The 72089-nt window shown below is 36.0% G+C and overlaps 2 protein-coding genes across 4 annotated transcripts; one reads left to right on the forward strand and one right to left on the reverse strand.

The window, feature by feature from the left end:
• The first annotated feature begins 22394 nt into the window (after nucleotides 1–22394).
• On the forward strand, nucleotides 22395–47318 carry LOC114300157 (putative cyclic nucleotide-gated ion channel 5). Of its 3 annotated transcripts, none has more exons than XM_082868355.1 (9): nucleotides 22429–22619; nucleotides 27465–27654; nucleotides 28269–28355; nucleotides 29714–30299; nucleotides 33445–33657; nucleotides 34642–34946; nucleotides 43812–43923; nucleotides 44651–44887; nucleotides 46454–47318. In XM_082868355.1, exons 3-9 carry the CDS (start codon nucleotides 28297–28299, stop codon nucleotides 47135–47137), a joined length of 2196 nt encoding a protein of 731 aa, XP_082724481.1. In that variant the 5' UTR covers nucleotides 22429–22619; nucleotides 27465–27654; nucleotides 28269–28296; the 3' UTR covers nucleotides 47138–47318. The 3 variants fall into 3 exon arrangements, with proteins under 3 accessions (XP_028100843.1, XP_082724481.1, XP_082724482.1); XM_082868356.1 differs by lacking the exon at nucleotides 27465–27654 and adding an exon at nucleotides 28533–28610 and having other exon boundaries at nucleotides 22466–22619; XM_028245042.2 differs by lacking the exon at nucleotides 27465–27654 and having other exon boundaries at nucleotides 22395–22619.
• Nucleotides 47319–48654: 1336 nt separating this feature from the next.
• On the reverse strand, nucleotides 48655–54593 carry LOC114300154 (transmembrane 9 superfamily member 9). The gene is made up of 7 exons (XM_028245039.2): nucleotides 54183–54593; nucleotides 51095–51259; nucleotides 50879–50988; nucleotides 50670–50778; nucleotides 50454–50566; nucleotides 50204–50354; nucleotides 48655–50085 (listed from the first exon to the last, which is right to left on the reverse strand). Exons 1-7 carry the CDS (start codon nucleotides 54297–54299, stop codon nucleotides 48928–48930), a joined length of 1923 nt encoding a protein of 640 aa, XP_028100840.2. The 5' UTR covers nucleotides 54300–54593; the 3' UTR covers nucleotides 48655–48927.
• Between the last annotated feature and the right edge of the window lie 17496 nt (nucleotides 54594–72089).

Genomic DNA, 72089 nt, shown 5'->3' on the forward strand with positions numbered 1-72089 from the left:
ATTGTCATATTTGTCACCATGTTTGTCCTCTACGATTAAAACATGTACCTGTTTTTTTAATGCTTGTACACCTAATACTAATCTCGTACAATGTTTTTCTAAGTATACTCTCTGCAAAACAATTGTGTTTTGACTTTGATGTCATTTACAAAATTAAATAGAACTTGAAGAAATTGTGTGCATTTGTTTTTTAATTGTGTGCTTTGTGAAGAAAAAGAGGAAAATATTGATATGCTTGAGCTGTGTTTGTTGTAAAAAATTTGAAAATGTACTACATAAAGTCTTAAAAACTAACATGCTGACGATTTCAAGAGGTCACCTTTTTAAGCTGTGATTTGTGAAGGAAAAAAGAAGATATAAAGAGAGATGTAACTTTTCCTTTATTTTTTCACAATATTCCAACGCAACCTTGACATGTTATCCCCACCAAAACACACACAAAAGAAACAAGTTGGTGAATTCCAGAATTCTAAGTTCAATTCCATGTGATAATATCGTATGGGATTCAATTTTAATGAATAGAATTTGTGTTATATGAATTTAACTGGTATGTCTAAATGGTTTAGTATCATGGAGTATCTTGTGTTTCTTCATGCTGTCATGCCATAAATTATTTCTTCATGTTGTAATGCCATAAAAGAAATTTAAAATAAACTCACATTAATTACTGGTGTGAATGTCTTTTGCTGCATTGCCACATGAATTAGGATTAGGGGACGTGTCTTTGCTATAGTCAAGGGAGGACAACTAAAGAGATTTGCAGTTAACAAAGAGGTTTTGTTATTTGGAGGGCGCTAAATTGCAACATGAAGGCATGGTGGGTTATCTAATAAGTGACAAGTATGGTTTGCCACGTTTTAGATAGTTCACACCATGCTTGACTTGTCACTTGTTAGATGGCCCATTATGCTTATATGTAGCAATTTAGAGTAATGCTAGATATGCTTAGGCCTTGTTTGGGAAGTTGGCCATTTTAGTATGCTAAAAATTTTGTATTTGGAAAGATGGTTGAATTTTTTTGTAGTTAAATATGATATTTGTGAGAGAAAAAGTAAAATAATTATGGGTTTGATTATGCCATTTTAGATTACTTGTAATTTTTTTCAACTTAGGAATGTGCCTGAATTCCTATAAAATTAAGTGGAATAGGTTGAATTTTCCACAGTGGTAGAGGTTGTGCCTCTTTGAGTTGGTTCAGACCATGGTTGTTTTGCTGTGGTTATGCCTCTAATTGGGTTGCTTCAAGCCATGATTGTTTAGTTTGGTTGTCAGGTGGCATGAGAGGTGTCACACTCTTCATGGTTTTCATGAAAATATTGTTGGCTTTAGAATTTCATTCTTAATTTTTTTTTTAATACAATTCCAAAATGATGTAGCCATGGCTAGAACTCCATTTTTGTATATATAACCTACTCTACTACACACTTAATTTAATTAATTGAAAAAGTTGTGGGTGGGTTTACTAAATCCTGTAGTAACTAAACACACGCGATGCGACTTCATCTATAGGAGTGTTATATTTATCAATTTATGCAGTTGTTACCAGACTTCAGGATATCTGAAATGGTCATAAACAAGAAAATCCACAGAAATTGTGCAATATATCCATAGCTTTAACTAATAAAATACAAAACTAAATACCAAAAAAAGATTGAAAAAATAAAAAACATGGAGACAAGTTGCTGAGTGATCATAGAAGCATAACAGAAGCATAACGTGTGTAGAAAAGGCAAAAGATCATTATAAAGTAAAAGAAAGCAGAATTAAAGAAAAAGAAAAAAAGCAACCATTGTAGAACAGGTTCCTACAATGAAGTTGGAATGTTCCTGAAATAGAAGCTCCCATGTAAGAGGGAAGTTTGTGGTGTGGCACACCAGCCAGCTACCTAGATACTGGACATTTGAGCATTTACATTTGAATTGTTGTGATTTGCATGATCGTACAAACTTAATATCTTGATTTTTGGTTCTGTTTAATCTGATAATGGATCAATGTGCTGTTCTCCATTGTTACAATCCTTGATACATTTGGTGATTTGATTCCAATAGTCTCGTTACTCTTGAACAATCATTGATCATTGAATATTCCAAGAATATTGTTCTTGAATCTGAATATTTTAGATCCTCATTCTTCAATGAAGATGGTGTTCTCTGCTCATGGTAGATGAACATGAAATGTTTTACAGATTGTTTTGGTTCTTTAACTGTATCTTCTCATTGAATACGCTTTAGTGGTTTTTGTATTTTCTTGGAATTTGCCAATGACCAAAATCTTTCGTGTGTTGCAGAGGCTCATTAAGCAGCACAACCTCATTGTGCTATCTGCCTTGGGTATGGGTATGTGTTCTTGAATCTTTCATCTTCCATATTGTAATATACTAGGTTTCTTAGATTGTGTATGATTGTATCCTCTAATTCTAAGGCAAATGAGGAAAATGGAGCTTGCCTCTTTATGTAAAAAATCCCATAGGAGAGGCTGCTTTTTTTCAGTGCAACCATGAGACATAATTGAACTGTCTTCTTATTTTTGCATGCATGTACTATATAGGTCCCTCAGTCCAAGAAGTTATCTAGTTTTCCTAGAAAATCATGTGGTTCCGTGTCCACTAAATAATAAGAGGACATGCTACTATTTTTCAATATAAGTAGCAACAAATTGAACACTTGAATGCTTGTAATTGGGCTGACACACAACCATGCAAGTGTTCCCGACCTAGCCCATAATTTCTGGGTCGCTATACCCACGTTTAGTACAAGCTTTTTTGAATTGAGAATGATACCAATATTAGGCACTTCAGAAGGCAATTTATACACAGCATTACACTTCCTAATAATACATATTAACATATTAACACATAATTATATTGTCATTAATTATTTTTATTTTATTTTTCAGATATTTCCAAAGTAGGAGTTTGCTTCTTGTGGATTTCATGCCTATGAAGAATGTCACTAATTTTTGTTTTTGTACCACGGAGAATGCTGAGGAAAACTTTTAATTTTGATTTGTGTTATTTTGAATTATGAATAACATTATGTATTTAAACATTATATATGTATTATGGAACGTTATGTACTGGGTTAATTTTGTTAATGTATCGTTATGAATGCAAGAATATGTTTATTATCGAGAAATTATTATTTCTATACAGGAATTTTTATATTATTATGCAATTATTATTTTTTTTTAAATTGTTTTTCATTGAATACAGGTAATTTTAATATTTTTTAATTAATTTATAGCAAGTTTTTTATTATTTATTTTTTTTTTGCGACGGCAACAAACCGTCGCAAAAAACAAATATTTTATAAGTTTTAATCATTTTTAATAAAAGCCTTTTGCGACGGTACTATTTGCCGTTGCAAATAATCTTGTAGCGACGGCTCATTGTGTTGTCTCAAATAGTTTTTTAGTGACGGTAGGTATCCTTGTCGCAATAAAAATTCTTTAGCGACGGCATTTTTGCTATCTCAAATAACACCTTTAGCGACGGCAACATAGTGTTGTCTCAAAAAATCTCAAATTTTTTCATATTAATGGCGACGAAAAAATTCTGTCGCAAAAAGGCCACTTTGTCGTCGCAAAAAAAAGGTGACGACAACGTGCCGTCGCTAAAACCTTTTTGCGACCCCCTTTGTTGCGACCCCCCACTTGCCGTCACTAAAAGTCATTTGCCGTCGCAAAAAAACCTTTTGAGACGGCATTTTGAGTATTTGCGATGGCATTTTTTCGTCACAAAAAATCAATTTTTTTGTAGTGCTAGGACTTGATTATTGAGAGGTACATGTTCAAGTGCCTGTCAAACCTAATGAGAACTTGATTCGATCATATGGACTTCAAAAACTAATTGGACAAGCTAGTAAAGCTTATGTTCCTTGACCTGCTCCATTTGTAGTATATTTCTTTCGTAAATATTAATTTCATTAACAAATTTAAATTAACTTAATATAGTTTCAATTACCTTTATATGTTTATCTTTTGGATGCAGATTTTGCAAGTTATGGATGTTAGCCAAGAATATTTATGCAAGTGAGGTTGAGAATTTGGGAACTGAATTTGTTTTGATATTGTCTCTCTAGAAGATAGATATCACTATGGCTTTTCAGAACTTATTGTTGGAATAATTTTCTTTTATTTATTTATTTGCTTTAACTTTGTTAGTGTGGTAGAATATTTTATAATTTTGATTATAATTTTTATTGTAATATAAATAAATTTATATTTTTAGATAAACAAATGATTGTGGTTTGAATATTTTTTTTTTGATGTGATGATCCTATGGTGGTAATATTTGTTTATTATTATGAAAATAGATGTCAAATCAATATAGGATGTGGTAATTAATATTCAATTGTTTATAAAATCAATTCAATTTTTATAGGTATTTACGCATGCTTAGTTGTGCCTTTTAAAAGTGTCAATAAAAAGAACATATAAGTGACATTTTGTAGTAGTGGTAGTAGCTTTGCGAAGTGTCACTAGAATAAGCTCCAATGGCACTTACATCTATTTAATGACAGAAATGAATTGAATCTAGTGGCATTTATGAAGTTGTTAAAAATATCAATTGTGGCAATTGTAAGTCTTCTTTAATGGCACTTGATAGCATCACAAACAGTATCTACTATGACATTAAAGTGTCACTAAAAGTCTTTAGCCCTAATGGTGTAATGGCACTTACAAGTGTCATTGAAGTGCCACTAAGTCTTTTTTAATGGCGTTTGATAGTGTCACAAATAGTGTCCATCATGACATTAAAGTGTCACTGAAAGTTTTTAGTCATGATGGTGTAGTAGCACTTGCGAGTGTCATTAAGGTGCCATTAGTATCTTTAGTGGCACGAGTATAAATGGCATTTGTTTAAAATGTCACAAGACTAAAAAATATCATTAGAATAATAGTTTTATGACACTTTCGAATATCACTAAACTAAAAAAATGTTGTATAATTAAAGACATTTTGAATAATAACCAAAATAATAATTACAATAGATGATGAGTACTGCTATTAGCACCTGCCAAAATTCTTTGGACCTCTCATTTTATAATTTTTTTTATTACAATTATACCTTAAAGTAAAATTACATTAAAAGACATTATTAAATGGAACACCCACCTATCAATAAGAACTAATACTCTATAATATTGGACACCCACCCCCACCCCCATCCCCACCTCCAACTCCAACTATACGTATTCCATGTTTGTAAACCCTAAACCTATTACTTTTCATAACCAACTAAGATAAACCCTAAATATATTATTTTTTATAATCATCTTAAATCCTGAATGTGTCATCTTCATCACCATCATCAACGCTATTGAACTTGAAAGTTTTGCTTCAAGTATAACGTATACTTCATTACTTATTTCACTGTGTAGAGCAATGGAGGACGAGGACAACAATTCTAGTGAGACCGGCGTTCCATTAATAAGTTTATCTGTCTTGTATTAACATTCTCGGTTGTTTTCGGTCGTTCTTGTTTCGTTCGAGCTGTTCGGTACTGGTTTGCTGACTGTTAGAATTATGTTCGGTAATACAGTACTGAACATAATCCTTTTGTTCAATACATAGGTTCCGAACATTAATGCAAATAGTCAGTTATGTAATTTTCTTTGTTAAACTAACTTAGAATAGAAAAGAGTGAATTGGAATGGATTTAAGTTATGTATTTTGAATGGATTTAATTCATGTTATTTTAAGTTGTGAGTTGGAATGGATTCAAGTTACACAGTGATGAACAAATTTTGTTCGGACATACAGTGCTGACAGGATCATTATTGTTCAACAAAACAGTTCTGAACAAAATACATTTTTTCGGCTACACGGTGGTGAACAAATTATTTTGGGCTACATTCAAAATTCTGATGATGATGGATTCTTTTGGAAGCGCCGATACAGAAGCAATATGCGTCCAACACCGCCCACTGTACGCTCATCTTGATGATGATGAATGTGATTGAATTTTTTTATAGGTTTTGATAATAATGGCACACTAAGAATACGTATATCTGGACTGAAAATTGAACAAGCAGACGATGATGATGAACATGCCATGGCCATGGCCATGGCTATTATGTCTTCCTTTCTTTCAGTCACTGTGAACCACCCAATATGCAATAACATCCGAGCATCATCTGTTTTCTTCGTTTCTTTTCTTTTCATTAGAGTTGTTTTAGGAATTTGATGAAAAATTATGTGAGTATGCATTTCATTGTGAAAATGTTATGAATATGGGTAGATTTGCAAGGTTTTAAAAACCGGACCGGACCGGACCGGTTCGACCAGTTGAACCGTTGACCGGTCGGGGTTCTGGTCTGGACATACCCTCTAAACCGGCCAAAGTTGAAAACCGGTGTATTTAGCCAGAACCGGAAAAACCAGCGGTTGAACCGGCGAACCGGTCGACCCGGAGCCGGTTCGCCAGGCTGTCCGGCTCGATTTTTTTTTATAGTTTTTTTTTTTATATTTTATTTTCTTTCTTTCTTTTCTCTTTCTTTCTTATTTTATATATATATAAAATATAAAAATATAAGAAAATTTTAATTTGAAACTCTTTTTCAAGGGTCTCCTCTTGTGAGGAATCCCATTAAGAGCTTGATGAAATTATTGTGAAAGTCTTCACCTATTTATAAGAAAAAAATTCTTTCAAAAAGACTAAAAAAATCCATGTGGGATTCAATCAAATGTATTGGAGGGAATATTAAAATTTTGATATCCCTCCAAAATTTTTGCTCTCATTTCAATCAAATTATTTGAATTAAAATTACTTGGAGGGAATATTAAATATTTGATTTCATCTTCTAAAATTGAAATTAATAATATTTTAAAATATATTATTATATTTTTCAGTAAAAAAAATATCAGGACAAATATTTAAGATAATTTAATATTTTTAATTTTTAATTTTATTACTTATATTTTTATTTAAATATAATTTTAATATATTTATTACGTCACAGTTCGATTCCGGTTCAACCCGACGGTTGAACCGGTGACCCGTCCACCCGATCCCTTTTCTGGTTCGCTCACCGGTTCGGTTTTTAAAACATTGTAGATTTGGTAATAAGTGAGGTGTCCAAAAAAATATTATTAAAATTTAGGGTTTAGGGTTGGGGTTCAAAGAAATGGGGATCTAAAGAATTTTGGTAAGTGCTATTAACAGCACTCTAGATGATAACCAATATCACAATAAGTCATAACTAATACCATAATGAGTCATAACTAATACCATAATGAGTCACAACTAAGCCACAATTAACATCACAATAAATCGTAATCAAATATCACAAATGTCATAACTGGAACATATAATCTTATATATATATATATATATATATGTGTGTGTGTGTTATATATGTGTGTTAACTTTTAAATCTAAGTGACTACATAAATGTACGGGGAGCAAATATTCCGGCGTGCCCGTATTCCTTTCTTCCGAGCTCCGTCGATATCCGATCACCTGCGAGCAAATAACGATGAGCTACCCGGCGGTGTGTGGCCGGAAAAACCCTCTGACGGTCAAGTTAGCACACACCTTAGAGGGAATAGAGAGAAGGGAGAGAGTGTTTGAATGTAAGAAATCCTTACAGATATGTTCGTGTGTCGCGTATGGGGGGCGCAGGCATGCTTTTATACCTTCTGAACCCCATATCCACTCCCAGTCATCTCCTGACACGTGGCTCTGCTATCCCATCTGTCAGCATAAACCATGCCATTCACCACCTAACCTCAACTGCTTGACCTCACAGCTGGAGCTCGGCAGCCGAGCTGTTCTACCTCGGCCATGTCATGCTTCAAACCCATGCGCCTAGCCGGACAAACACATGAAGGACCGGGCTAAGCGGCATCTCGGCAAAGCCTAGCCCGGGCTCCTCCTTTGGTTGGCCCTCTCGCCGGTCAATCAACTACCTCGGCTGACCGCGCCTTTCCGGGCGCTGGTCTCTCGGTCTGTCTGGTTTCGACCATCCTCGGACCGAGCATCCTGGTCTGACCGGTCACTTCCTGGCCGAGCAGCTTCCATACGGTCCGGGGCGGCATACACTCAGTCCAAACTCGGCCCGGCCCAAGTTCTGGTAGCTCATCTCTGGGTGAACAGTCGATCATCTCGGCCCAATGCACTGCTGGGCTCTCAACTTGCTCGGTCGATACCTCGGCCCAACACCGGATCATAAATCACCATCTCAATTGCCCCTTAATCCCGTCCGCGAAAGCGTGACTGGGATTACTCACTTCGACCGAGATAACATTTCTCCGGTCGTCAAGTCGCCAAGCCTTCACCGAGCTAATCTGCTATCCTTCCCCGGTCATGTTCCTCGGCTTACAGCCTTTTCGTCGAAAGTAGCTCGGCTGGCTCTTCGTTTCTTCATCCCGTCGCTTCAATCCTGACGTAGCCATAAATGGGGACACGTAGCGAGCTCCCATTGGTCATCGAGAAGCCAACCCGCCGTTCTTGTCAGATTTTGAATTTTGGCGGCCTTTCACTCTTACATACACATGGCCTCCCTACGCCATTCCTTCCTACTGCCTTTCTACTATCTAATGATCCAGAGCTCAAGCCCTCTCCTCTATCTCGACTGCCATTTCTCATTCTTGGAAGAACAGCCCCCATCCTCCAAAGGTAAGGTTTTCGATCCCCCTAGTTGCTATTTTCTTTCATATTACACACATTAGGGTACAAAAACATAGCTATTAGGGCATAGGTCGTAGAATCCGCATTAAACCTTCCACTGTTCTTGGTGTTCTTCGTCTTCCTGAAGAACACTGAAGAACTGGGGTGAACCGGGCTCTGGGCCTTCTTTTGATCCAAAAAACCGACCAAACCGGGCAAACAACATGTTTGTTTCAACCAAAGCAAAAACCGAGATGACAAAAGGACTTGGCCGTTCAACCGGGCTAACATCTGGTCCGATTGGGCGACCGGGCTCCTTAGATAGAATAGACAACCGAGGTGGTTTGGCACCCTTAATGACCGAGCTAAAATCCAGCACCTTTCGCGCGACCGCGCTAACACTTAACACTTGCCATCCTTTTCCTGCAGAGTCCAAGGGGACCACTGTCATTCCTGAGGCTCTCAGGACCGGGCAACATCCAATACACAGAGCCAAACCCCTCAGCCGGGATACACTAGGCTGACCAAAAATGGGGAAATTCCGCTTCCTAGTGGATACTCCGGCTGCGCTGGCTACGTTCAGGGAGGAGTACGGCGTCCCGGCCGATGTCCACCTGCAGCTCGCAGAGGAGGAGACCACACCTTGGGGTAGGGATGAGTGCCCCTTCACCGTGCTATCCATCGTTGAAGGGGGTCTTCGTTTCCCGCTCAACCCTCTTATAACCGAGTTCCTCCGCCGCACCGGGCTGGCACCCACACAGGTGTCCACCAACACTTATAGAATAATCAACGGCGTTCACGAATTAAACAATCGGCTAGGCATCAACTTATGTCTAGCCGAGATACTGAGGCAATACACGATGGGCCACACCGGCGACGGTCTCGCCTATTACCTCAAGATTAGACCGGGCAGAGAGAAAATCGTGACCGGCACACCAGACAAGGATCTCCATGACGATGATTTCTTCTGGGTGTCTGGTAACTACGAGACAGCCGAGGTACCGGGCTGGATGATTAGCAAAAATTTTGGGAGCACATGTAAGCCGTGCAAATTATCTCGGTTTTTACACTTGATGTTTCTGTAGACTAATGATTCTCTTGTTTCTTTTGCAGCCATCCAAGCCTTGCAAGCCAACTACAACTTCCCCAACGTCGAGGCGATCAGGACCGCGCTTCGCTACCGCGACCGAGATTGTAACCAACTCCTCGGCTACAGTCCCACATATAGATACTCTGCTCCCCGCCGGAGTAAGGTCACCGACTTCCTCCGAGCTCCAACTCCTCCACCGGATCCTACTCTGCCAGACGTGCCCCTCGTTCGCCTGACCGAAGAACAAGAGATGGCCAAGCGCAGCAGAATCAAGAACTTGCTCACCGCCACATCCGCCGAGCTGCCGAGCGTTTCAACTCGCTCACCCGTCGCCGGTCAATCCAGTGGCGCTGTGGTCGCCCTTGCCTCTCAACCGACCGGCCAATCCAGCCGAGAACCTTCTGCAAGGCGGGCCGGGAAAAGGGCTCGGGCAGACCCATCTGCCGAGTTAGTCGCCGAGCTAACTACCGAGCATCCGACTGACGCCCCCGCCCCAGTACCGGCTTGGCGTCCACAGTTGAAACACCGGGGTCAGGACATCCCAGCAACTGCCTCGATCAAGGCTGACAAAGAGCATCTGCTCGCCTTTGATCTGTCCAAAGCATTCCTACTACCGAGCGACGTGGTCGGCAGTGACCACGTCCCTGACACTCGGTTGGTCAAGTCATCCGTGAAGTCCATGGCCAGGGTAAGTCGGCGCTCTTTTGAAAATTTCACAAAGTGTTTGCCCGATAATTTTTCTTCTCGGTCTCCTTTCTAATCTACTTCGCTTTTGTGCAGGCCATTCAAAAACAACATCTTGTTTTGGAGCGCATCTACCAGCTTAGGCAAAAGGCAAACGACACAGCCAGCCAGGTAGAGAGCCTTCAAGCCGAGCTCGGCCGGGCTAAGGCTTCCCTCCAGATAGCAAACGCTGACAATAACAGACTGCTCGGTCAGCTGGACGCAGCCGAGAAAAAACAAAGTGAGCTCCAGGCCGAGGTTGACACTTTGAAGAAGGCGAAGAGGAAGGCTTGCCGGGCTGCCAACAACGCCGGGTTCAACGAGGCCGAGCAGAGCTACAAGAAGCAGGTCTTTGCAACACAAGACATCTACTTCAAGGCCGGTTGGAAGTCCGCCCGCGAACACCTCGGCCAAGGCTCCGACACCGACGTATTTGCCAACCCTCCCCCAGCTTCTCTACCGGTCTGCCTTGTGCCTTACGCAAATGACGTATTCAGCGCTCTGCAAGCGGAGGCCGAGGAGGGACTTGAAGATGGAGAGGACGACACAGATTCGGAGGCAGAGGAGGCCGAGGTGCCAGAACAGCCCGGCAGTGCTGAGCCCGGTGCCCAAGAAGTCAGCCCTACCGTCAACCTTGATGCCGGCGAAGACGAGTTCACCAATCTCTCCCCCCTAGTTTAGTATTCTTTTTCCTTGTTTATGTATTTTTGCTTCCAACTTTTTTAATGTAACCGGGCTCTGTCCCCTCCGTTTGTAATGAATTTCTTATCAATGAAAAATTCGAATTTTTGCAAGTGTCTGCGCGGTTGCAATTAGTTCTGTCTTCAGCAAAACATCTCAGTATAACTCATCGAACCGGAATACATAACACGGTCTAAGCACTTCAGCAGAACAAGACAAATTCATGAACCGAAGTGGCCACTTCGGCTGTAACTAAGTCAAACAAATCAACACTTCCAACCGGAGTACATCACCTCGGTTGGGAATCCAAAGTTGGACAAAACGCCAACTCTTCCAACTGGAGTACATCATCTCGGTTGGGAATCCTAAGTTGGACAAAACACCAACTCTTCCAACCGGAGTACATCCTCTCGGTTGGGAATTCTAAGTTAGACAACACACCAACTCTTCCAACCGGAGTACACCATCTCGGTTGGGAGTCCTAAGTTGGACAAGACACCAACTCTTCCAACCGGAGCACATCATCTCGGTTGGGAATCCAAAGTTGGACAAAACACCAACTCTTCCAACCGGAGTACATCATCTCGGTTGGGAATCCTAAGTTGGGCAAGACACCAACTCTTCCAACCGGAGCACATCATCTCGGTTGGGAATCCAAAGTTGGACAAAACGCCAACTCTTCCAACCGGAGTACATCACCTCGGTTGGGCATCCTAAGTTGGACAAAACACCAACACTTCCAACCGGAGTACATCCTCTCGGTTGGGAATCCTAAGTTGGACAAAACACCAACTCTTCCAACCGGAGTACACCATCTCGGTTGGGAATTCTAAGTTGGACAAAACACCAACTCTTCCAACCGGAGTACACCATCTCGGTTGGGAATTCTAAGTTGGACAAAACACCAACTCTTCCAACCGGAGTACACCATCTCGGTTGGGAATTCTAAGTTGGACAAAACACCAACTCTTCCAACCGGAGTACACCATCTCGTTCCGTAACATTAAAACAATAATCCAAGTGCTAAAGCAAAATGACTTCTATAATTTGACAAAAAGAATTACATTCTGCTTTGCAAGCCAAAAAATTGCTTTACAAAAAGAGGAAAGTAAAAAGCTTAAAAATAATACAATTTCAAGTTGGCCGCATTCCATGGCCGGGGTATGGCTCTTCCCTCTAGATCCTCCAAGTGGTAAGCCCCCTTGCCAGCCAGACCAGTGATCTTATAGGGTCCTTCCCAATTTGCCCCTAGTTTGCCTTCTCCTGGCACCAGGGTGTTGCCCATAATCTTCCTCAAAACCCAATCTCCAACTTTGAACGGTCTGGGGTGCACTGTCTTGTTATACTTCTTGGAGAGCTCTTGTTGGTAGGCGGCCACATGGATGAGGGCTTTCTCCCGGCGCTCTTCCGCTAGGTCCAGCTCCAAGGCAATGGCCTCGGCATTTAGCTCGGGCTCAAAACTCTCGGTTCTGAGGGTAGGTATTTCAACTTCCAAAGGTATGACCGCCTCCATGCCGTAAGCCAAAGCAAATGGAGTTTCCCCGGTTGAACGTCGCGGGGTTGTTCGGTATGCCCAAAGTACACTGGGCAATTCCTCAGCCCACTTTCCCTTGGCCTTTTCCAGCCGTTTCTTCAACCCATCCAGGATAGTCTTGTTCGACGCTTCGGCTTGACCATTGGACTGCGGGTAGGCCGGGGTGGAGTTGTAGAATTCTATCTTCAGATCTTCACAAAATCCTCTGAATAGGCGACCGTCAAACTGGGTGCCGTTGTCAGAGATCAAAATCTTGGGGACGCCAAACTGCGTGACAACGTTCTGCCACACAAATCGCTTCACGTCTTTCTCTTTAATGGTTGCCAAGGGCTCAGCTTCAACCCACTTTGTGAAGTAATCTGTGGCCGCAATGAAGAATTTCCGGTTGCCCGGTGCTGTTGGCAATGGTCCCACTATATCTAGCCCCCACATGGCGAAAGGCCAAGGACTGGTGAGGGGAAGAAGTTCCCTGGCAGGCTGGTGGATCTGATGGGCGAATTTCTGGCATTTCTCGCACCTGCGGACATATTTTTGCGCGTCGACCTGCATGCACGGCCACCAGTACCCCTGCGAAATAGCTCGGTAGGCCAAGGACCTGCCCCCGATGTGGCTGCCACAAATGCCTTCATGAATTTCAAACAAGAAGGCCTCCACACTGTTCAGGTGCACGCACTTGAGATACGGACCGGTGAAGGACTTCTTATACAACGCGCCTGATGGAGAGAGCCAAAACCGCTCTGACTTCACCCGGATTTTGTGTGCTTCTTTCTTGTCCGCTGGAAGAGTCCGGTCTCTGAGGAACAAGATCAAGGGGTCCATCCATGAAGGACCTAGCTCGGCGCAGAGTACATCCGTTTGCCCGGCGTTTTCAATGCTTGGCCGCGGAAGAAAGTCAATCAACAGGGGGTTGGGAGACGTGCTATCTACCATGGAAGCGAGGCCGGCGAGTTCATCAGCCCGGCTGTTTTCTTCCCGGCCAATCCGCTGGACTCTGATTGCCTCAAACTGCTTGATATGGTCCCTGACCAGAGCTTGGTACTTCGCCATCCTGTCGTCCTTCGCTTCATAAATCCCTGAAACTTGGTTAACCACAAGCTGGGAATCACTATATACCAGAAGCTCGGCAGCCTTCATTTGAATTGCGCTCTTGAGCCCAGCAAGAAGCGCCTCGTACTCAGCCTCGTTGTTAGATGCCGGGAAGCCGAGTGTGATAGAATGCTCAATGGTTAGGCCGTCCGGGGATATAAGAATGATACCTAGGCCGGCACCATGACGGTTGGACGCTCCATCAACAAAAAGCTTCCACATGTCCCCCATAAAAAGCTTCCAACAGTCAGATGGGTCCTGAGAGTTGCGAAGGGCAATGGGATCACAACTGCTCGGCTGTGCGGTGTCAAGTTTGGTGTTGACCGGTTCAAAGTCAGTGCCCCTTGGTGATTCGACACCGGACTCAGCAAGTTGGTCCGTAATGCCCACGTCCGTAGGCGAATCACCAGGTTGCGGTGTGAAGCCGGCCGCAGGTTCTGAGCTGTCTGGAACCATTCCTCCCCCCTTGATGATTCGGCACCGGACTCAGCAAGTTGGTTCAGAATGCCCAAGTCCGTAGGCGAATCATCAAGTTCTGAGCTGTGTGGAACCATTCCTTCCCCCCGTGGTGATGCGGTACCGGACAGAGTGGATGGGTTGGTGATACACAACTCCGTCATCGCAGCACTGGGAGGTATTACCGTGCAAACTGAGGGAACTTCGATGGTGCGCGCTAACTCCGCGGCACGACCTTCTGCAGCTGGTTGTGCCTCGGTTGGCATTGTGTGCGTCTCATCATCTGCCTCGGCAATGTCGACCGGGCATACCGGATGAGTGCCAGGTGAGAACTCGGCAACAAAATCGGCCAAGGTTTGGGCTTTGATTGCGGTGCGCGGCTGGAACTTCACATCGAACTGTCCCAACTCGACCGCCCATTTTAAAATTCGGCCTGAAAAGTCTGCGCGCTCAAACAAGGCCTTGAGGGGGAACTCGGTCAGTACGACGATGGTATGGGCGTGAAAATAATGTGCCAATTTCCTCGAAGCCATCATCAGTGCCAACGCAAGCTTTTCCAGCGGCAAGTACCTCGTCTCAGCCGGCAGCAAGGTCTTACTTACGTAAAAAATTGGGAGGTGCTTGATTCCTTCAGCCCGGACTAACACCGCACTTACTGCGTGCTGGGAGACGGCAAGGTAAAGGTAGAGTTCCTCACCGGGCTCTGGTGTAACCAACAGCGGCGGAGAAGACAAATAATCTTTGAGCTCGGCCAAAGCTCGGTCACACTCGTCATCCCATGAGAACTTTGACTTCAATGCTTGAAAGAAAGGGCGGCAGCGATCTGATGACCGGCTTATAAATCGATTAAGCGCAGCGGCCATCCCGGCCAGATGCTGCACGTCCTTAGCCGAGCTGGGCTGCTTCAACTCTTGCACGGCTCTAATCTGAGTAGGGTCTGCTTCGATGCCTCGGTTCGTGACTAAGAATCCCAAGAATTTCCCAGATCCCACACCAAAGGCACACTTCGAGGCGTTCAAGCGCAGCTTGTACTTCTTCAGAATGGCGAACATCTCGGTTAAGTCGGACAAATGGTTTGCCTCATGTCGGCTCTTTACCACCATATCGTCGATGTAAGCCTCCATTGTCCGACCGAGCAAAGGAGCAAACATTTTGGTCACCATCCTCTGAAAGGTTGCCCCGGCGTTTTTCAAACCAAAGGGCATAACTCGATAGCAGAAGAGTCCCCTTGGAGTCGTGAAAGAGGTGATCTCTTGGTCAGGCCTATGCATGGCAATCTGGTGGTAGCCGCGGTACGCATCTAAGAAACTGAGCCGATTGTGTCCAGCCGTCAAATCCACTAGATGGTCAATGCGCGGCAAAGGGAAGCTGTCTTTTGGACAAGCTCGGTTGACTGTCTTGTACTCGACATAAACTCGCCACTTTCCATTCTTCTTAGGCACCACTACCGTGTTGGAAATCCACCGAGGGTAGTGCACTTCCTGTATTGCTCGTGCCTCAAGCAAGTTCTTTACCTCCTCTGCTACTACCTCGGCGTGATGCAGCGCCGATCTCCTTGTTTGCTGGATGACTGGCTTTGCTCCAGGGAAGACATTGAGGTGATGGCAGATAAAGCTTGGGTCAAGGCCAGGCATGTCGTAGGGCGACCATGCAAAGACTTCGATATTCGCCATCAAAAACTCAATCATCTCGGTTCTCTCCATGGCCGAGAGACTTGAACCGAGCAAGAAGAATCTGTCCGGCTGCTCGGTATCAATCCGCACCTCAACCAATTCTTCAACAGCCTTGTCTTCGGCTTTGGTGCCAACATCATCCAAGACACTCCGGTCCTCCGGTCCCTCGATCATTTGAACGAATCCCTTGGCAGCCCGGCTCCCGTTGACCGCCACGAAACATTGCTTGGACATGACCTGATCACCCCAAATCTCCTCGATTGCCCCCATAGCCGAGGGGAATCTCATCACCTGGTGGTAAGTCGATGCTACGGCTTGCATGGCGTGAAGCCATCCTCTTCCTAGGATAAGGTTGTACGTTGAAGGCACTTGTAGCACCCAAAACTCCACTTGCTTGACCACGGATTCTGCTTTGACCGGCAAGATAATCTTTCCCAATGGCCACTCCGGCTGCGAGTTAAATCCAACCAGTGGCGAAGTGGCCGGAGCCAAGTCTGTCTCACGGAGTTTGAGCTGTTTGAACGCATCATAATACATGATCTCGACCGAGCTTCCCTGGTCGATCAAGATCCGTCTAACATCAAATTCTTTGACGCGTAGTGTTACTACAAGAGCATCGTTGTGCGGCGTCTGGATACGCTCTAAATCCCTTGAGGTGAAACTAATCACATCTTTCTCCTCTGTCTTCCCCCTTTTGATGGCAGGCTGTACTGAAAAAACTTCCCTCATATGCTCTGCCTTCTTGATCATGCCCCGGAGTTCGCAAACGCGCTCCGGTTCCACGATGCCGTGGATGACATTAATAACTCCTTGTGGTGGTGCATCTCGGTCATCCTGTCCCCTGGGATCGACCGGAGCCTGATTTGGTTTCACGCCGCCATCAATGTAAAGGTCCAGATGCCCGGCCGCAACCAATTCTTCCAAATGTTGTCGCAAAGGCAAACAATCCTCAGTCCGGTGGCCCCTCTCCCGGTGAAACGTACAACGATACCGCGGATTGTACCCCTTTTGTCCATCGCCCAACTTAGCAGGAAACCGGACATACTCCTCGTCTCGGATTTCGCTAAGTATGCGATAGATTGGAATCTTGAAGACCGTGGTTATGCCAGTCCTTGCCTTCATTCTCCTGTTTGCGTCCTCAACGTCATCTCGGGGGTAGTCATCCCGGTCATTACGACGTCCTCTACCCCGGTTTTTACGATTTGAACCTCGGTCTGATTCCTCTGCTCGGTCATTTGAGCGGCTGGACTCTTGCCCAACTGCGTGCACTTTGCCTGCTGTCTTCTTGTCTGTTCCGACCGGAGTGGCCTTCACGGTGGAAGCTGACGCATCATCCTCTACTCGGATGTGCTCATTAATGCGCTGCATGAGCTGGCCCATGGAGGTCGGTTGGTGCATGGTAAGCGAGTCCCGCAGTCTATGTCCGACCGGGAGACCACGCTTATATTACGTGATTGCAAGGTTGACCGGGCAATCTAGGATCTCGTTGAAGGTTTCCCAATACCTTGAATTGTATGCCTTCAGTGTGTCGCACGGTTCCATCTTGACACTCAGCAAGTGATCGACTTCCTTTGGTGTTTTTGTGTTGGTTTTGAAGCGCGTAACGAACGCTTCGGCCAACTGATGCCACCGTTGTATGCTCCCTTCCGGCAACCTCTCAAACCACTTTAAGCCCAGCTCACCTAAACTGGACGGGAAGATTAGGCACATAAGTCCGTCATTTCGTCTATGTCCGGCCATGACCTGTCGGAAATGGCTCACATGCATATAAGGATCGGTTTTGCCGTCGTAGAGCGTGAACTTAGGCTGGTGGAAACCTGCCGGAAGCGGCGTTGTTTCTATTTCCAGGGAAAAAGGGGTGGCACTCAGTCTGGCCAGGTCTGTATCTTCAAATATTGGCACTGTTTGGCGGGGTGGAGGCATTCCGACCTCCTCGCTGGCATGAACCCCGTAGGAGAGCCGCTGGAAAGCTGGTATTCTCTGAGCTTCGCGCCGGCGAGCCTGCTCCCTTAACACTGCCCGTAGGTCCTCTGACTGAGCAGAATAAGAGTACCTCGACGTCGTCGCCGGACGTGAGGGTTTGTAGGTACTGTCTTGCGCGCTAGACTTTTCTGCATGCATGTCGGAATCACCAACCTGGTAACTCCTGGTGATGGAAATGGACTGAGTACGTCGCTGACTCTGATCGCCTGACCGGCGGGACGGGGTGCGCTCACTGTGGTCTCCCACTCCAGCTACACCTTTCCCTTTGACATGCTGCTTAAGATCCTCCATCTCCGTCGCCATCCGCCTGATAACAGCGTCTTGGTCCTTTAACTTGCTCTCCAGTCGCCTGGCGTGTGAGTCTCTCCGCCGGTGACCGTCCGGACTCCGTGAACGCCCATGACTCCTTCCGCGCTTATCCCGCGCGTCTCCTGACTGCCCTCCAGTGGGCGTCCCCAAGTCTGCCATTGGATGGACGGCAGGAGGTCCCTCTCTCCTTCGGGTATACTCCGGGGTGGCTCCGTCGATGGCGGACAACGGGAACTCGTCGTTGTTCGCCATGGACGGCGATCAGATGAACTTGGAAGACAAGGTTTTGTCTGAGAATTTCCCACAGACGGCGCCAATTGTACGGGGAGCAAATATTCTGGCGTGCCCGTATTCCTTTCTTCCGAGCTCCGTCGATATCCGATCACCTGCGAGCAAATAACGATGAGCTACCCGGCGGTGTGTGGCCGGAAAAACCCTCCGACGGTCAAGTTAGCACACACCTTAGAGGGAATAGAGAGAAGGGAGAGAGTGTTTGAATGTAAGAAATCCTTACAGATATGTTCGTGTGTCGCGTATGGGGGGCGCAGGCATGCTTTTATACCTTCTGAACCCCATATCCACTCTCAGTCATCTCCTGACACGTGGCTCTGCTATCCCATCTGTCAGCATAAACCATGCCATTCACCACCTAACCTCAACTGCTTGACCTCACAGCTGGAGCTCGGCAGCCGAGCTGTTCTACCTCGGCCATGTCATGCTTCAAACCCATGCGCCTAGCCGGACAAACACATGAAGGACCGGGCTAAGCGGCATCTCGGCAAAGCCTAGCCCGGGCTCCTCCTTTGGTTGGCCCTCTCGCCGGTCAATCAACTACCTCGGCTGACCGCGCCTTTCCGGGCGCTGGTCTCTCGGTCTGTCTGGTTTCGACCATCCTCGGACCGAGCATCCTGGTCTGACCGGTCACTTCCTGGCCGAGCAGCTTCCATACGGTCCGGGGCGGCATACACTCAGTCCAAACTCGGCCCGGCCCAAGTTCTGGTAGCCCATCTCTGGGTGAACAGTCGATCATCTCGGCCCAATGCACTGCTGGGCTCTCAACTTGCTCGGTCGATACCTCGGCCCAACACCGGATCATAAATCACCCTCTCAATAAATATTATATATATTTTTTTAAATATGTTTTTCTACATTGTCTCTCTTTATAGAAACTCTTTCTAGGTAGGGTTATTGATAACCACCAATGCATAATCCAATCCCATTGTTAAATAAATTCTCCAAATCTCATATCTTCAAATCACTATAAAATGAGTTTTTTACATTTTATTTCAATAATTAATAATTTTAAGAATAATTAATTTTAAATATTTACAAATTATTTTTTACCAATGCCTAAATTAACTGAATAAAAAATGTTTACAATTATTAAATGATTATAAAAATAAAAATTGTGCCATAAACAAAAATTATTTTTGAGGCATATTTTTAGACAACACTTTACAGCTAATTAAATAAAATTATTTACAATTAAGTATTAAATGAAATGATTATAAAAATAAAAATTGTGTCATAAACAAAAATTATTTTTGAACTACTGATTTTATTTATTTTTAAAGATATTTTTTAGACAACACATTAACAAAATAAAAAATATTAAATAAAATGATTATAAAAATAAATGCAACCACTGTCTATATATATATATATATATTTTATTTTACATACTAATGTAATGAAATAAAAATTTAAAAAAATTATAAAGAAAAAAATTCATATAAGATTTTTTCTTTGCGTTTAGATTACTTGAGTATTTGTTCTTTTTTTATAAGCTTTTATTTTTGTTTTTTTGGAAAGAAAATTATTCAGAATATTATAAAAGGGAGGTACTTGTAATTATGCTAAACTTCAAGGGAGGTAAGTGTAATTTATCCTAGGAAATAATGAATGAGAGGGATTTTTTACATTAAGGGTTAGTTGTGTCTTTTCATAATGTGGTTGAAGGGTATTATGGTCAATTTTACTGTCAAGTTAACATCGTTAAGGCTCTTTTAACGGGAAAGGAAAATTTGACTATTATTTTCAAAAACAATGAAGGTCTATGTAATTTTTGAAACTACAAGGGAGGGATTTGTAATTAAGGCAAATCTCAAGGGAGGTAAATATAATTTACACTAACAAAATTATACAATTGTGATTATTATATCAATCTAATTTTTATATGTGAATGATCTACACGTAAAATTCGACAAAATAAAAATTCATATTATTAAAACATGCCCAATGATAGATACCATGAGGCCCAACATGCCCAATGACAGATTCCATCAGGCCCAATAGTATATCGGACCAGAGACAAACCTGAGCTTTGAAACATTTGAGGTTAAATTGAAAAAAGTTTTTTTTTCCCTTTCAATCGTCGATATTAGTAGATTATAACGAAATGGACGTTTATCAACACTTTCAAGATATTAACGGACAGTTACATTGATCATCAAACCAACCATCCTGTCCAAAATCTTAAGTTTAGGAAATAACTTTTTTACCACTAAGCAACACAAACCTACATAAAAATAAGTAGTGCTAAAAATAAAAAGTTGTTTGGCATCTCCTAGATTAATACATTTTTTTTACCCTTTTATCTTTTTAAAATTATATCAACTCTCTAACTTTTTATACAAAAAAAATTAAAAATTATACTTATTTAGATCTACCAAATAACCTCTAAACCTGTTTGGTAGAGTTTGGCCCCGTTTGGTGTAGCTGTTAAAACAGCTTATAGATTATAACTTAATAGATTATAGATTATGACTTTAATCAAAAATTGTTAATCTGTTTGGTGTAGCTGTTGGATTATAGATTTAAGTTGCTAAGTAGTGTTTGTTAAATAAGCTGTGAAATAGCTTTTTCAATTAATTTTTATTTTTTGTTTGTCTACATTTCTCATAAAAAATAATAATAGTAATCTATAGTCCATTTAGGTCTTTTCTATTTTTAAAAAAAATAAAAAATAAAAAAATTTAAGAGTATAACCATAAATTAACACGTCCACAGCAGAAGCTGATAATCAGAAGCAAATGGTGAGCAGCTTCTCAGAATCAGCTTTTTTGAGTTAAAATAAGCTGTTAGAATCAGAAACTGTTTAAAATAAATTTAACCAAATAGTCCAAAATAACTTGTTCAAAGCTAAAAACCATAAGTTAGTTCTGAAAAGCTTAAACAAACACCCTTAAAAGCTGCTTATTTAAGCTTTCAGCTTAATTTAAGTTAAAATATTGTGTTTGGTGCAGCTTAAGTTAACCAGCTTATAACTTAAATCAAGGTATTTCTTAGCTTATCTTAAAAGCTGGTCAGGGAATGCTTAAATTTTCGACTTAAGCGCGTAGCTGGTGTGGGGGCTAATATTGTATACTTTTGTAATGAATTAATTATTAATTGATACTAATTAATAACAATTGTTGATTATTAATATTAATTGATACTAATAAAAATTAATTATTAATATCAATTTATACTAATTAATAATTTTAGTATTAATTGAGACTAATTAAGTCATTAATTGATACTAATTAATTTATAATGGATAAAAATTGTGACAATAATATTTCCATTACATTTTTATCAAATGTATCAATTTTTATATTTTTATATTAATTGATACTAATTAATACTAATTATATTAACTTTTATTAATGAAATAATTTTTTAAAAAATTAAAACTGAAAAAAATGACAAAATAATCATTTTTATATCATATAAGGGCAGAAAAGACAATTATACAGTTAAAAGTTATTTTACAGTTTATTAACCAAACGCTATTTTGTTGTTTAAATTCATAATCTCACAGCTGTACAAAACAGGTTAACAACTTATGTTTATAACTATAAGCCATAATCTGTTCAGTTATAATTTATAATTACTTTTCCATAATTCTATCAAATGAGACCAATATAAAGAAATTAGACAGAGGAAAGCAACAAGACTCGAAACTGACTTTGGAAAAATTATGGATATAGTTTGAAAGTGTAATTTATCAAAAACTAAATTCGAAAACAAAAAGGGTAATTTATCAAACGTGACGATTCAGATTACTAAATTAGCAGCACTAATGTCAGCTCAGTGCAAGAATAAAAAATAAATAAACAAACAAATAAAGGTCAAACTATCACAATAGTAGAGTCTATATAGTGCCACATCATTAGTGTATATATTAGTGGTGTTGAAATAGCGGTCTAAAGTATTTTTTTTTTTTTTTTTATCGAAAACAAAATTCAAAAACAAGAAGTGTAATTTATCAAAAACAAAATTCGAAAACAAAAAGCTCGAAGACAAAAATAAGATGTCGACGCAGTAGTCATTGTCCTAACTTCGTTCTTTGTGACATCTTCTTCAGCTCACCAGTCTCCTCCTAGATATTTTTTTGGACCTAATCTATTTTACCCCTTTTTTCATCTCTCTCTCTCTCCCTCGCTTACTTCCTGTATTACAATTTGCAAGTTTAATCTGAAGAATTTCTATGTAAGTTGGCCTCTCCGATCTTCTCTGTTTACATCACCGTCAATATATAAATGTGTTGTTATGGCAAAGTTTGATTTCTGTGAGTATATTTGATTGATTGATTTATTTATTTATTGTATTGGAGGCTTGAATTTTTAGTTGGTGTTAGTTTTTATTTTTTCATGAATTTAATGCCACACAACATAGTGGAAAATTGTTAGATCATTTTTCTATGCTTTGTTTGAATGAGATATGGACTCAATTTGGGTTTTTTTGTAAATTGTGAAAGAGGTTGAATTTGAGTGTTGGATCTGGATTATTAGGATTTTTATGATTGTCTATGAGGGATGTTAAATTGCTATTAGATATTTGGATTGTAATAAGTGGCAGAGGGGGGGAAATATTAAGCCAAAGAGTTACATCTTTAATTAACAAAAATAAAAATACTTATATGTGGATTGTAATAAGTGGCAGAGAGGGCAATATTAGGAAAATGGTGTTTACACTCTATTTTTAGCCTGTGTGATTCTATTTACACCACAAAACCACCTCATTACACATAATTTTTAGTTACACCACACACAAAATTTTAAAATTTTGATTTTATCTCATTACATTAACCATAATACCAAACGTACTCTCAATTTCACACCTTTAACCTTTTAAAATCCAACCCTGCCCTACACCGCCCCCAACCACCTCCGACCACCAACCCTAGCCCCTCCCTCACTGCAATCTACAGCCCCAGCCCCCTACCCTATCCTTCTTTGGTGACCCTATCTACCTCCACAATCCCCTTCTGGCACCCCTCACCACCGTGAGCCTCCTCCCCAGCCCCTTCACCACTGTAATCTCTCTCTCTCTCTCTTAGATCTAGGGTTACAAAAGAGGAGGGGCCAGAGTTTTCTAGGGGTGTGCGAAGGTGGATGGGGTGGTAGGCTGGCGAAGAGTAGGCCGGGAGTTGGTGGCAGAATAGGGGAGGAGGTTTGGGGGTGGCACTGGTAGGAAATGGTGGCGCCAATGATGGAGTTGGGAGGTAGTGATAGGGTAGTGGTAGTGACCGGTGGAGATCGTGGTGAAGGGGTGAGTGGGTTGAGAAATTAGGGTTTATGTGTTTTAAGGTTTTGAGTTTTATTGGTAATTTTAGTTAAGGGTAATATTGTAATAAGAAAATAGAAAAGAGTGTTGCTAGTAGCACCTGTCAAAATTCTTTGGACCCCCGCCCTAAGTCCTAAATTTTAATAATATTTTTTTGGACATCTCCATTTATTACCAAATCTACTCATATTCATAATATTTTTACAATCAAATGCACACCCACCCAATTTTTCATACCCTTTTCTTTCCTGTTACTTGACCGTTCGTCTCCTCTGTTTCATCTCCTCTGCATCGACCTAATCTACCCATTTCAATGCTGCTGTTTCATTGCTGTTTTTTTCCCCCCTTACAAAGTGCTGCTGTTTCATCTCATTTGTTTTTTTTTTTTCCGTCTCCTCTGTTTAGTTCAATAGTGCAAAAAATAAAGATAATATTTGGTTCAACAGTGATGACTATCTGCATTAATGTTCGGAACCTAAGTATTGAACGAAAGGGTTATGTTCATTACTGTATTACTAAACATAATCCTAAAAGTCGGCAAACCAGTATCGAACAGCTCGAACAAAAAAAGAACGACTGAAAACAACTGAGAATGTTAATGCAAGATAGATAAACTTATTAATGTGGGTGTTTAGGAAGTGGATTTTTTTGTAGGTTTTTTCAGTTGTAGTATATTGTTGGAGAAATTTTTTTTTGTGTTTGGGAAGATAGTTGGGTTTTTTTGTGGTTGGATGTGATGTTTGTGAGAGAAAAAGTGAAATGATTATGGTGTTTGATGTGATATTTTGTTTAGATTTATTTTTTTTGATTTTGTAAAACATTTGTCTTGTAGTAAAAAAAAAAAAAAAAATCTAAAACTGAAGTTCCCAAACACTGCTAATGAAACGCCGGTCTCATTAGAATTGTTGTCCTTGTCCTCCATTGCTCTACACGGTCAAATAAGTGATGAAGTATACGTTATACTTGAAGCAAAATTTCTGGTTCAATAAGATTGATATGGTGATGAAGATGACACATTTAGGGTTTAAGATGATTATGAAAAATAATATATTTAGGGTTTATGTTGGTTGGTTATGAAGAGTAACAGGTTTAGGGTTTACAACCATGGAATACGTATAGTTAGAGGTGGGGGTGGGGGTGGGGGTGGGTGTGGGTGTCCAATATTATAGATTATTAGTTCTTATTTGATAGGTGAGTGTTCCATTTAATAATGTCTATGAATGTAATTTTACTTTAGAGTATAATTGTAATAAATAAAAAATTATGAATGGGGGGTCTTAAGAATTTTGGCAAGTGCTAATAGCAGCACGCAATAAGAAATTGGGATTGTAATGTGACAAAAGTGTGGTGTAAATAGAATCCCCCTTTTATCTTCTTACTCTCCCCTTGTGAGGGGCTAAAAGACAAAAAATGGAGTGTGGGAGGGTAAAAGTTGAGTCTGAATATTATTTCTCAAAAAAATATCACCTCCATGTATGATGTGACGTCACGTGCTAAAAGCCCATAATTGAAAACTCCAGTTTTTTGGCTAATTCTCAATTGGATGGATGCTAGCATTCAAGCTTTGTGTCATCTATCAAGTCATAATAGTCACACCCTACGGTTTGCGCCTGTGGATGCATTCGTGCCATGTTGTGACGTCACGCTCTAAAAGCCCATAAATGAGAACTCGCGAATTTTGGCTAATTTTCAGTTGGATGCTCATGTTTGAGTTTTGTGGCTTCAATCAATTCACAACGGTGACACCCTAGGTGACAGTTTGCATCTTCGGACGCATTCATGCCATGTTGTGACGTCATGCTCTAAAAGCCCATAATTGAGAACTCCCCTTTTTCCTTTTTCTTTTTTCGTTTGTGTGTGGCTAATTCTCAATTGGATGCTCGCATTCAAGTTTTGTGTCATTTATGAAGTCATAATGGTTACACCCTAGGTCATGGTTTGCATCTCTGGACGCATTCATGCTATGTTGTGACGTCACGCTAGAACTCCCATTTTGTGGCTAATTCTCAATTGGATGCTTACGCTCGAGTTTTGTGTTGTCTATCAAGGCACTATGCATATATCATTACATTTAAATATCAAATTAACAAACAAACCAATTTTAAGAAGAAAAAAAATAGCAATTAAACATGTTAACAAATTTATTTCAACAGACATTTGTAGATTGTAACAGACAATTCAAAGGCAGCCCCATCACAAAAAAAAAATATTGCAAATTGAGACCAAAGAACAGAGATACATGGTAATAATATAAAAGAGATTTTTTTTAGCAAAATGAAACATCTAAATAGGAAAATTACAAGAATTTTGTTAAAAAAAGAAAAGACAGGAGTTATAAACATTTAGGGGACATATATGATATATTAATATGAAATTTCGGAGGGGGACAATTGGATAAAAAATTTATTATAATGATGGGTAAAATAGATGTTTCGAAAATTTGAGAGGGGCAGCTGACCCGGCTAAGCCTAAGGTGGCTCAACCATTGATCTTAATGCTTGTAATAATGGATTGATTTAGAGAACAAAACCATCAAATAAAATGGGTAGTAGATTTTACTATGACTAAGTACCAAGGACAAAAAAACGAAAAAAAAAAGAAAAAAGAGAGGGTTTGTAAGTTATAACATCAAACAAATTAACTAATTAAGTAGGATTTGAGGTGTCAAATTGACTGCCAAGAAATGCTATAAAGATAACACAACCTGAACCAGCAGACACACAATCACCTTCAACTAATGCAAATTGCAAATAGAAAATTTTGGGTCACTTTTTGTTTTTGTTTTTGTTTTTGTTATTATTATTAGGGGACTTACATGTGAGTCCTACTAGGTGGACTTTTTGTCCAATAAGTCTTTTGATAATTAATGGCATTTTTTATCAAACACTATTAATGAACGTCACTAATTGTTAATTTTCAGCAATAGTTTGAAAGTTATCATAAAAAATGTCACTAAGTATAAGTTTTAGTGCCAGTTTAAAAAAATCGTCACAAAAAAAGTCATTAATTTTTAACTTTCAGTGACAGTTTGAAAATTTTGACACAGAAAAAGTCACTGGTTGTAAATTTTAGTGACAATTTATAAAAACTGTGACAAAGAAAAGTCACCAATTGTCCATTTTTAGCAACATCTGCAAAAAATCATCACAAAAAATTATTTTTAGTGACGATTTTGCTAAGATTTATTTTCAATAGGACTTGATGGGAATGAAGTTCAACTATTAGGATCTATTGATAGTTTATTATTATTATTATTATTATTATTATTATTATTATTATTATGATGATGATGATGATGATGATGACGACCCAATAAAATGATTTCAGGATGATATCCACTTTTCATTTTATTTGCCAAGTGTTGCCTATGCTACTGCTGCTTAGCTACATATTTGTATTTTCCAATGCATGGAAGTGTATTTTTTTCCTATTTCCAATGATTGGTTTTCTCTGGTAGTGTGATGGGCATTTTGGAAGTATTGTGATTCTTGCATAGGTGGTAGGGGTGTGGGGTTCACATGAGGGGTTTGTGGTTGATGCAAACTCTTGTGGGTTCATATTTGGAGCTTTTCTATGCTGTTACGTGAAGTAAAACTTATATATGCCATCCTACATAGTGTGCATTGCCCTATTGTTGCTAATCCAACCATGAAATAGTCATTTATTTCAAATTTTGTACTGTATTATGAAATTATCAGAGTATACCTTTTAGTGTACTGTAGAAGCAACTTGGACTAACAATCTGTCCATCTTTTTTCTGTCTGAAAGTATGTGGAGTAGGAAAGTTGACAAGTATTGGTTTTAAATGCAAGCATAAAATGGTATTGAGCTCAACCACTGCAAACATGCGATGATGTTCTAGTTAGATGGATCCTCTTGAACTTGCTTTACAAATTTGAAAACTCTCTTTCTCAACCAGCAGATTCAAGTTATTGGGTCATTCAACATTATTAGGACAGTTGCGTAAACATTTATCATGCACTCTACATTTGAATCCTGAAATTTGGATAAATTAGTTGCTTTATTATTTTATGATTCATTTTGTCGAGAGATTTTATGCTTAAGCCATTATTCTCATTATGAACAACTTTTTGATGGTTTGTCAATACAAACGTTAGCTTAACTGCCTGGCTGGAAAACTACATAGGCAATATACTGTACTCCCTCCGGTCCAAAATAATAGTCCCTTTTGGGAAATCCAACTTTTTTTTGTAGTGCAATTATTGTACTTTAAAAATATTAGTTTTTCAAAATTACCCTTTGATAGTACATTTTTTTGGGAATATCAATTGTCATAATTGTATTTTTTATATTGTTAATGAATTTAAAAGAAGGGCAAAATAGAAAATTTATAGTATTTGAGTCCTTGATTTTTGAAAAGGGACTTATATTTTGGGACAATGAAAAATGGAATGAGGGACTAATATTTTGGGACGGAGGGAGTATTGATATGTTTAAATACCATTCTTGAGAGAGGGAGAGATAGAGAGTTTTCTTGCCATAAAGTTGACTACATTGATTTCCTATTACCATTTAGATAGTCCTTAACTTTCGCCTTTTTGGTGCATGCAGCTGGTATTTATGTAATTATTTGCACAAAATGTTCGATTGTGGTTCGAAATCACAAATTTTGGGCGGCCAACAAGAGAAGTTTGTAAGGTTTGTTATTTTGCCGGCTTTTTATACAATAGTGAATTTTGCAGGGCCTCTAGATTCAGTGCTACATCGACATGTTCTTTGGGCCAATTTTATGATTTCATGTACTTATTTTTGCTGTCTAATAAGTAGTTTCATGAAGAAAAAGGATTCTGAATTCAAGTGTTTGATGTTTATAAGGTTTTCGTTATCTAATTAATGGAGTTGGGGAATTGCATTGAGTTATCTGATCAAGTTGGATTGTATTCTTATATGGAGGTAGGGTTGGATGTCAACGATGAAGCATTCTTTGTTTTGCTCATTATAAAGCACAAAAGAAACAAAGCGAGAAAAAATAAAAAATAAAAAAGAAAAGAAAAAAGAGTTAGATGGGTGCCTTTTTTCCTTTTCTTTTATCTAATCCTAAGGTACTATTGCTTTCCTAAACTCTTTGTTGAATAGATTTGTATCCTTGCTGGGGACATTCTTTTTGTTAGCTGGCTATATGAAATTAAATCATACAATCAAATTGAGCTAAAGCAATAATATGAGGAAAAAATGTATTTTTAGATGGAAGGAGAATAAAGTGAGTGCAGTGCATGCTATGCAAAAATAGAGGTGGTTGAACTGATCCAGTCCCCTAAATTTAGGTGATTTACAAAGTCAGACATAGTTCAAGTCTTTTGACTGATCTCCTGGAGACTTGATTACTGGTCTTAACTCGGACTCTCTAACTAGAAAGTTCACTCTCAACGGTCAACCCTAGACAGCCTTAAAGCAAGTCTAACCACTTAAACCGTCTTTGTTACCATTTTACTAAGAGAACTCCAGGACAAACAAGGGGGAACGAGGGTATGAATTAATGCTAACAGGACTTTGCAACTGTAGGATGGTTTGGGATGATCTAAATAAGTGCACTTTTTGACTTTTTATGAAATATGGGTTAAGTTTGAAGTGATGTGGTAGAGAGGTGATATGACTTAAATAAGATAGTGACTTTTTGACTTTTTGGCTTTTTTAGAGTACCCCAAACAAGGCATGCATCATATTCACCATTAATGTACTGGTGTCTCGCCACTTACAACCATTAGAAATGTTGGTGAATGTGTGTGTATTTACTACATAGAAAATTGACAAACACTTCCTTCATTAATTTATTGATGATCCAAGTAAGTTGCCTAGGTATCTTATTGACTGGACATATTATGAAAGAAAAATTGCTTGCTCTGGTTTTCATATTTTAGTGTTGACAACTTTTGTGTTCTCTCCTGCTATCAATGAAAACACTGAGGGCCGTTGTTTCCTAATGGCACATGAATTGTTTATTGAGTGCTTCAGGAACTGGCATCTAATATTTTGTATGTTGGTTTTTACATTTTTAGGTTGGATGATTTGGATTCTAGATTATCATCACCTTCTACTTCAGTTGGAATGAACAAATGTGGACTTGGCATTGAGGGCCTATCGCGTCCCCGTCATGCAGCTAATACCCCTTCAAGGTCTTTCAAGAGAGGAGTTAGAAGAGGATCTGAGGGACTCAAGTCAATTGGTCGATCACTTAGATTTGGGGTTTCTCGGGCAGTGTTTCCAGAAGATCTTGAGGTGTCAGAGAAGAAGATATTTGATCCTCAAGATAAATTACTTCAGTTGTGGAATAAACTTTTTGTCGGATCTTGCATTCTGGCAGTATTTGTGGATCCTTTGTTTTATTATCTTCCAGTTATTTATCAGTCCTCAGCCTGTCTAGGTATAGATCGAAAGTTAGCAAGCACGGCTACGTCACTCCGAACAATAATCGATGCTTTCTACCTTCTCCACATAGCACTGCAATTCCGAACAGCTTACATTGCCCCATCATCTCGGGTTTTTGGACGAGGCGAACTTGTTATAGATCCTGCGAAAATAGCTAAGCGATACCTACGGAGCTATTTTATCATCGATTTTCTTGCTATTCTTCCCCTACCACAGGTCTAGAGTTTTTCTATTTTCTATTTTTGCTTTTATTTTTTTATCCTTTCAGGGTATCATGATCTATATGATTTTTTTAACTTACTTATTACTAGCTTATTTAAAAAAATAAAAATAAAAATAAAAATTTATTTTTCGATTAGTTTAATAGGCATAGCCAAACATGAGAATGAGAATTATCATTCTATTCCTATGTCATTGCATGTTGGCAACCAAACAATGGAATGGGAATGGACATTCCATTCCATTCCTTTGTACCAAACATACTCTAAATGTTTTACTCCTTGTATTTTCTCAAACATGTTAGGCTATGTCCTAGTTATGTCACATGTCCTGGGTGCCTTTATTTGAATTTGTTCAATATTAATGTTGGATTTTGGGATAAATATAGTTTGTATGTGATAGATATTGAGCCTTATACATCTATGCATGTCCTACAAGTTAGGGATAGCTATGAGTGTGCTTTGTATTCCATTCATTTTTGTTGTTGTCCCCAAATATTTTACACTTCATCCAATATCTATAATGTTCTCTATTTGTATTTCTGCAAAATTGTGAATTTCTTATCGATAAACTTTTGCTTGCGCATGAGTGCCTTTAAGCTAGTGGTTCTTGTCACTTTAATGGGCAGAAGGAACAGATACTATTGTCAGAATTTTGGGGTAACCTTGCCACATTTCACTGATATATGAATTTCCTATTACACTGGTTCAAGGCATTGTCTTGGATCTTACTAGATTGGTGGCTTAGTCATATGATAATAAAGCAATATTTTCCATGGCCCAAAATCTTTGAAGCCCAACTTGATGCAAACTCTGTTATTTGGATCTTGTAAATGGAGATTGCATTGAAGTGAAGAAACTTCAAAATAAATTTTGGAAGAGCTTTGCTGTTTTACCCTCACTGGGTCCCTAAAGGGGTAACAAGTAAAGTCTTCTCTCATTGATAAAATGTAGAGAGGCAAATTTTTTTTTTTTTTTGGTGGTGGGTAAGCTTGAACTTATTAACATCAAGTTTTTCTCTCTTCCTTCTTCATTTCTCTCTCTTACTTTCCTGTGTATTAGTTGTGCTCCAAGCACTTTAGAGTGTAGGACATTCCCTAATTTTTCTTCTCTTCTCTTCTCCTCTCCTCTCCTCTCCTCTCCTTCTCCTTCTCCTCTTTTTTTAACTTTTCCTTCTTAAATAATATAATTACTTTGCTATTTTTTTTTTCTCTCTTTCAAAAAAAATATATTTAAGAACCTTATAGCAACCAAATAAATAAGTTTAATATTAGAGCAGTAAAATTTTTGATTTGTGGGTTCAAACTCTAATTGACATAGTGGACTATAGTTTGTTTCAAATCAACAAGACCATTATATATTTTTTCAATCTCATGAACCTTGAATCATGATATTGAGTTTATTGCAAATTTATTAATGAGCTCAATTTTCGTGTTGGGCTTTTTTTGACTTTGCGTATATTTTTTGTACAAAGGTTGCACTCCTTTTGGAGATCTTTTTCCTATACAATACTAATACAAAAAATAAATAAATAAATAAATAAAGAAAGAAAGAAAATACTGCTATAAAAAAGGATCAATGTATCATAGTAGCACAATGCTTGGATCATATGGTCAACTAAGTAGAGCATGCCATAATCACAGATTTTTGAAGTTTATTGAAGTATTCTACCGACAGGTGCTATATCATTTTGTGGAGGAAAAAAAAAAAAAAAAAAGAAAAAGAAATAAAAAAGTTTCAGTTGCAGATTTTTTTTTCTCCTACTGAAAGTGAATTCCTACTTTTTTCAATATTGTCTTTTCATTAATACCTATTGAATTGATGCATGCATGAACAATTTGTTGAAGTCTATCGAAATATCCTAGCAACAGGTGCTGCTATAGCATTTTCTGGAAGAAAATGCAGTTCAGTTGGGGATAGTTTTGTTTTTCTACTCAAAGTGACTTCCTACTTCTTTGAATATTATCTTCAGTAATACCTATTGAATTAATGCATGCATGCATGAATGATTCATTGAAGTCTATTGAAGTATCCTATCAACAGGGGATATAGCATTTTCTGGAAGAAAAAAATAAATAAAAAATTTCAGTTGCAGATATTTTTTGTATTTCTACTCAAAGTGAATTCCTACTTCTTTCAAAATTGTCTTTTCGTTAATACCTATTTCACTGATCCATGCGTGAATGATTTATTTTCACTTGTTAATTGCTCACAGAATAGTTACACCTCCTTGTTCTTTATTAAACACAGAATTCTTACCCAAAAAAGGGGAAAAACTATTTGACAATAAAAATTGTTAGTTGAATTGAAGCACCTCTGTGATGGCCTGGCCTTATAAAAACCAATAAATGAAGACAACCAGCTGGATTTTGTTAAATGAAGTTTTGTTAGTTCTTTGATCACTCATTGTTTTTACAAGCTTTCTGAAAATTTCTTTGCTAGCAGCTATAGTGTGTTGAAGAAATTTTGTTGATGCTGTCTTCCCATTATTTTTCAGGCCAGCATATCTAGTATGGTCAATCTATTGCTTTGTCAAAAATCTTTTTTTTTTCGCTGAAACTTCCATCCTAATGCATTTCCAAGAAATAGTACACACTAAAACATCAAAAAATATTAAAAGGAAGTAACTCTATTGATTTTAAATATATATATATATAATAAACAATTATAGACCTTCTTCGGGAATACTAGTCGTCTAGATTTCTCGTGATGCTGAGATGTCAATGAGAATGAATTATCATAATGAAGATAGCTAATTATAATTATATGGGAAACTTTTGGCTTGAGGAATTATTTTTTATTTTTTGTCATTAATCTTGGTATTCTTCAAATTGAATGGAACTGGTTGAGTAATTTCTGCATGCTTCAGGTTCAATACTTACAGAAACAGGCATCAACATTTGTAGATTGAAACATTTAGCATTAAAGTTATTTGATTAATAATATGGATATCATATACAAGTTCACTGCTCACACAGGACTCCAGTGAATTATGTATAAAGGCTTTTGAAAAAAAAATATATATATATATGTATAAAGGCTGCATTAAATTTAGTTATATCGGTGTTGTTGCATGTTAGTAACAGAGTTGCGGTATATCAAGTTGTTAGGAGTAGTTTATCATTATTTTTCAATTTTTGCAGATTGTGGTCTGGAGGTTTCTGCAGAGATCTGAGGGTTCAGATGTACTGGCTACAAAACGAGCTTTGCTTTACATTATCTTCATTCAGTATATTCCTCGATTTGTCCGAATCCTACCTTTAGCTTCCGAATTGAAAAGGACTGCTGGTGTCATTGCTGAAACTGCATGGGCTGGTGCTGTATACTATTTGCTATTATACATGCTTGCTAGTCATGTAAGAAACTCTTCTAGTCAGGAGGTTTTATTTCATTGTTATGATTCATTATTATTTATATTTTCCATTCCTTTTGTGTTTAACACGTGAAATATCTCCAAAACATGTTTGTTTCTAATTATGTTCGTTTTATTTTATTGTCTGTTTGTAGCATGAATTTCCTACGCCAGGCTTTGTTGCAATTAAAATTTGGCATTTTCTTGTTGGGAACATGAATTTCTTACTGATGACCCCTGATCTGACTCCACAATTATTGGAAACTGAATTGTCTTTTGTCCAGTTTAATGTAGCAGCAGTTGTATATATTTATCATAATTGTACATTATCACATCAATATGTCACCCGTGAGCTCCTTTGCTTTATATTATTTAGAGAGATCATATCATGACTTTCTCTTAGTTGTAGAGACTGTATCATGTCTTTCACCTTACTGTGCCATGTTATGTTAATTGCCCAAGTAAGAAAACACTTCTATCATCAACCTCCACGGTCTCCACCACTTGGTTTGGTTAGGACTAAGTTTGGGTTTGGGTTTAGTTGCTGATTAAAATCTCTAGTCCCTACTTCAATCCAACACATGATGATAGTAGGACATTGTCCATGGATTCTATCGACACATGATCGTGATGCTATTGAGCTAGCAGGTTTGGATGCTCTTTTAGATATGATTCCATTCATTGATAAAAAGTCCCAGGATGTTATACCATTCCTTTAGATTTCAGCCTCTCACTTGCACTTTTTGATAGGAGAGTCAATACGTTGACACAAGTTGACAAAAATCCTAGGATGTTATAAACGTCTCCCCTCTGGCTTGGCTACAAAAGTACAATTCTATATTATTATAACTTAGGGTTTTTTCAATGCCTCACTTGTTGCTCTTTCTTCCCCCGCATGTTTATTTATAATTTCTCCATATCGTCAGCCATTCATTCTGCAATAAAAAATGATTAACATTTTCTTCTCTGTTGAATGGAACTTTTGCAGATAGTTGGAGCATTCTGGTACTTATTATCTGTAGAACGTAATGATACGTGCTGGCAGAAGGCTTGTAAAAGTAATCGTCTATGTGATACGGATTTCTTGTATTGTGGCAACCAGAACATGGCAGGTTACGGTGATTGGAAGGACGTCAGTTATTCAGTTCTTAGTTCTGCTTGCTCTGTAACTGTTGATAATCCGCCATTTGATTTTGGAATCTTCAAACAGGCCTTGTCGTCTGGCATTGTTTCATCCACAGAGTTCCTTTCCAAATACTGTTACTGTCTGTGGTGGGGACTACAGAATTTGAGGTGATTAGTCCTTATTCGGAATTCCATGTGACACAACACTCTTCAAACACTTTTTTATTTCATCCATCCTATTCTAAGTCAATCTCCCCTTTCGGATAATTGATCTAAAATATCAAAAATTCTTACTCTTTCGTCCATCAAATTTGTTTTTTTTGCCATTCTCTTTCCGATCTCTAGTTATGCTATATTCTATCTTAGTCACTCGTACTCTAGTTTTGTCAATCAAAACTACATTGTTAGCTAACAACATAGCCATGGTCACCCTTTTGAATTTGGCATCTATTGCAAGAAAGGTAAGGATTTGGTGCTAATCCTTGGTTTAAATCTGTTGTTGTTGGGAATCCATTTATTTCTACCCCACTATTTTCATGCTAGGCACAACTCTATTTTACGTGTCATTAATAACATCTATGTATCTTATTTATACTCCTTTATTTTCCTAAAACCATCCACATTATGTCTTTAAGAATCTTGTCATATGCTTCTCCAAAGTCAATATTTATACCATGTGAGGGTCTTTCCATTTTTCTTATATTTTCTATCAATAGCATAATTAGAAAAATATCATTCGTAGTAGATCTGTAAGTTTTCTGAATATGTTCTATATATTCAATTGTGTATAATATAAAGTGTACAACCGATATATATAGCAATCCTAGACCTAATCTAAAAAGGAAATAAGAATAACCTTATACAATCAATCTAATATTCACACAATCAATCTAAAATAGTTCCATAATTAATATAATATTTTCACACCCCCGCTCAAACTCAAGGTGTTTTAGTAGAAAATACTGAGAGTTTGCCAAAAAGAAACTGAAATCGAGCAGTGTTTGAGTCTTGGTAAAGAAATCAGTAAGTTGCAATGCCGAAGAGATGAAAGGAAACGAGATGGAGCCATACTACAGATGCTGACGAACAAAATGACAATCAGTCTCAATATGCTTCGTCCGCTCATGGAAGACACTGTTATGGGCAATTTGAATAACACTGCGGTTGTCACAGTAAAGGAAAGTCGGAGAAGATTGAGGGACACCCAAATCAGTCAAAAGACAATGAAGCCAAACAATCTCAGCAGTGGCATGAGCCATAGCACGGTACTTAGCCTCGGTGGTAGAACAAGCAACAATAGTCTGTTTCTTGCTCTTCCAAGAAATCAAGGAATTGCCAAGAAACATGTAGAAGCCAGAAGTGGACTTGCTATTAGTGACATCACCAGCCTAATCAGAATCAGCATAAGCTACTAAGTCCAAAAAGGAAGTAGAAGACAACAGTAAACCTTGAAATATAGTATCCCGGAGATAACGAAGAATTCGAACCAAAGCAACCCAATGCGTAGAACGAGGAGCAGAAATGAACTAACTAACCACATGAACAGCATAGGCAAGAGCAGGGCGAGTAACCGTCAAATAGACTAAGCAACTCACAAGCTCTCAATATAAAGTAGGATCATTCAAAGAAACATTATCAATAGTGTTAAGCTTCACATTAAGCTCAATGGGGGTATCAGTAATCTTAGTGTCAATAAGACCAGTACGGTGAATGACCTCATTAGCATACTTGGCCTGAGACAAAAAGTAGTCATTGGGAGAAGAAGCCACCTCAATACCAAAAAAGTACCGCAATGGGCCCAAATCCTTTATTTTGAAGGTGCAGAAGAGATGTTGCTTGACTTTAGAGATAACAGAAGAATCAGAGTCAGTAATAATCATATCATCCACATATAGTAGTAAGGCAACAAAACCAGCAGAGGTGTGAAGGAGAAACAACGCAGAGTCCTAGGCAAGAGGATGAAACCCAAGCTTAGTAACAGTAGTCTGAAAGCGATCATACCAAGCACGGGGAGATTGCTTTAGACCATACAAAGCACACTGAAGACGACAAACCTGTCTAGAGGAATGGTGAAGGCTAGGGGGAGGACGTATGTAAACCTTCTCAGCGAGATGACCATTAAGAAAAGCATTCTTAACATCCATTTGATAAAGAGGCCAATGACGAATAGCAGCGACAGAAATCAAAGTACGAACAATAGTCATCTTGGCAACAGGGGTAAAGATCTCATAATCAATACCATACTCCTGTGAAAAACCCTAGCCTTGTAGTGCTCAAGAGAACCGTCAAAATGAGTCTAGACTTTGTAGACCTATTTGCAACCAACCAGATTGTTATCAGCGGGCGAAGGAACCAACTCCCAAGTACTAGTTTTCTGTAAAGCAGACAACTCATCCTCCATAGTTTGAATTCAATGAGGATCCTAATAGGCCTCCTTGTAAAACTGAGGTTCTAAAAAAGAGTGAATGGCAGACAAAAACGTACAGTATGAAGCAGAAAAACATGTTTTAGCGAAACCAAGTTTGACTACTTGTTTACGGATGCGGAGGGTATACTTACGGTTAGCAAGATCAGAGTCATTAGAAGTAGGAGGATCAGCAGTAGAGGTAGATACAACTGGTGGAGGGATAGCCTTGCGATAAGATAGACTAACAACGGAGAAGGGGGAGGAGGAGGAGGAAGAGGAGGAGGAGGAGAAGAGAGAACAGACTCATGGGGTTCAGTAGAAAGGGACTCATTAGGAGGGGTGATACAAGGAGAAGAAGGGACAAACTCATGGGAAACAGTAGAGATGTACTCATTAAGAGGGACCTCAGAAGATCTTATTTGGAAACTGGGGTTGTGAGAGAAGGAAGTTGAAAGTAGGGTAGACGTTCGAGAAAGGCAACATGACGAGAGACATAAAGGCAACGAAAAACAGGATCATAATAGTGATAACCTTTTTGAGTGAGGTTGTAACCCAAAAAGACGCATAGGATAGACCGGGCACTAAGTTTGGTTTTATCTTTACGGGATAAAATGACAAAACAAGCAGATCCAAACACACGAAGGAGGGAGTAATTAGGAAGTTGAGAAAACAGAGCCTCATAAGGAGACTGACTAGAGAGAAGGGCAGTAGGCATATGGTTGAGAAGAAAAGTAGCAGTAAGAACTACCTCACCCCTACGAAGCCAGAACGGAGGTAGAGAGGAGAGACCAAGCTATCTCAAGGAGATGACGGTATTTACGCTCAGCTCGACCATTTTGGGTAGGGTATATCAGTATAGGAAGTTTGGTGAATGGTATTCAAATTGGCCAAATATTTACAGAACTCAGTTTTAAAGTATTCCCTATCCAAGTCAGATCGTAATAATTTAATAGTAGATCCAAACTGAGTAGTGGCCATAGATTGAAAAGTAAAGTATATCTGGTAGAAGTCAGACTTATGAGTCATAAGGTAAACCTTAGTGTAATGAGTGCAGTCATCAACAAATGAAACATAATATGTAGAGTCCCCTGTAGTGAGAATAGGAGAAGGACCTCAGACATTAGTATGAATTAAAGAAAACGGTGTATCAGATATAGAAGTACTTTTACGGAAAGGTAAGACTGTCATTTTGGCAAGTTTACACCCCCAACACTTGGTAAGTTGGCTGGGAGAAACTTTATCCAATATACCATACTGGCCAAAGATCGTAAGCAGTCAGCAGATAAATGTCCTAATCTTGAATGCCACAAATTGAAAGAACTTGACAAAGAATCTAACTGAAAAGAGGACAAGGCAACTGGAGAGGTAGTCATAAGCAAATGCAAGCTCCTCCACCACATAGAGGTCTCTAACTCTACGACCAATCCCAATCTACTTCTTGGACATTCGAGAGAGAATAAAAGATAACATCAAAATCGGAGGCATCAAGCTGACTGATTAATAATAAGCTAGTAGATAATTGAGGAAGATGTAAGACTGATGGAATAGAGACAGTAGACATAGCAGACGGTAGGATAGACCCAACACATATAACAGACATACCAAACCTATTAGTAGCATTAACAGTAATACGAAAGGGAGGGGAAACACAATTATGAAGTAAGGAGAGATGAGGAGTCATATGATGAGAGACACCAGAATAAAAAATCCAGGCAGACGAAGAGATACCTGAAAAAGACCCAAGCAAACCTGAATAAAGAGAGGAAACAATGGAGGTAGACGAAGATGGTTGGGAGGTAGACAATGCTAAAGTTGACCAATCTGAGCACTTAAGGAGTTGAGTCAAGATCAAGAGACGGAGCAGATGCAGTATAAACGGCTGGAGTCTAAAAAGTACTTTGAGTAAGAGCTCGGAAGTGTGGCTGAGACTGCGAAGCAGATGAATGGCCCTTTTTGGGACAGTGAGACTTCCAATGGCTCTCTGATGGCAGACAACACACTCATCAACAGCTAGAGACACGTAATAACTAGACTTTTAAGGGGTTCAAGTGTAATAAACCCAAAGTAGACCAAAGTAACCAAATCAAATCAGATGACCCGACAACCTAGAGGACTCGATGAACCAGTCGAACAAGAGAGAGAGAGTGCAGCCTGATGTTGCAATTTCAAAACCAAATTGAACCAGAGAGCTCACGATGGGTTGCGATTCCAGAGTAGAAGAAAGAAGGAACTTCGGTGCATAGAGGACCAGTGAACAAGGATCACTCATGAGAACTAGTTGACGAACCCTAAGTCGATGAAATCAAAGGAGAGAGAAGACCAGTAGTAAGAGGAGATCCGACTAAAGGTCACAAACCAATGAGGGGTCAAGATGGATGGCCCTTCGACTAGCGAAGACGAACCACGACGACGACGAACTAGAGCCAGAAATCACGAGGTCCAGATATGTTAGATGAACCAAAGATGTCGAAAGCAGAGGAGTTACGAACCAGACTGGAGAACCCACGCGAATCAGACGACGACTCAAACAGAGGACCCAACGAACTAAACCCAATCTTGAACCAAATAGGTCACACGAATTCATAAGGTTGAACCAAAGAACTCAACGAAGCAGAGAAGCTTGGACAGTGGCTGCTAGGGTTTCGAACCTAGCTCTGATACCATGTAAGTTTTTTGAATATGTTCTGTATATTCAATTGTGTATAATACAAAGAGTACAACCGATATCTATAGCAATCCTAGACCTAATTTAAAAAGGAAATAAGAATAACCTTATACAATCAATCTAATATTCACACAATCAATCTAAAATATTTCCATAATTAACATAATATTCTCACAAGATCTTCTAGGTATAAAACTAAATTAACATTCCAAAAACTATTTTCTCTTGCCTTAATCTTCGCTCAATCATTACCTTTCGAAAAAAGAAAAAGAACAAGAAGAAGCTCAACTATTGTCTCCTAATGTTTGATTATATGAATCTTAAGCTTCATACCACTTCAGTTATTGCAACTTTTAATATCACCTCTGTTCTTATGAATGGGCACAATGTGTTTTTCCTTCATTTAAACTAACATCTTCTTAATTTTATTAAAATCTTGTTAAACAAGTCAGCCAACCTAAATGACTCATTTTTGATCTCCTAAACTTATACCCCAAAGTGATCTCATGAAATAGCTTTTGAAATGACTCCTCCATTGTACTTTAATCTCATCTTCTTTCACTAGCATTCTCTTGTCCTCACCATTAATATACTCATCATAGTTTAAGGCTCCACCTTTTTTATTGTGTTTGTAGTAACAACGAGATTAAAAATCACACTTTGGAAGATGCAATCCATAGCTTATCAATGTATACACTCTGTTGGTGGGTGGTGGATTTTCTTGCCCTAGTTGAGGCAAGAAACAAGTGATTGATATTTTAATTAGAATTCAAAACCACTTGAAAATTTGTGTGCTTCTGTGATATACCTTTATGCAAAGTTCCAACATATGCCTGGAAAACCTATGGTTAGGTGATGAGAGCATGTTTGATTACATTGGAAAGATGGTCAAAATATTGTCATCAAGTCAACATACTATTAAATTAGTTAATTATGAATTGTTCCAGTGAGACAATGTGTGTGTGAGAGAGAGAGAGAGAGATAGAGAGTCATCCTACAATCTCTTGTCATCCTTAAAAATTTGGTGATGATTGTCATATATATGTGTGTGTGTGTGTCCCATTATCCTAACAAATGGAGGGTGATTATTTTATTCTTCTATGTCTCTCATGTTTCCCTTCTAACTTAATGATTTCTTCTGTTTTTATGAAATATTGTAGGTGATTGGCAAAGTGTATAAATTTAATCTGTTAATATAGGCAATGCCACGTCAGATTGCAGTACTTGAACATTCATATTTAGTTTGTCTATTTGTAGTTTCTTTTATTTATTAAACATAAGTATTAGTATGTGGCAAAATATTTTAGAAGTTTAGAGCCTTCAAAATGTGGTTACTAGCTATCTACTAGGTCGGTTTTTCTTGGGTGGTTTTTGTTTATTAAGTATGGGCTATTATAGATTGTAAGGACAAATTTGGTATGGTACTTTATATATTTGAATGGGCCTGAGCTCTTAGTTTTCTGGTTGTATTCTACAATTTGCCATTTTTGGTTTATCTTGCCTTTTGTTTCAAGTCTTGCCAGTCATGTGATATCGATATGTTGGTTCCTATTCGTTATCCAATCTTGTGGGCATTCATATGTTCATATATGTAAAGATAGAGATAGAGAAGAAAGAGAGATTAAAAAAGAAGAAAGGGAGGGCACAACATGTATTCCAATCCTCATTTATAACATACGAAGAGGGACATAGGAGAAGTGAGAAGAAAAGAGATAGGGAAGAAGATGAAGAGAGACAAGATAAGAATACCATAAGTGAGATGAAGAAGAGAGAGTGATGAGTTGGAGGTGGAGGAAAGAAAGAGAGATTGTTCCAAAATATTTTCTCAATTTTTTTTCATATTCAAAGTGTTGATTTATTTTCACTAATAATGCCCATTTGTAGGCTTCATAAATTCCTAAAAGTTTGCAAAAAGTTGCTTAAAACTCATCCTTCCATATGGTAATGGATAAAACATCAAATCTTGTTCCTAAAATCACTTAAAGATCCTAAAAGAAATAATACATTCCATAAAACTCATAATAGGACTTCTCATTAAATTACATCAATTGAAAATCATCTGCTCACACATCCTTCTTCAACTAGGTGCATCAATTTCCATCACTTTGCTTTCCTGAACCCGTGATGCGTCCACCTAAAACATGATTGCAATAACATATGATGAAACAAGTCATAGTGTAGTTGATGCCGACTCTAACCTTTGATCTGTAGTTGCAGGAATTGCTTACTAGAGCTGTTATTTCTGCTCTAGCCGTAGTTCAGGGAAAGAATCGAGTTAGAAACGCATTCCCATCAGGATAGAATCATGATTCCAACCGGAAAGGACTGCTCAAACAAATGAAGAAAAGCTACTAAGATAAAAACAAAATCCGTGGAAAGCGAATATTTATCCTAGATTTTGACTTTTCTCTTAGAAATTAACAGATGGGGATTTTTTGATAAATCTTTCAATTTGGTTTATGTTAGGATTGAGGAGTAAAGATATATACTATTAATGATGAGTTGTTACGTTTGTAATGAGAATTTATTATGCTTATGTTTAACTGTTTCAATGGTACTATGGAAGTGTACACTGGCTGACCCGAGAGAGAGAGAGAAAGATATATACGCTGTCAAGTTTGTAATGAGAATTTATTATGATTATGTTTAACCGTTTCAATGTGGTAGTGTACACTGGCTGACCCGAGAGAGAGAGAGAGAGAGAGAGAGAGAGAGAGAGAGATATACACTGTTATCTTTACTCTTTTTTTTTCTGCCTTATGCTTTCTCTTCCCTCCCATTCTTTTCTCTCTCTCTCTCTCCCCTTTCTTTTCTTTTTCTACCCTCCCTGGATCTCTGGCGTAATTGTCTGATCACCACCACCATCACCACCACCTTCTTCTCTCTCTTTCTCAATCTAGTTGAGATTTCTCTGTCTCAATCTCAGTCTTAGTATATCTCATCTTGTTCCATATATATAGATCTATATATTTTATACATACAAATAGTACTAGCTAGTGGTCATCATCTAATCTGCAAGGAGGACCATATGCAGCAAAGTTGTGTGTAAGCTCTATCCTTCTCTTCTCTCTATCTTTGTAGATAAAGAGAAGTGGAAGTGAGAGATCATAAAAGAGGCAGATAATAGCTAGGAGAGGAAAATTGAGAAGATGACTCCAGCTAATTTGTCAGCACAGTTTGGAGACACCACTTGCACCAAAGTGTTTGTTGGAGGATTGGCTTGGGAGACCCAGTAGGAGACCCAGTAGGAGACCATGAAGAAATACTTTGAACAGTTTGGTGAGAGCTGGGAGGCTGTTGTCATCACTGACAAGACCACTGGAAGATCCAAAGGCTATGGCTTTGTATGCACATGCCCTTCTCCATTTCTTTTCTCTTCTTCTTGATATCTTGGTCTTTTGAGTAGCCTCTAAATCTTCTATGTGGCCTCATCCTCCAAATCTCAGATTCTTCAATGTGTCCTCACCCTCACTTTGTGCAACTAAGCTTTGATCCTCATCAATTTTTATTTTGTAAATTAAAAATTGGTACTTTCGTATTTCTTATGTCTGTGTCTGGAGTTCTATGTGGACAGAAACTATTTCCAAGTTGGGAAACAAAGGTCTATATATTTTAATTATATGTGAGCTAATGTACAATACAACTACTACGACAGTTGTTAATTACAAGTTTTATTGACTACTCAGAACTTGTATGTATTCAGGGTTCTTTGCTCAAGATGATACATAATCTTTCTACCTGTGTTTGTCAATTTTAGTTTGTAAGGAGTATTGGATGTGCCTTAAAGCATAGAAATCTTAGGTAGTGTATGGTTCATTGTATTCCTACCTTCATCTCTGGCAGATATTTATTTGACATTGCTGAATGTTTATTTCCCTCATCTGCATCTCGCAATAATTAAAACTGCTTATTTCTAACATGTTTGTTGCCCTCATCCACATTTTCTTTTTTCTTTCTACAGTACACTTGGTCAGGGACTTCAAACCAGCACCTATCCTGGAGAGTCTATATTCTCCATAGCACTAGCAATATTTGGGCTCATCCTCTTTGCTTTATTGATTGGAAACATGCAGGTAAAACTAGAACTATAATACTCACTCTTTCAGTAAATCGTTGTCACTTTATTGTTTTGACATTAATAGAGTTTAGTCAAGGTGATGTGTGATAAATATGTGGTATCATGACGTTGTGACATAAGACCTTTCATACTTTGAGGATCTGGTTTCCTCCCTGCAGATGGATCTTACATTTAAAAAATCCAAAATTTTTATATCTTTCATGGTTCTGCTGCTAAATATTAGTATATTTCAAGTTTTTTTATTTTATTTTATTTTTTATTTTTCCTATCATCTCGACTGTTCTTTCAATCTCCACAAATGAGCATTGACCAACAGATGTAGTTGGTGTTAGCGAAGCCATCAGCTAACATTTCTGTCACTCCAGATTTTTCTCCTTTTCTTTGAACTTCTTCAGTGGCCTTGTGTCTACATTCCAACCTTTTCTCTCTCCTTACCTTCTTTTTCCTTGCTGTGGAGAGGTCCTCCTTAGCTTCCTATATTATCTTTGTTTGCAACCGAAGGCTATTTTCTGTAGTTTTGATTTCTTCAATTGAAAAATGGGTATTGTTGAGGTGAAATATTTTCTGAATGCTTTAAATTGTGACTTTAGTTAACAATGTATCATTAATGATAATTTTTTGTTTATTTCTTACCATGGAGGAAAATAAACTTTAGTAACTTAAGCAGAATAACAGTGTTAGTGGCTTCATGCTTCGATTCTGATTGTTGTCTATTGTTACAGACGTATCTTCAATCTCTTACAATTCGACTCGAGGAGATGAGAATCAAAAGACGTGATTCAGAGCAGTGGATGCATCATCGCTTGCTCCCCCAAGATCTCAGGGAACGTGTAAGACGCTATGATCAGTACAAGTGGTTGGAAACACGTGGAGTGGACGAACATAACATAGTTCAGAGTCTACCCAAGGATCTTAGAAGGGACATCAAACGACATCTCTGTCTGGCTTTGGTGAAGAGGGTAATTTCATTTTTCCTCTACTGTGTTTGTTTCTGATAATTACGACTATTTGCATCTATAATAGCAATGGTTGGATTGATTAATTAATTGGTACGGCCCGCCATGGTCTTCCGTATATTTTTTGCATTGTAATATCAAACTTTGCACTGAGCATATATCCACCCAGTTTTCCACACAGATATAAATGGTGTACACATTCTTATAAATCTAAAAAATGTTCAGGATTTTCAAATTTCTCAAATGATAGAGGAACATAAGAAAAGTAAAAAAAAAAATTTCCTTGCTCATTTATGTGCTGAATTTTTCTAATTTTTGCATAGTTGGAAGTAGTTGGAATAAGGCTACAATAAGTTTATGTCCTGTTCCATTTGTTTCTTATAAATAAGAATGTAAGAAAAATTGAAAAAATCGGCTAAACTGATTGAACCAAATCGAACCGGTCATATTTGGTTGGTATTTTAATATGAATTGGTCTATTTGGTTTTGAAAATTATTTTTTTTCAATTTTCGTTTCGGTACCGGTTTTGACATATTGTACACTAATTTCACCAAAACCGACCGTAGATGTTTACATATAATAAAATTATTGTTTTAAGTTTTGGTTTTATTTTGATGTTAAGACTTTGGTTCTTAAATTATATTTTATTTCTAATTCTAATTCAGTAAAAGCTTCAAGCAATAGTATTTATTAATTTTTTTTGTTTGTATTTTTGTGAATAGTTGGATTGGATATGGTTAAAATTATGTACAAATGGCTAATTTAATATTTTTATATAAATTATTTATTATATTACAAATTTAAGAAACGACTCATTTTGAAAGTACTTAAACCGATTAAACCACAGTGAGCCGAATCATTTGAATCGGTGCGGTTTGGTAAAAAATTTGGTCTGTATCGGTTTTCAATATAATAAAACCGACATTATCGGTTCAGTACAAAATTTTACCTAAATACCGACCGCCCGAACCGATTACATTCCTACTTATAAATACTTGGTGTTTGCCATTATGCTGAGGAGATGTGACATGACAGGAAAAAAATTGAATTGCAAAAATGTGGACAATCCATTCTATTGGATTCATTTTGGATTTTCATCATTTTCTCCTTAAATTCATGGAAATAACTAGAGAATAAGCATAACGTCTCGTGTGGCGCTTGCCAAGTCTCTTTAGGCAAAACCTCCAAGCTCCAACACCTCACTATAATGCTGTACTCCTGCCTTACTTCGTCCTAAAAATTTAGGGTTCTGCTAATAACAGCCTTAAGAAGGGTTCTACTAATGACACCTTAAAAAACACAAAAATGTCAAAATATGTATAATCCAATACACTTTTTACATGTCCCAAGATAGTTTTACATATTTTTACACATTTCAATACATTTTTTACACATTCTCCAACGCTAATAACCCTAGGACTGTTTTTAGCATTTTCGTTTTTTGAAATTGTAGAACAATAGCTATGATCTAACAATTTTGCTACAATCACACCCATTTGCGAGATTGATTTGGTACTATGGTAGTTCCTTTGCTATGTCAATCAATCAATGTCTTTGTGGAATTGTAGGTTCCTCTATTTGAGAACATGGATGAAAGGTTGCTCGATGCCATTTGTGAGCGACTAAAGCCATGTTTATACACAGAGCACACCTATATAGTTCGAGAAGGAGATCCAGTTGATGAGATGCTTTTCATCATACGTGGTCGCCTAGAGAGTGTAACCACTGATGGTGGAAGAAGTGGATTTTTCAACCGAAGTTTGTTGAAAGAAGGCGATTTCTGTGGAGAGGAGCTTCTGACCTGGGCACTGGACCCCAAATCTGGTTCTAACTTACCAACTTCAACTCGAACAGTAAAGGCTTTGAACGAGGTGGAGGCATTTGCACTAATAGCCGATGAGTTGAAATTTGTGGCTGGTCAGTTCAGGCGGCTTCACAGTAGACAAGTTCAGCACACGTTCCGTTTTTACTCGCAGCAGTGGAGGACATGGGCCGCTTGCTTTATCCAAGTATGGTGGCGGCGGTATTCAAAGAGGAAAATTATGGAACTTCGCCGGAAGGAGGAAGAAGAGGAACTTCACAGGAATGCTGGTGGAGGAGGTTCATATAGCCTTGGTGCTACCTTGTTGGCTTCTAGATTTGCGGCTAATGCGCTTCGCGGGGTCCACAGGAATCGGATTCTTAAGAGCGCGAGGGAGCTGGTGAAATTACAGAAGCCTCCGGAGCCTGATTTCACTGCTGATGATGCCTGATTAATTTTGTATCTGAATTTGATGATGATTACTGTTATTGCTATCCTGATTTCTACTCTATGCTTGAAGAAGGGCAAAGAAAAATGTACACCATACACTAGTATGTATCATGGTTAAGGTTTGTCAAAAAAATGAATTTGTATAATTATAATTTATATATTATGCTCGTATTTCTACGTCATTTTTCATTGTACATTCTACAACATCAACTGGATGTTAAGGTATGTTTATATTCATTTTACTCACAAGTCCTGAGTAAATTTTAGGACAAATTACTCAACAGTGGATTTCAGAAAAAATAATTACAAAAAAGTGATAAAAATTATAAATATTAATAATTAAAATTATAAACTTTCTCATTAACAGTGCTATATCCACATAATTTCTTCTTCACAGTCCTCACAAATGAGGTGACAACCAATTGGAGTGTGGGTCAACTTTTGAAATTTTGCTTGTCACTTCATTTGTGGGGATTGTGTGGATGACACATTTTTCTTCTCCTTAATTGTAATTATTTTTAAAGATATATAAATTTTTTTTCGAACTTTTAGATGTGTTTAGGGTTTGTAAAATAATCATTTGGTATTGGTTATAGTAATGATGGTTATGGTAATGATACTGGTAAATTTATCTAAGTGATAAATTATTAGGACATTTTAACTTTATTTGTCAGTCTTGATTTGTGTTTAATTTATTTGTATCCGTTTATATTGAGTTATGATGTGTTAAGTGTAAATAGTTAAATTATATTTTTAAAAAAATAAATTACACCAGTCTCTATTGAAATTTGGAGAAAATATAATAAATCTTATAATTTTAATATAATTCGCATAACATTTGTTTTTATTTTCATCAATAATTCATTAATTATTAAGAAGAAAAATAATAGTCGTAACTTTTATATTAAAATACTATATTTTTTTCTTTGTTATTCTTGTATTTTCACATTATCTTTTGATCACTTTAAGTTTGCTACAGAAGATATCAATGTAATTATATTAAAACGATAGAATTTATTATATTTTTTTTTTTGCAAATTTCAAAAGAAGTGAATACAATTCACCTTTTTTAAAAACTATTTTTACAGTAATAAAGTGGTATAAAACTTTCTGATAAATAAATCCGATACACAAGACTGACTCTTCCCGTTTATTTTAGTTATCGAGCCACACCAAATAAAATTTGATAGAGATGACATTGAACCAATTGACCTTTTTTTTCTTTTTTATTTCATTTTTTTCCGACTTCACAGGAATCTGCCGATATTTCAAATTAAATCTTGAAAAAATAACATTTCAATGGAAATTTCATAAAATCTCAACTTCATGGAAAAATTTATAGATTTATTTTTTTAATATTGCAAGGTTTTTCACTAATATGCAATTATGTTATGTTCCCTAAATTCCACTGAAGTGATATTTTCTCTTAAATCTTCTTGTTCCCATAGGTCGATACTTGTAGATAAAAAGTACATGGATCATACAAGAACACATCAAGGAATAATACAAGCCAAAAAATAAATGATAATACAAAAATTCCTTCATTTCTAAAATAGGCACGAGTCACAGAGGACCGGTATTGCTTGAGAATCCTCTCAGAATGTCTCAATACAGAACAGTGAAGCAAAAAGATAAAGAAAAGAGAACTTGTACTTCAAAGAACCTGTATCAAGAAGGTTAAAAAGAAAAAACAATTTCTATGATTTTTAAGACTTAAAAACTGAAAATTCCACAAGTAACTTGGAAGAAGAATATATGGTTCCATGTGGTTTTCGTGTTGCAATCATCGCTTCAATCAATCTTGACCGATGAGTAGATGAGCCTTGTGAACCAGAAACATGCATAGAAACCAATCGTACCTGTAAGCACGAAGAACGCGTACGAGACAATCAACATGTAACCGAAGTACAAGACGCCCGATACCGGCTTTGTAATCTCGAGCTTTGTGAAGAAATAGAAAGCCGAATATAGGAACAGGTATAGCGCTGACGATCCTGAAGTTAGGTATGATCTCCACCACCAAAGGTAGTCCTCGCTGCATAGTTGGAAGTAGCAGAGCACGATAGTGATCTCAGCACAAGTGACAATTAGGATGATGAAGACAATGAAGAGGAACCCAAAAATGTAGTAGAATTGCTGCAACCAGATCGATGTGAGGATGAAAAAGAGCTCGATAAATACAGCTCCAAATGGAAGTATGCCCCCGATGAGGATAGAGAAAACTGGGTTCATGTACCAGGCCTGTTCAGGTATTTGCCTCGGGATTTTGTTAGTTTTTACAGGATCTTCCATTGCTGGTTTCTTAAACCCGACATAACTACCCACAAAAACGAGTGGGACAGAGATACCAAACCATAGAACGACCAGAGCAAACATGGTTCCGAATGGGACTGCCCCGGAAGATTTCTCTCCCCAAATCAAAGCGTTCAAGACAAAGAATATGGCAAAGACAGATGCGGGGAACATGAAAGCTGTTCTCAGGGTGATTTTCTTCCATTCTGCTCCTTTAAACATCTTGTAGAGGCGGGCAGAAGCGTATCCAGCAAAAAGGCCCATGAAGACCCACAGAAGAAGCATGGCCGTCATCAACCCACCTCTATTTGAAGGAGATAGAAACCCGAGGACAGCAAACATCATAGTGACGAGTATCATCCCGAAAAATTGAACACCTGTCCCAACATAAACACATAGAAGATCAGAGTTCTCGGGGGGTCTGAAAACATCCCCATGAACCAGTTTCCATCCTGTCTCTTCTTGGGCTTCTTCCTGGGTCTCCAACTGGTTGTACTTCGAGATATCACGGTACAGTGTCCTCAGCATTATCATAGCCACCATACCCGAAAGGAAAAGAACAATCATCAACGAATTGACAATTGAAAACCAGTGAATTTGATCATCAGCCATCAGAAGATAGGTATCCCATCGATATGCCCACTTCACGTCACTTTCCTGCATAGTAGAAGACAAGGCAAAACAAGTATAATAACAAAACCCATCAGAATACCAACTCAAAACATTAATAGCAAGGTTTTGAATTCTTTATTATGAATAAGAAGAAGGAGCTTACTTGAAACTCAACATCATATGTGAAAATAATTTCCTTCTTATTGTCAACCTCTTGAGGAGATTCTGAGTTGGTAATTGTGCGCTTTGCATGGGGGTCACATGTTGTTAAACGAGTCTTGTCACTCCATTGGCCTTCATATTCATGCTTGGCACTGGTGGCACCAAAATGATCCAACATTAGAAGCAATCACTAGAGGAGATATTAGCACCAACAAAGCTAACACTACTAGAAGGGAACTATGATGTATAACCTGAATGGCTTGACTTCAAAACCTACGATCCTTGCAGTCTCTGTTTGTGGGTCCTTGTGAAACTTCACCGTGAATGTCAAGTGGTTATGGATAAAGTACTTTTCCTCCTTGCTCTGAAAATAGTAATGTTAAAATAAATTATCATCTTAGACATTATTCAGAGTACAAAATTTGAAGAAAATTGTGGGCAAATGTAATTGTTGGTTTGCTACTTACTCCAGCATATTGTCCTTTGATACCAACATGATAGCCATGTTGATACACAATGGATGATTCCTGATCCAGCCTTCGAATGGGAACAACCAGAGGAAGATTATCCAAAATCCTACAAAATGCAACAAGAATGAGAAACAAATTTAAGCAATAACTACAAAATTCAAAAGCAATTTAATTGATATTTAACATTTCCTCAGAAGGAGCCTCACATGTTCACCCGATATTCATCATCTATCTTTTCCTTAAATTCCTTTGCAGTTTTGGCATTAAGTACTACCCGACATACAACTTTGCACATTTGAGGTTCTCGCATTTTAAACTGCAATATACAACTTCGGTAAGAACTTCAACAACACATACTTAATAGGGGCGCGCGCGCGCGCACACAAAAAAAAAAAAAAAACTATCTGAGAATTGCAGCTAACCACAAAAGGAGAGTTCTCAATACGATCACCACGGAGAACTTCACCCAGATTTTCGGCACTGTCAACAATTTTTGCTGGCTTGCAGTAAGGAAGGGAATAGAAAGAATAAGGAAGCTGCGTCTTCGTAGAAGTCAGTTTGTTCACTTTCACCTTCAAAGGATCCCCCTGTAACAAATAGACATAAAACTTAATATTGTCTTTGACAAAGGTTATTACGGTGGTGTTTGGGAAGCAAGTTCCCAAATTTTTTTCTCATTTTTTCCACTAAAAGACAAAAGTTTTGCAAAACCAAAAAAAACACATCCAAACAAAATATCACATCCAACCCCATAATCATTTCACTTTTTCTCTCACAAACATCACATCCAATCACATAAAAACCCAACTATCTTCCCAAACACCAAAAATTTTTTATCTCATAAAAACCTACATCTAATAAAATCTACATAAAAACTCACTTCCCAAACACCATCAAAAGCTGTCAAAAGACATGGGACATCATAATGTCTTAATTGGCAATTAATACCTCATGAAACCTAAAAATCATGCAAGATCTATATGGTACTGGTTTATGCATCCAGAAAACCCATCATTGATGTCACTAAACAAAAAAACCTGCATACTAAGGGGGTGTTTGGGAACCTAAGTTTGAGGCTAAAATATCCTCAAAAACAAAAAAAGCCAAATAGCCCCTAAACTAATGATTTATATTTATAAAAAATTAAAAAAAAAAAAAAAAAAGAAGAAGAAGAAGAAGAAGAAGAAAAAAGAGAGCAGAAAGTAGCTCGGCAGTGGGGCTGTCACATTGACAGGTTGTCCCATTGTTGGTAAATGGCGATTTTGCCCCTTTAGACTAATTTTGAAAAAAGTGAAGTTAGGGACAAAATTGTCATTTCAGCCTCAAACATTATTTCAAATATATTTTTTAATACAACTCCAATAAAAATCTATCCTATCTTCCCAAACACAAAAACTAAAATAGCCTACTAAAAAAGTCAAAAAGCCTAAAAATAGCCACTTCTCAAACACCCACTAAGAAGCTCAGACACTTCCAAAAAGGTGTTGATTCATGAGACACTCCGTGCATGCGTCCAAACCAATGATTTCAAAATTGGACCGGACCGGCCGATTCAACCAGTTGACCGTTCTAAGTTTCGGTCCAGATACACCCATAAACCCGTTCTAGTTTGAAAACCGGCCTTTTTCATTAAACTGGCGGAACCCGCTGTTCCCCTTGTTAAATAATAGTAGAAATATTTTATTTATTGTATTCCATTCATTTTCTTTCATATATTACTATAATTAACACTTATACAAATAATATTAATATAAAAATAAATGTTTAAACTTATATATTTGGTAAGCATATTTAAATAAATATATAATTTACATTTTATATTTATATATATTTATTTAATTATAATTTTTAATATATTTATTAAGTAATTATGATGTCATGGTTTGATCCGGTTCGACCCAATTTGAACTTGTAGTAACCCATCAACCCAATCCCATTTCCACTCAATGGTCCAATTTTTAAAACATTGGTCCAAACATGTCTCATTTTTAATTTTTTTAAAACTAGACACATTTCGGACACTTGGAAGACACATGTATCCATCACGTAGACACATAGGAAAAAGCGATACTGTGCAACAAAATTGAGTGGGCCCCACACAAATCACTCTTTCTTTACAGAAATGTTATTTATATATATATATATAATAAATTTATAAAATAAAAGAGTCAAAAGAGTAAGAACTGGGGTTCTTTGAATGTAAAATGGTTGATCACAACCTTCTTAACTTTTTGATCATATAGATACAAGAAAGGGGGAAACAAAAGAAAAAGATAAAAAAGAACTCCATACATCATATATATCAAAAAGGAAAATAAATTATAGAGTAACCACCCAAGCCACTGAATTTTTTATTTTATTTATCAGCAAGCCACTAAGATAGCTGCAGTATTTATTATTATTATTTGACAACTACCGTAATAGCTTCAGTACCAATGAATCCCATAAGTCATAACTAAATTTCAGTCCACACACCTTCCATGTTTTAAGGTTAAATGCATCCAAATTTCGGGAATATTACTATCTTCTTCTTCTTCTTCTTCTTTTGATAAATTCCTGGAATATTGGTATCGTAGATCAGTATTTATTTTATTTTTTTTTGATAAATCCCTGGAATATTACTATCTTCTTCTTCTTCCTCTTTCAGAGATGTGGTTCCAATTAGCCAAAATTTGGCATGATAGCACAGCTTAATGCATTATTTCCATAGTTAAGGGACAGAGTTAGCTTCCTACAGCAAACAAGCCTCAGCTAGTACATGATCTACCACAAAGCACATTTGCCAGACTTTTCACCATATGATCCAACATTTAGAACCCACATTCAAACATGTTTAAGTGCAATTTTTTCAAATCAATCACCCATAGTGAATTCTTAGATATGCTAGACAAGAGACGTTTCTTTTCTATAACCAGGTATCCGAGCCAGCTTACGGGGCAACTCAACTAATCCCGGGCCATGAAATTAACGACAAAGCAAACCTCCAAATTGCCCCTTAGAGTGACTCGAAACATTGGATCTTATCTCAAATCTTTACCATTCAACCAATCCTTGATCAAAAAACTATATTATTATTAATTTATTCCAATCTACCTAACAATAGATATGCCTTACATATATTAATATCTACTTAATATAAAAAAAAAAAAACATAAAAACTAAAATACAAATATATAGACAGACACTAATCTTAATAATAAGCAATTAAACAAGTAGATAAAAACGAGAGAAAAAAAAAAAACACACACACACACACACACACACACACAAATCCATCAATTTCAGAGCTACAACAATCAGTGATCGAATCGATCTCCATGCACCGAACAGGAAAAAAAAAAAAAAATCAAATTTTCACAAAATCAAGTCAAAATCGATTCTCGTCAGATCCAAAAGGCCACAAACTGAGACAGATCTGAGAACGAAAAGGCTAACTGTTGATTCAAACCACATAATCAAGCAGATCTAACAATAAATCCACACAAACACTAACATAACATAATTAATTACCTTCTGGAAATCTTGGGGAGCGACACCGGGGAGATAAAAGGAGTGGGCATGGATGAAGAAAAGAAGAGAAACGGAGATCCATAGATGTAATGATAGAGGAGGTCTTCGAATCACCATTATCGCATTTACCAGAACCAGAGAAGAGAATCAAACAAATTGGCGAAGATCTAGATCCAGTTACCTTCGCTATCTCTCTCTCTCTCTCTCTATATGTGTGTGTGTATGTATTTATTGTGTTCTCTCTGTCCCTGTAGCGAGAACGACGAGAGAGAAGATGTGTGAAAGTTCGTATCAGCCGTTGGATCTTTTTTTGGTGATTTACGGTTGAGATTAGATCAGCAATTTTGAATAATAGTTTCAATGCATTTTCCTCAGAACAAAATTACTAAAGAATGAAAAATGATTTTCCAGGAAAGAGAGAACGGAGGAGTATACTATTTTATAATTGCACTTGCACCCCTTCATGTTGTTTGAATATATAGTTTGCTCCACTTTGGTTCTTGGTTTCACATTTTAGCCCTATTTGTGAGGATGGCAAAATTTTTTGACCTGATTGGATTTGTTCTAACTCGATTTTAATATAAATGATTTGAGAAAACATTAATTAGGTGAGGTAAAATATAGTGATAAATACTATATTAAAACTGTCAATTTATAATAAAATATAAAATTATATCATTAAAATAATTAAGTTTAATAGTAAAAAAAGAGAAATGTTATGTATTCTAATATTCTATCAAATATTTTACTCAATTTGGTGGGATTCACACAAATTTATATGTGTGTGAATTTCACACCATATAAGAGGTTTTATAAAATATTTAGAGTTCCTTGTATAACGCGGAAAAAAATCACGCACAAAATTCAACCCAATCCCTTGCCATCAATCAGTTATGGATGTATTAGATTTGCCTTGGGATTAATCAGAAATTTAAATATTTTAAGTTCAGCTTAATTCATATATAATTTACAAGTCATTGCATGTATTTAAAATTAGAAAATTACTATTTAATGTGAGTTTAACAACAAAAAAAAAAAAAGAAAAAAGAAGAAGTTATATTAGTGATAAACTTTACAAAAAATAGAATGATTAAAATCTTAAATTTTTTTTATATACACTTACTTTTTAAAAAAAATCACATAATTGTAATTTTTCTTTTAAAATTTATATTGTCGTGGGTATGAGTTCAAACTCCAATATAGAGGTTCCTTAAAATAAAAAAATAAAAAATAGAAAATAAAAAAAAAATAATTACATCAAAGCTTCTCAACTATTAATGATTCTACTCATCTTTAAACTCGTATATTTTTATTCTTCAACTATAAAAATGCAATATTTTCACCTCTTAAAAAGAATGGCATTTGCCTATCTTAAAATAAATAAATAAATGAAATACCATTTGTACTGGTTTTATAGTTGGGAGTAAAAGTATATAAATTCATAAACAAGGAGCGGTAAACTAATATTCGCTAATAATTAAAGTAATTTTGGTGTAATTAACCAAGAAAAATAATATAAAATGATTGAGCTTTACAATTTCAATAATGTTGGAAATACAAAAATCAAGTATAAAATCAGCCACAAAGGTATATGGATGGATACTTTTAAGATTTGTTGGTGAAACCTACTTTTAATTTTGAATAATAATTATAATTAGTGTGTTTGGTTTGAGTTTTTTGAATTAAGTTTTTTGAAAATTGAATTTTTTGGTTTTTGTGCTTTTTGTTTTTAGTGAATATTTTTAAAATTTTAAACACTTTTTTACTTTTTTAGATGCACCTTACTTAGATGTATCTAAAAAGTAAAAAATTTGTGAAAAATATTTTAAAAAATTAATAAATACATAAAAATACAAAATATGTACGAAATTCTCGTATTTTTTTTTTATATTTTTGGTATTTAGTAAATTTTTAAAAGGTTTCTTTCACAAATTTTTTACTTTTTAAGTATATTTATGTTAGGTATGTCTAAAAAGTAAAAAAAATTACTTAAAATATTAAAAAAATTTAGTAAAAACAAAAAAAAATACGAAAAATAAGAAAATAAGAATTTTCTGAAAAGAGTTTTTGAAAAACACTAACCAAGCATAACTGTCAAACAAATCAAATATACATATAGATCTATAGCGAAGAAATTGAGATCTAAAATCTCAAAAACAAGTATTGATTATTTCTTTTCATGATAGATTGCAATTGCTTTTTTGCAAATTGAAGCCCTACGCAAAGGTTGGTCCCGATGGGAATAGGGGCTTGCTTCATAAATAATAGTATATTATTTGTGTTAATGAAGATGTGGACCACCTTCTATTTAGTCAAGCCCTATCAATTTTTCTCCTAGGAAAGGGTTATGAAAAGTACAACTATTATTTGTCAAATAGATCTTCCGCAAATGTTTTGACTTGTAAATGACAACAATCATATTGCAAAAAGCAACATATTTATTTTTATTTTTTTGATTGCAAAAAAGCATTTCCTCTGGTTGGAAAAATCGATTAGAGATGTTGTTGGGTTTATGTGAATTTATCATAAAATTTACATTGATGATTTTAATCGTTTATATCAAATAGCTCGTTAAGAAGATCGTCATTGTAAAAAATTAAATTAATCAGAATATTGTAGATGCATTATTAGATTGTTTTGTCTTTCAAATAATAAATAGAAATAAAATTTATTTTTGTTGTTTATTTATTTAATTTTTTATGATAAATGTGATCTAAGCATATGGTTATGATTGTCCAAATAATCTAATTTTTTGTAAGAATGATCTTCTCAATAAATTTTTCTAGATGAATATTTTAAATTATTAAAATAAATCCCGTAATAATAAATTTTTCGATATGAATATTATAAATTATTAAAATAGATCCCGTTATGAACCTACAGAAATCCAACAATACCTCTAATTAATTTTCCAAACTGAGGGAAAGTGAATCCCATCTCTCTCCCTACCCCCACATCTATACAACTTATAAAAAAATAAAATAGAATAAAAAAGTACAACCTTTTGCATTCAATAATTTGATTCAAGCACCTTAATAATCAAGAACATGGAAAACATTACTACACTAACAAAACTATACCCCAATTTTTTTTAATGCTTTGTAAGTTATTTAGTTATTTATTGGCATTTGATAAAATGTTAACGGACTATTAAATTAACATAACTAATGTTTAATGCTTCTTTATAAATTTGAACCTCAAATTTTCTACACGTCTACAAGTATAACTACTTGAACTTCCGTTCTTATGCAATGCTCCATGTAATGCTTCAGTTCTTATGTAATGCTTAATAACTCATGTCACCATAATTGGTTAAAAACTGATTTTTTAATTTTATTTAGTTTTTTTGAAAAAATATATAAAAAATTAAAGTGGTGATGTCATCAAAAATAAATAAAAAGTTGACCTTTGTCTTTTAATTAAATTTTTAAATTGATTATATGGGTAAATTGTACTATTCACCCTCCAATTTTATTAAAATTTCAATTTTATCCCTTATAATCTAATTGCAACAGTTTAACAGTCAAATTTTAGTTCATTTCAACGCGATCCTTCCACCATTTAGATTTGAGTAAAAGCGAAATGTGTGTGATAATTGTAGTTTGCCTTTATAAATTTTTTAATGTTTTTAAAAGGCATATGGCTCTTATTACTGAACAGTTAGGCCTCGTTTGGAAACTAATCTATTTAGTAAAAAAGTCAAAAAGTTATTGGCCTCGTTTGGGAGCAGGCTAATTTAGTAATTTTTTGGTTATTTGGCTAAAAAGGTAGGTAAAAAAAACTTATATGTTTGGGATGACTTTTTGGCTAATTACGAAAAGATGTGCAAAAAGTAGAGAGAAAAGAGAATCTTTGACTTTTTGGTGTGAGTTGTTGGCTTTTTGGCTAAAATGGTAACTTTTTGGCTTTTTGGCTAAAAAGGTTAGTCCCCAAACGGGGCCTAAAAAAGTCAAAAAGTCAACAATTCATACAAAAAAAATCAAAGATTCTTTTTTCTCTCTACTTTTTTGTACATCTTTTCGTAAAAAGTTAAAAAATCATTCTAAACATATTAGTTTTTTTTAACTCATATTTTAGTCAAATTGTCAAAAAATTACTAAATTAACCTGTTCCCAAACGAGACCTTAATTTGGTAAAAAAGTTTAGTTAAAAAGTTTAAATAGTATGTACCAGATGAGATGACTATAATAAAATATAGATTAAAAAATGAAGAATTTTTTTTTTTAAATATCTATCATTTAGATCTATTTATTGATTTAATGATGTGTAAATAATATGATTGATTAATAATTAGAGAAAATATGAGAGAAAGTGTTATCTTTAATATCCTAATTGATTGTCGCATTACTAGATTTGAAAATTTGGTCTAATTTTTAGTCTTAAATAGCCATGCTTAAGAATAAAAATAAAAATCATATAAAAATTGAAAAATAAAAGTATGAGTAGTGCTACATATACCAATTAGTGTATAACTAGTGTAGTAACGCTAGTTATAACATTATTATTGACTCTACTCATTAATCACATTACAAATATTAAAAACTTCTTAAGTTATGTCATACCATTAATTAATATATTAATTAATATATATAACATTATTCTAAAAGCATAATTTACCCCTTTTGTATTCTTTTTAACTTTAATTTTCTACTTGTTTGGTGAACCCAACACAATAAAGTCAACTATTTAAAGTCAAGATTAACCCTTTTGAGATGGGGGATGGAGTGTCCTGGTCATCGGGTTTCAAATCCCCATCAATTTATAAATGAAAAAGAAAGAGAAGAGAGATCATTAAAATAGTTAATTAATACCTATCAATAGATAAGATCAACTACTGATTGTTTAATAATTTCCAACATTAGAACTTGCTTTTTTTCCTTTTATTATATCACCATTATTTTCATTTTACTTTTGTTGCTTAGATTCCAAATTAATATACTTCTTAAACCATTTAGGGTAAATTGCATTGATATCTCATGAGATTTAGAAAAAAATACAAGTAATCATATAGGTTTTAATATAATTATACTGACCTCCTTTTTAGTAAAATTAAATGAATCGAAACTAATATAAGTGATATGAAAACACAATGATAAGCCATGTATAATATATATATATATCAATATAAAATAAATAAAATATTATTTTTTATTCAAATAACTAATAAATTATTGATGAAAAGGGAAGGGTTATGCGAATTGAAACCTCAAGGAAATTTAATGTAATTATGTCAAAACGGTGATATTTGAAGTATTTACTTTGAACTTTATGAGAAGTCTGTGTAATTATCCAACAATTTAAGTAAAAAATAAAAAAAATAATAATCTGAAGATATGTTTTGTTTGTTATAGTTTAAATATAAAGATTATATAAACTAATGAATTATTTTAATTATTTTCACTAAATAATGTAACATATATATAATAAAGAAACTGTGAAATATGAAACATTTTAATATTGTGATAAGTCCCACATCAATTAATAACAAAAGCTTATAAGATTTATTAGTTTGTATGACTATTTAATAATTGTCCAAAATTGTTTTATAATAAGCTTCATATTTCCTCTTTTATGCCAATATTGGACTTCTCGGTGTTGTTAATTGTTGTTGGTGATAAAATAATTAGAACTCTCAATTTTTGATATAATTATTCTCGTTTTTGAGTGACAGCTAATGTTAACATTCACATCATGATCCTAACGGATGTAAACATTTACATAATTTGTTGTCAATTTTTTATTGTCATATGTTATTATTTTGGAGCTCTGTTACAGAGCCCGAAAGGGTTTCGAGCCAAATTTGGCTCGAATTTGAGAAGAAGGAGGAAGAAGAAGAAGAAGAAGACAAGGAGGAAGAAGAGAAGGAGAAGCAGAACTGGAGGGGGCCCTAAAAATAGGGCTGGAGGCGGAGGCGGAGGTGGAGGCGGGCGGAAGCAGAGACAGAAGCGGAGGCGGGCGAAGGCAGAGGCGACGATCGGTAGACGACCGACGAGCGACGAGCTGTGACGATCGGCCGACGAGCGACGACGAGCTCCCGCCTCTCCTCTCTGTTTCTCTCTCTCGCCTCTGCTTCTCAGGTTCAAAACGAAGAAGAAGAAGAAAAGAAAGAAGAGGAAGAAAAAGAAGAAAAAAAAAAAATTGAACCTTAAAACGACGTCGTTTTAAGGTTCGAGCCGCATTCGAGCCTCATATTTCGGGCCCTCAAACATTTTTCATTATTTTGTAGTAAGCTTCATGTTTCTCCCTGATGTCAATGATGAACTTGTTGATATTGTTGATTATTGATGGTAATAAAATAATTAGAACCCCTAATTTTTTATTTTTCTCTCTCATCTTTTGGGTCACAGATAATGAGTAGGCCTCGTTTGGGAACTGCCTATTTTAACTTAAAAGTCAAAAAGTTACCTAAAAAATTAAAAAGCCTATAACATATACAAAAAAAGTAAAAAATTCTTTTTTCTCTCTACTTTTTACACATTTTTTTATTAAAAATTAAAAAATCATTTCAAATATATTAGTATTTTTTACCTCATATTTTAGCAAAAAAAAAATAAAAAAATTACTAAAATAATCTATTTCCAAACAAGGCCTAACCCCTTCCTGTTTAGGGAAATTATTTTACTACCACTTTTTATTTATTTATTTATTTTTTTTTATGAGAAAGAGGTAAATGGGTACTTTTCAAAATGAGCCGCAGCACCTAAAAAAAGGCCGCAGACGCTAACCAAGGGCAAAGAAGACGTCCCTTGACTTTCTCACTCTTCCGGACAAAGTACAAGCAATTTTGTTTTGCTTGTTTTTTTTAAAAAAAAAAAAAAAAATAGGTCAAAGAATTTTAAAAAAAAAATTCATGTATTTAGTGTAAAAGAATTTAAAAATTAAAAAAAATACTAAAGAGAACAAAAATTTTCTTTGATAAACTTTTTTTAAAAAAATTATTTTGAGTAATGCCATTTTTCAATCCCAATTATGTGAAAGTGTATTAAAATATTTAAGGTAAATCTCTCTCTCAAATCTTTTCCAATCATCCTTCAATCATCATTCATCTTATTTACATATCATTGGGTCTAGAAAATAAATTTATATTATTTTATTTTTACTTTTTTTAGTTCGTGTAGTTGAATAGATTATAAAAGTTTATGTTTTATGAAAAAAAGTCAACGAAAAAATCAATTCCAAACAAATAAAAAATAAGAAATAAAATTTGAAAAAAGTCTATTAAAGAAAATAAATAGTAGTAATTTTCTTTATTTTTCTTACTTTTCAAATTCTTTTACATACATGGAAAAAGTGAAAAAAGAAAAAAGAAAAAATGAGGTGGCAATTTTTTTTACTGGATAAAGTTATAAACACTAATTGGTTCACCAATGTATTAACAAATGATATGATATAATTTTATTGGTTTTGAGTCTTTTAATTTGTATAATGAATGAGATTCATAATTTTGAAATTGCAGGTTATAACATGTGTTGGTACACTAATTGGTATATCAATTCGTACGTGTAGCACCATTGTTGTTTACTTGTTTTTCTAAAATGTGTCAACAATTTTTTTTTTTTACTTTTTTTCATGTATTTAGTGTAAAAGAATTTTAAAAGTAAAAAATACAAATAAAAAAAAACTAAAGAGAAAAAAAAAATTACTATTTTTTTATTGGGTTAGAACATCTCTAAATAGGATTTATCAATAAAAATTTCATAATTTACTTGTAAACAATTTGGGAAGTGATGGTTATTGTTATATCACCACAAATTTCAAAAACTTAAATTGTTAAGAAATAAAACTCAGTTTGTATTTATGGTTTAAAATGTATGGAATTGACATTATTTATTTAAAAGAAAGTAAGAAAAATAACTAATATTTAGATTTGATAGTTCACATATTATAGTGAAGAGTTTATGACGATTCATTTGAAATTTCGGCACAAAAGTAGTTAGTATTTGAAATCATGTCAAGAATTTTTCTTTTTAACTACAAAAATGTTACCAAAATACATCATTTCTATTATTTTTATCCACCTATAGTAGGTAAGTCTAAACTTTTATAAAATCCAATCTTAAATTAATTGAGAGTTGAGAGTTGTTTATTTGTATCGATATCTTGTGAGATAAGTTGATTGACTTGATCGTCAGAGTATTTTCGAGTAGACGAACCATCGGTCTTGTTTCTTTCTGTGTGCAGATGTTGAGTTTCTTTATTTCTGTACACTATGACTTAGTTCTTAAGTTCTCAATGAAAAAATTTGATTAATTGTGAGATTAAAATTCAACACCCATAATAATGTAAATGAGAAAAGAAAAACCAAGAAGAAAAACCTCAACACGAGCCACTATTAATCTCAAAAAGTTAAAGCTATTAGAAAAGTTATCCAACAATAACTCTCAAACAATTATTTAATTTATTGAACTTCACATGATCCAATTAACATTTTTTCTGTCGATCATTCCTATTGGGACATGACGATGTTCAAATTCCAATTAGATTGATAGTGTTGTTGAGTATTTAATTTTCTAACACTTAATTTTTAAGTTACCGTACGTTTTCAATTTATTTAACACCACCATTGTGTTTGTATTAAAATTTTGCAAGCAAATTTGCAGAGAAAATAAAAAAGAGAAAGAAAACAAACCACTTTTCTTTTCTCCTCACCATTTTTCACTCAAATATTTGACTTAAATTAGCGCTCTATTTAAAAAAATAAAATATTATTTTTTTAGCTATACAAAATTAATAATTTTTTAATTTGCAAAACTATTCAATAAAATTGAAAAATTTCTCAACTTTTTCCAGTATTAACTGAGAATATTCATAGTTTTTGAGAAATTTTTCGATTTGTCTTTGGGGTCAATTTTTCTAATTTTAAGTTGAGAATATTCTCAATTTTAAATATGAAAAAATTAGACCAAAAAAATATATAGTAAGTTAAGAAAACTTACTATTGAAAATGGTTTAAATTGTTAATTTATAATAAAAAAACATACTTTTATTTTTATATAATTTTGTATTTAAATGAATCTTGTTTGATAGATTTTGTTGTGTTGATTTTAGAAATATAAATTTTATAAAAAAATAAATAAGTATTGTAAAAATTATGATGATTTAAAGTTTTGAAAATCAAAATAAATGTTACATCACCATACTTTTTTTATACATAATTACAAATGATGGATAATTATTGTTTGAAGGGTAATTTTGTCTACTAAAAATTAATGAGACTTGAAGGAGCAAAAAAATCTTATTTAGACCTCGTTTGGGAACATATTATTTTAATAACTTTTTGACTAAAATATAAAATAAATTTTTTTTTGTATGTTTGGAATAACTTTTTAATTTTTTTACGAAAAGATGTACAAAAAGTAGAAAAAAAAAAAAGAATATTTGATTTTTTAGTATAGGTTATAGACTTTTTGATTTTTTTGGTAATTTTTTTATTTTTAAGCTAAAACTATTACTTTCCAAATGAGGCCAAAGAGTATAAGTTGACAAAATAAGACATCTGTTTAAATGTCCTATTTAAAAATTTATACTAATATATATACTGGCATCACAACGAAAAGCCACTGAAGGTAAATACAATGCATATTATATTTTTTACAAATTATTTTTATGCAATGAAAAAAAAATCTGTCACAAAAGCATACAAGTTTTAGCGATGGCTAGTTTATCAGCACAAAAATTTTAGCCACCAAACAATTGTCATCCATCCATTGACGTCTTATGTTGTCACTAGTATTATTTATGACAACATATACATTTTTGGCAACGGTTAATTACAACTGAAAAATATATTTTCTAATATGTCAATTACTAAATAATTATATATTAACAAGATAGAAAATGCCACATGAGATAGAAGGTGAGATAGATTAAATGATTCTTTACCTATGACAACATAATTGTATGAATAAATAAATAAGCCACGCAAGATAAAATGATTTTACTATTCTTAATCGTATTAACAACAAAAAGAAAAAGTAAAAAACTATGAAGCTCTAGCTCCGTTGGCCACTATGACACTCTCACAAGGAAGGGGATCATGGCTTCCATTCTTACGAGTACGGATATTTCTATGCCGCTCAAGTAATTCGGTTGTGTTAATGTATATATGGTATATATTCCTAGATATATTAGGTATTGATTTCCTAAATATATTTGTACTATTATAGTTAGATTTCTTATAGGATACTCTTTCTTATAGTTAGGTTTCTTATAAGATATTCTTTCTTAGCCTATATATACAGGCCTTTATTGTATATGAGTAATTAATTGAAGACAATACATATTATTTTCTCTATCTCTACTATTGTAACATGGTATCAGAGCGATAGGTTAAGCTCTTGTTCCGAACCTTGCCGAAAGTGGGGCCGAATTATACCGTTGGAAGCAATTTTATAAAATATTTTTTGGTTCAAATTGCGTCTCCAAATTAGCATCATCTTGTTCTTCTTAGAAGTTTTGATTACAACGGTGAAATTCGTTGTGAAAAACAGCAAAAATTGATCCTCAAAGTTCGAATTTCAGTCTGTGGTCTCCGATTCCAGTTGCTGGAGAAGACGACCAGAATAATTCCGTTGGAGTCATTGAAGCATCTGTTTTGAAAATAAATTTCATTGGGCCAAATTCAAAAACAAAGAAAAAAGGACCAAAAATAAGAATTACAACCAGAAAATCTATTACCTTGGGCCTAAAAATTAAAAAGAAACAAATTGGGCCAATTTTGCTAGAAGCCCAAACCAGCTAGGCACAGCCCAGCCGCCCTGAGCCGCAGGCCGAATGTAGCAACCCAGAGCCACAGGCGCAGCCCAGCAAAGACCCAGCACGAAGACCAACGCGAAGACCCACGCGAAAACGTCTATCTATGTTTTTGAAAGATCATTATGTTTTTCAAGTTGAAGAACTTAATAACTTAGTAGATGATCCTACTAGTTATAATGAAGCAATGAGTGGCTTAAGGCAATGAATGGAAAACTTGACTCGATCAAGAAAAATGATGTTTGGGAATTAACCGATCTCCCGAATGGAAGAAAAGCCATTGGTTGCAAATGGGTTCTTAGAAAGAAATTCAAAGTAGATGAAAGTTTGGAGAAATACAATGCCAGATTAGTAGCCAAGGGATTCACTCAACAACCTGGAATAGACTTCGTAGATACGTATTCTCTTGTTGTAAAATTTGCCTCAATAAGGATTCTAATGGCGGTAGTAGCCATGATGGATTTGGATTTGCATCAATTAGATGTTAAAACAGTTTTTCTCAATGGAGAATTAAAAGAGAAAATTTATATGATGCAACCTGATAGTTTCTAGATCCAAGGTAACGAGGATAAAGTCTACAAGTTGAAGAAATCTCTGTATGGACTTAAATAATCTTCAAGACAATGGTACTTGAAATTTCACTAAGCCATTTTAGAAATGGGCTATGTTGTGAGTCCATTAGATCACTGTGTTTATATCTGAAAAAATGATAACAAGTTAGCAATATTGTCTTTATATGTGGATGACATATTATTAACATGAAATTATCCAGATATGATTATAAAAGCCAAAACTTTCTTGGCATCTAAATTTGAAATGAAAGACATGGGTCTTGCAACCTATGTTCTAAGAATTAGAATTTCAAGAGATAAAAATTCAAAATTATTATATCTAGATCAAGAGAAATATCTAAACAAGTTGCTCAAAAGATTTAATATGGATAAGTGTAATTCTTTAAGCACGCCTGTCTGCAAGGGACAAAGTCTTAATAAAAGTATGAGTCCTCAAACTAAGTCTGACGTTGAGGAAATGAGAAATGTCTCATATGCTCAGGCAGTAGGCAGCCTGATGTATGCTATGACAAGCACAAGACCTGACATCTGTCATGCAGTCGGATTAGTAAATAGGTTTTAATCCAATCCAGGTAAGGAACATTGGCAAGCAATTAAAAGAATATTTCGATATTTAAAAGGCACTCAAAATTTGAAGTTATATTTTGGTTTGTGTGATCTAGGCATAAAAGGATACAATAATGCGGATTTTGCAGGAAATGTAGATGATAAAAAATCTACTAGTGGTCATGTGTTCTTGTTTGGTGAAACAATAGTTTCTTGGTTAAGTAAGAAATAGAGTTGTGTTGCAAAGTAAACTATGGAAGCTGAATACATAGCTTGCAACACAACCGTTAGTACTGTAGTCTGGATAAAACGATTTCTTAACAGTTTACAATTAGGAATGCCTGCCAGACCGGTCAATATGTTTTGTGACAATCAGTCCGCCATCTCATTAATAAAAAGTGGAGCGAGTAGCTCCAAGGGAAAACATATTGAAGTAAGTTACCACTATATTCATGACATAGTGGAGAGATGTGAAATTGAAGTCAACTATATACCTTCAGAAGAGATGGTAGCCGACCCTATGACCAAAGGGTTGTCTCTAGAAAAATTCAGAGAACATGTAGCTAATATAGGAATGAAAAATGCCTACTTAGATGGTTTAGCTACTTATATAAGAGCATAGTTGGATGACTCTGGGGACGCCTAGATAACCGATGTTTTGTGACTCTGTCTTGCATGGAAACATGTGTTTGGTCAGGTAATAAGATAGAGGAACTGACAAGGTACGGACATCATAGTTAGCATGAGATGTAAAGTCCATGATATGCAACGTGTTGACTAGATGATGTTGTCTTCTTGATCAGCAAAAAGTCGTTCATAAGGTGTGTTAAGGAAAACCTTCAGGAATGGGCCTTAGATGAAGTACTTAACAAAAATTTCGGCGTAGGTCGACACATGAGGAATGTATGCGGTTAAAATCGTCTATGGTGATTGGATATGGACCATAAACCCAACACTGAAAATTGATGTTGTTCGTTTGAAATATAGTGAATTGAAGTCATCTAGAATATGTTGTTAATGGGAGAACACATTCGTACGAGTGCGGTTAGATTGGTGGCAAAAACGTGCGCACGTATGGCCAAGTCACAATCGGATGTCGATGAGGTAATTTCATAGATGAAAGTTGGCATGAGGCAAAATGTTGGTACCAAGGTAAACATGCCCAACTCAGGTTTTATCACCAATATTATAGTGTGCTCAAGTAGAAGATGAAGGTATAAGAGATGTTCACACCATAATATGATGGATCTCCTCACACCAAATCAAAGCCAATATATGAAGTGATCACCAAACCTTCCCGCAGGAAAGAAGAATCTGGAAAATGGTTTGAAATTTGAATGAAAAGGCACAATGCTTTTTGAAGCATTATGTCTCTTGGATTAGAGTCCTAAGGGTGTGACTTCTTTGTCATGTCACCATATTATCTATAAATACCAGGCCAAGATCAATCTAGCACTTCACTTGAATTTCTCTTTATTTTTGTCTCTTCCGGATTATATTCTTCTGCGTGATAAACACTCTCACGGAAACTCCGATCTATTGCCATTGTTGAGTCGATCTTTCAATTGGTGCATTACCTAAGCCACCCCTTGTGGTGCACCCTCCAAGCTACCCCTTGTCGCACCACCTAAGTCACCTCATAGCGCACAAAGTCATCTATTGCCATCATTGTTCAGCACCATGTCATAAGTTATGTGTGTGCCACACTTGCTGGTTCAACATTCAGTCTCTACAACGGTCCAACATGACCCGTAAACTATTTCAACATTGATTCCGGCCAGTTCCTACAACAGTCCGGCATGACCTTAAACTGTCCCGACATTAGATTCGGTCAGTTTTTCCAACGGTCCGACACGACCATAAACTGTCTCCTGAAATTAGTTTCGGCCTCTGATCTATCTCAAGCGTCCTTGTGCTCCCGTTCGAACTTTGCAATCTATTTGTCTTTTATTTTATTTAGTTTTATTTCATATTTTAGTTTTTCTCTCCAAACTCAAGATGTTCATCCTCTTTGAATTTGAAGGGGGATGTTAATTTATATATAGTATATATTCCTAAATATATTAGATATTAATTTCTTAAATATATTTGTATTGCCATAGTTAGATTTCTTATAGGATACTCTTTCTTATAGTTAGGTTTCTTATAAGATATTTTTCTTAACCTATATATACAAGCCTTCTATTGTGTAGAACTAATTAATTGAAGACAATACATATTATTTCCTCTTTTTGTACTATTGTAACAAATTGTCAAAGATTTTTGGGAAGAATTGCAAACTACGATGTTTTGGAATATTATTTATAATGATGCACCTAAATTTGTCTATTATACACGATTAGCATATGATTGTGTGTATTTGAGATATACTCTTTGGAGATAAGTTCAAAATGACTTTGAGAGGAGATTCCTCAATAGCAAAAAATTAAACAAAAATTACTAAAACAAATGGAAAGCCATGTAGAGGTGAAACAAAAGAACCTTATATAGCCACTTCTTCATTAATATGGTAACAAGTAGAGATACCCAAAAAAAAAAATCCCCAATAAGTTGGAAAGCATCCAACATTGAGTATTTCTATAGAAGCACATAAACAAGCATCACCAACTTTGGTCATTCATCACACCACAGCACCTACCAACCAACCCTTTCATTTCTTCACAAACTTAAATTTTTTTATCTTCTATCACCAACTTTATTAATCATCATCCATGGTTTGAGCAGACTTCATTGTTGAAATTTTTGGAAAGATTTTTTTTTTTTAATTATATTGTCTAGTGAAAAATACAACTCCATTTTGTCTCTCCAATGTTTAATATATATGTATATCCATTTGTTGCAAGAAACATATTTTCTATACTAACTTTTGCTGCTCCACTGTTAGTGTTTAACTTTAAAGAAAGTGATATTTTTCTTCTATTGAAATTTGAAAGATGGGAATAGCTCAACTATGACAACAGAAGATTTAATATTGCATCTATTCTGAGTTTTATCTTTTGTCATGAACTTTGATATGTGTATTAAGGTTTTATTTCCTTGTTCAAGAAGGGAGAAAGAGAGAAGAAAAAAAACAAAAAACTTCAATGTTAACAAGGGCAAGTAATTCTTATCAAAAAAAAAACAAGGGCAAGTAATTAATTATCCTAGCAATGCCTAGTGTCAGATCGAAATACGTACTTGAGGGAAAATTTTTGAGTTCTCCAAGCATTATGTGACCCATGTTACATGGCCTACATATGCCACTCTCCACAAGACACATAAAAAATAATTAGACTATCTACTAATGAGGCCAAGTTTGGCAATTGCAAAATAATCCATCTTTTTATCTTTTTTCCATCACATCATCTCTCTACTTTTCTGCACATCTTTTCGTAAAAAAACAAAAAGTACACTCATTCATGATGAGCAAAAGTGTCGAGTAGTAAGACACTTAAGCCCAACCACTTATTATGAGTGATACATTACCATTACCATTACCATTGTCAAAATAATTAGACCTTATTACATTCTTACTAATGATCCCAAATCAATCTCAACTTTTAAAGGCCTAGTATACTTTATATAGAAAAATTAATTTTGGAGGGGGGGGGGGGGGGGGGGGTGTTTTTAATTTTAATTAAGGGGACATTTTGGAAAATAGTGAAGAAAAAATCAATGGAGAATTATGACAGACTGCTATATATAACGACACCATTGAGCACAAGTTTATGGACCTTGTATGAGATTTTGGATCCAGACGATGGTATTCTAATTATCACTGTAAATAGTGTTGGTGTTGCCTCTCAACTCCTATATGTCTCTCTCTCTTCTATGCTCCCCTCCTTTTTTAGGTACTACCACTCTCTTACCGTGCTTGTGCACATGTTTGAATAGAAGATCAACTGGGAATGTTTTTGGTTTTTTGGTAGGTTAAATCAATGAGCTTGTTGGGAATACTAGTAAGAATGTTGGGGACAGTAATAGCATTGACTCGTCTAGTATTCCATGGGAGTGCCCGCTGCACTTTTGTTAGAGTTCTATATGCAACTTCTACCATTGCCATGTATGCTGCACCTCTTAAAGTCATGGTATAAACATATCTTTCTCTCTATTCCACAAAGGGGAAAAAGAGTCCATCCTTAGAAAATTTTCACACAAATTCATGATTAAAATGATGTAATAATGATATTTAAAAAAATAAATAAATAAAACCAATTTCAATGGGTCCTTTTACTTGAAAATGGTAAAATTAATATTTTGTCACGCCACATGTATTAATTAAGTAAAAATAATTATAAAAACATAGAAGTAGATTTTCTGCGATTATTTTCCCCTCTTCCTCCCTACTGATTTACAATCTAACTTCAATTTTCTTTTCTTTTGTATAATTTTTCTATTCGTATCACAATCATCAACTAATTCACAATCTTAAAAAAAGTGATAATTTTTTACTTTTTTGTGCATTTTTCATTCACACAATGTAAAACAAGGTAGCTGTTTGTTTCAATGATCCAAAATTCTCAGCAAATATATATATCAAGAAGCAACTAATCTCCCTTCATGTCTACTAATTGGGGTCGAACAACTACACTAAAAACAAGACTCATGAAATGCGTTTAGTATTGTTAGTGGCTTTGATAAACAACCATGAAATATGTGTAACTAGTTGTAAATTTTTATGAATAACGTTCAATAACAGTTTCTCTTTACTAGTCTTTTCGATCTGTTTTCAAATTATTATTATTATTATTATTTTTTTAATAGGGAACATTAACAAGAATGAAAACTGTGTAATATATGCCATTCTTCGTCTCATTTTCCTTGTTTCTCAATGCCAGTGTTTAGTTTACTTTTGGCATGCTAGTCAAAGATGACTATGTTCTAGTAAGTTTGTGCATGTAACCCTCATTAAGATCTTATTATTCTAATCTTGGGAAAGAACTTGTGCATAGCTCAAGTGGTTGTAACTCTAGATTTCTAAAGGAAGGGTTTGGGGTTCAAGCTTACAGAGAAGCGTCAAAAGGCCGGTTATGCTAACCTAACTTACTACCTGTTAACAGCCTACCTAGTGCAAAAATAAATAAATAAAATAAAACTAATGGTGGGAAATGATTTGTGTAGGGAACAAATTCTTAGTCCGGTTACACCTAATGCCAAATTCTTCATAACCAAAATGTCCATGTGGACTTCTAGGTCCCTGCACCAACATAAGACTTGGCAATATAATTAATGCAAAATTTCCAACAGAATCATCAATTGGGTTGAATTCCCAAATCAATCCCAACAAGCTCAATAGACCATTGAGAGAAAAGGATAACAGCTCCATACAGGTATAGAAATTCAACCCTTATTAGCAGGAAAGAAAGAAAATAACTGAGCCACATGCCACATCAAAATTAAGCAATCAACATCATAGTTGGGGGGTGGGGGGGAAGAAAGAAAGATGCTAATCACATTTTTTTTATAATGGGGAAACCTTTCCATCTGCCTGTGTCTATATTAGGATTTTTGTTTACTGAAGTGGCAATCAGTAAAGCTATCCAAGCTCCATACAAGATTACCAAATCCAAGTGACACAACGAACACACACACATACACAGGTGCAGAAGGGAACAGAATGTTGTGTCATCTACTCAAAACATTGGTTGTAATACAATACAACTATATCGAAATATTTAATATACATTAATGATAATGAGGTCACATGAACCAGATGGTAGAAAGTAACAAAATTTATAAGAACTTTTTGCCTTTTGTTTGCTTAGAGAGAAAAAAGGGAGTACATAGGAATGAACGATGAAAGGTACCTCCTTGAAGAAAAAAGAAGCAAGAATAAAAAAAAAAGTAAAAGCAGTTCCCAACCACCAAGAGTCCCATTAACCACTGAGCTTCAAAAACATGTATAGCAACGATAACATTTGAAGTCATCCCAAGCCTAACTCACTTTTCACCATAACCATCATGATTATTCAAAGGGTCTAAATTGGTAAAAAGGTCAGAGCATAAAAATTAAAATACATAAGAGTTTTGGTAGTTAATTGTTCCTTTTTTAAATAGC

Source organism: Camellia sinensis, chromosome 5, assembly GCF_055761805.1.
Source record: "Camellia sinensis isolate YWXY chromosome 5, ASM5576180v1, whole genome shotgun sequence".
In the NCBI taxonomy this organism is placed as follows: domain Eukaryota; kingdom Viridiplantae; phylum Streptophyta; class Magnoliopsida; order Ericales; family Theaceae; genus Camellia; species Camellia sinensis.

What these genes read in the sequence shown, in the direction of transcription:
- LOC114300157 (XM_028245042.2), top strand. Translation starts at nt 28,297, where the DNA reads ATGTTCGATTGTGGTTCGAAATCACAAATTTTGGGCGGCCAACAAGAG. An exon ending in CTATTCTTCCCCTACCACAG is followed by an intron (nt 30,300 to 33,444) that starts GTCTAGAGTTTT and finishes CAATTTTTGCAG; the next exon opens with ATTGTGGTCTGGAGGTTTCT. An exon ending in TATACATGCTTGCTAGTCAT is followed by an intron (nt 33,658 to 34,641) that starts GTAAGAAACTCT and finishes GAACTTTTGCAG; the next exon opens with ATAGTTGGAGCATTCTGGTA.
- LOC114300154 (XM_028245039.2), bottom strand. Translation starts at nt 54,299, where the DNA reads ATGGTGATTCGAAGACCTCCTCTATCATTACATCTATGGATCTCCGTT. An exon ending in TTGAGAACTCTCCTTTTGTG is followed by an intron (nt 50,989 to 51,094) that starts GTTAGCTGCAAT and finishes TGTATATTGCAG; the next exon opens with TTTAAAATGCGAGAACCTCA. An exon ending in CATATGATGTTGAGTTTCAA is followed by an intron (nt 50,086 to 50,203) that starts GTAAGCTCCTTC and finishes TCTACTATGCAG; the next exon opens with GAAAGTGACGTGAAGTGGGC.